This window comes from Actinia tenebrosa, unplaced genomic scaffold (genome assembly GCF_029948245.1).
Source record: "Actinia tenebrosa isolate PJP-AT-01 unplaced genomic scaffold, QUT_ActTen_1.0 PGA_scaffold1__47_contigs__length_23844297, whole genome shotgun sequence".
NCBI lineage: Eukaryota > Metazoa > Cnidaria > Anthozoa > Actiniaria > Actiniidae > Actinia > Actinia tenebrosa.
Genome location: NW_028292578.1, coordinates 4,414,243 through 4,486,331, shown reverse-complemented (window position 1 = coordinate 4,486,331; position 72,089 = coordinate 4,414,243). Strand labels below are relative to the sequence as shown.

Genomic DNA, 72,089 nt, shown 5'->3' with positions numbered 1-72,089 from the left:
AAACCAAAAACAACAACAACATCAACAACAACAACAAATAATATTAATAATAATAATCTAAATTCTTTTCTGACAAGCAGTTATCCAAAGAAATTACAATTATATTCAGTACCACTAGGAATTTTAACTGCAGAGAACCATCATAGAACTATAACTGACAATGTTCCTTACGCTAGTACCCTGGTCCCAGAGGCCCGACGATTTTTCTCCACGTATATTTTGAACCGTGAAGCGGCGAGCGAGCTGTGAAGCAGCGAGACCGGCGAGACCTCGTCGGAGCCTCTGGTAGGAACCGCATAGTTGATTGATCAGGCCGCATCAATAGAATAGTACAGATTGTTCAAAATTGTTCTGGTTTACTGATTGGCTGATTTGAAGTCCAGTTTGTGATTGGCTAAATTATTTGCAATGAAGGATAGGGAGGTACGAGTATACATTGCTCATTATCTTTATATGTCAGTTTGTATCATGTATCGAGAATCGGTCCTTGATTCTGTGAATCCTCAAGAGGAATAAAACTGAGGGATTATCTAACTGAGGGTTCTCTAAGTGATTATTGTAGTTTAATGTCTTTGGCAGTAACGTTCTTCTAGCAGTCGGTATAAAGCTTGTATTTTAGTCGGAAGATCTTGGTTTCTTTTTGTATTCAGACGGAGAATCCTTGTTACGTCGCTTTTGATCGACGATCGCTTTTTAAATTCAGAAGTTCCTTCCAGTAGATCGTTTATATGTTTGTCTCAAAACATCAAGTTGTTTGTTTTACTATATAACCTTTTCAAGCTTCACAAATTCGCGGTAACACTTCTGACAAAAAAATTCAGAAAGTCAGTCGTGAACGTGAACCTCGGCGTCAAGAACAACAGTTAGTCGTTTCACAAGATTTTCGTTGCGAGACTTTGGGCCAAAGAGGTGAGTTCTAGGTCTTCCAGACGTAATACTACATTTGCAAAGTCGACAGAACTTTGAAGGATGTGAGATTGCGCTTTTCAATGGAGCATTTTTGTTTGAATTTCGTTCACAATTGGAATAATTGTCATTCGTGTTGCTGAATGTAAACACCGGACTGTCACTTTGACATATTTGGACACTTGTACATGACAAAAGCACTTAGGTGGACTCCGCAAAGTTATTTTGGTCAACTACAACCTCTCCTCCCTAAATACTAAAAGCGCCACAGGGATCTCTTTTGTGATTGGTTAGTTCTAATTGATTGATTGACACTTTGATATAGCATGGAAATGAGGATGTATGCGGTTCCTACCAGAGGCTCAGTTTAAGGGATACTCCTAAATTAGGTATAGAGGATATTCCTAAGAAAAAATAGAAAAGGAAAAGGAAAAAGAAACTTTTTTGTAGGTATAAGTTTCAGGTTACCCATCCAGGTACTAACTTTCCTCAATATGACTTGACTCAGTATCATAATATGGAAGCCCAAGTTTTTTCCACTGGACCACGGTTCCAGGTGAATCAGCATAACAATAGACGCGAAAACAATGCACCAGTATAGACTATACTTTTTAACATCAATTATTCAACCGATTCCGTGCGTGGCAGAGAAGCAAGGGGTTAGCCGATGTGGTCTGGGGGCCGGCTGGTCTCTCCCCTGATGCTTTGGCTAGAACATTCATAACTCGCCAAGAAGAGTAAAAAACAGTTTTTTTTGCACTACAAAGTGAAGACCTACGTACGAAGTATTTAGTCTTGTTTTGCCGACTTCATGACCTAAAAACGACGACTTCTTGTTTAAAAATTTCAAGTAATTTTCAACTTCATTCTTGTAAAATGCATTTTTCTTGCAAAAAATATACTTTTAATAGATACCTTAGGTAGATTTTTGCTATTCATTCGCCAGGAAGAGGAAAATATGGTATGTTTTGACGCAAAGTAGCCGGCGAAACAAGACTAAACACTTCGTAGGTCTTCACATCGTAGTGCGAAAAAAAAAAACTCTTTTTACTCTTCTTGGCGAGTAAATAGCAAAAATCTACTTTAGATATCTACTAAGAATATATTTCTTGCAAGAAAAGGAGATTGTTATCGTTATTTAGTGCTTACCTTTTATCACTAAAATAATACCCGAATCCGCCATCTGTTTTTGCATTCTCGCATAGCTAAAACCCTGTAGAATGCCAGCCGTAATGGCCGATTTGATCACGTGACCTCTTAGTGCGATTCGCCTATTACAACCCAAGAAATGCTTCCTGTTGACATACGTACAACAGAAGGTAAACAGACTAATTTCAAGGGTCCAAGGTTTACGATAATTCCCGCGTGTTTTTTTTCGGAGCGAATCAGAATAATTACTAATTTACTAATACATATTTACTATTTTAAAATGCACTCAACAAAATATAATTACTCTATTCTGATGAGACAAGGAATGCAATTAAATCCCAAATTGTAACCTGTAAAGTCCCAATTAAGCTGTTCAATTTTTTTTGAGTGTATTATAAACAAAAAAAAGCACAATGTTCTCACACAATTCAGAATTTACAGATACTCGTGATGTTTTGAAAGTTCACAAATTGGACTCGCCTAAAGGCTCGTCCAATTTTGAAAACTTTCAAAACATAACTCGTACCTATAAATTCCGCCTTTTTCTTTTAAGGCGACGGCATTTATGACGGCTTCAGATACACAACAGTCCGCCATATTTGTTTTATTTTTGTGGTCTGTTATAATGCGCACATGCGTGAAATACAGGATCCGGAACTTCCAGTTATGACTTTACCAAAATTAAATCATTTTGTCGAGCATAAGAAATGAGGACTCTCGGTACAAGACTTCCCTATTGCCTTCAAGCATATGATTTTTCCTTTCTCTTGTTTTCAGCTGCCAAGCTGGATTGTGTCCAATATCCCTGCCCCAAAATGTCCCGTGGTATTCGCCATGCAAATCGTTCCGTGGTACTTTCCTGGCTACCCAAAAAGTACACTATGGGATCGCGAAACCATCCGAATCGATGCCATTTGCTCGTCTCAGGCATGGGATTGTTAGTCTCACAGCTATACTAATCAAAGATCCATTCCTGAAGTTCCATGCAGATAAATGGCGGGGGCTCGCTGTGTTTAACGAAGCAGCGAGATCTTCGTACATGTTATCGAAAGTCTTTGCTCCAACAATTCCGACCATGAATGAGTACTCGTCTATTGCAGAGCATTTTAAAAGAAAGCCGAAGCTTCTTTTTCGTGTAAGTTTTTTTTGATTTTGGGGGTGAGGGGCACAAAACCGTATTAAATTAAGCAATTGATGTACGATAACATCTACCTATTAAATTCGTCCTGAAGCCATATAATACCGGAAATAAAGTTACGCTTAATTAAATTTGGCCAATACTAGACATGAATAGAAACTGACCTATTCAAATGCAACAAATGCTCGATTAAAAAATTAATTTGTACAGTTTAAAATATTGATTTCTTTGATCTGAAGCAGTTGACTAAAATATCTTTCGTTCGGTTTACACAGGGCTACGCAAATATACCATCCGATCACGAGCCATTTGACAAATCCAAGACTGATTGGATGTCAGATCAACATTTTGCTGATCAAAGACTGGCTGGAACTAATCCAATGAATCTAAATAAGATAACTTTATCTGGTGAAGGTAATGCCTTTATCATCATAATGTATTTTGTCAAATTTCAGAAAACCTTGCATTAGCGGGCCGTCTAATTAAGTCAAGGCACGGCTAACTATTAGATCGACCTTGCCGGGTTTAGTAGGCTGGGGTTTGCTGCATGAGAGAGGAGACAACCAAATAACTCAAAGCAAATCCTCGAATCGAGGAAGAGAAAAACAAGGGCATGAAAATTGGAATAAGAATTTTTTTGGAACTTTATGGTATACTAGCAGTAAAATATGAATTGTATTGATTTTAAGAGACATTTTATTTTTTCTATATAGTGGGAGTAAACTGGAATGAATTGAAATCAACATTGAACGAAAAGTTTGAATGGGAAAGCGTTGTCTCAAAAGCATTGAATGGAATGCCCTTTGACACGGTAAGGAAACGTCGAAAGTGTTCAATATTTCTAAAAGGCAATGCTGATAACATGCGCACTAAAATCGGTTGGTTTGGCAAGATAATATATACGTTTAGGCACTGCCTAAATGCGGAGCTACGAAAAAGGAAACCCAATTTGGATAAAACTTAGAGGTGAAAATAAAGTTGGTGGAAAAAAATTCAATCAATTTTTTTAAATTAGAGATAAAGACGTGTCCCAAAGTGAAAACCATGCAATGAAAAAATCAAATCGAAATGACTACATCCTTTTCTTCTTTGTTTTCGACCTTACTACTCTCCCACTTAGGATTTTGTCACATGTAAACAACTTACCACCATCCACCCCAGGGGCTAGTTTTGTTCTGAAAAAGTTCCTCAATAAAGTTTTCCATGGCCGATATTTTTACGCTTTACCGGATTCCTGGCTATTGTCACTTGAAAAACGAAAAATAACTACAGATAATTTAATGAAATGTAGCAAAGTTTAGTGAAATTTACTTTGGTGGGTTTTCATCAAAATCCAAATTTAGGAGATTTCCAGAACTCGTCGATCAAACAGAAGTGCTTAAATAGTTGAGCAAAATATAAGCTCAATCTAACTTCTTTTCCACTTCCTTTACATAACAATATTTGGTTATCCATAATATATATAATTAGGCACTGCCTAAAAGCGGAGCTCCCGATACGGAAGTCACAGGGAGCCCAATTTGGATGAAACTGAAAGGTAAAAATAAGATCGGGAAAAAAAATCTTCAATTATTTTTTATTTGAGATGAAGATAATTTTTCTCATATTAAAAACCATGCAGTGAAATCGAATCGAAATGCACTACATATATTGTTCTTTTTGCGCGAGTATACTCTCCCACTTAGGAATTTTGTACACAACTCACCACCACCCCCAGGGGCTAGTTTTGTTCTTGGAAGATTCTTCGACAAAGTTTTCCATGGCCGACACTTTTAAGCTTTGAATTTCTGGTTAATTTTATTTAAAAAACGAAAGGTAACTACAGACAATACAACATGTCGATTCGTCGAAAAAATGCTTGTCAAAAAAACAAAAAAAATAGAGATTACTTCATAGAAAGTGCAACGTACGGGATTATATTCAAGAGTTGTTTGTGTAAAGCACAAACGAGCGAGGTACGACAAATTCGCAAAAACTGGAAAGAAAACAGCCCGTCAACTTTCAAAAACAACAGCTTTTTCCTCTGACCAGCAAGCCAGTTAAGTGCTATTTCTCTTTCTCTGATTGACTGAGGATTTTATCGACGATTCTGATTGGCTATTTTGTCACATGTGAAAAATGCTATACGCGACGCTGATTGGGCATATTACTGTTTTTCACATGAAAATATAGATTTATATTCATAGGCTGTACGCTATGGAATTCTCGTTATGTATATAATAAAATAATATACGATTGTTTTCTTAAGGTGGCTGCCTACTTTTCAACGTTTGATTTGAGCCCACGATGTGCGCGCGCTCAAAAACCGTTGAAAAATCTACAAGATCTTATTGAAGAACCATACGCGTTTTGAGCTTGTCTTCAACAGGGCAAAACCCTCAAATTTTGCACGGGACTCTCTAGTTTTTAATAGCTCATTCGAAAAAACTTTATGAAACTTTTATAAAACTTTACCTGCGCGGCAGAGTAATAAATCGGATTCATTGACTAAGTGAGTACATTTGCTAAGGCCGAATGTTTGAAGATGTCTGGTCACCACAAAATCTGTCTCATTCATTTTTCCAAACTTCCGGTCAGCGGTTGAAAATGAGGACAACAACTTTAGATCAAGAATTCTTTCTTTCAAATATTCTCAAAATAAGCATATTTTTTTACTTTGTAGCCTTCAAAAGTTCAGCATTCATGTTAAATAATAGCTTACAGGTAATTCTGTCACGAAATACAGGAATTTTGAAGCTCGAAGAAACTATAAATGCTGTATTGCTTCGAACGAGAATTCGATGACTTGTGTAAACTGTTGTAATCCTTTATAGAGCCACTTAATTATTGCTTGGATTTTAGCTCTTTACGACCAAGGTTAGTTCGCTAAATGCTTATTGAGTCTCCAAGAAACATTTCCTTGTGAAAATTTGGAAAGTTGAGCGCCACAAAAGTCACAATGAAACGATAAAGGTAGGTTGAAAATGACGAAAATTGCAAATAACCCATTGTTTACTTTAAATAAAAATTTTTTTTACCGTGTTTGCAGACTAGAACATTACTTTTTTTGCTAGAATTTTGTTATTTAGGTGTTACCCTTCAACCTCTAATGCTTGTTTAGCTTATTGGCATCTTTTTGGTGCTAATTTTTGAAGCTTTGATATGGTTGAATTTAGGACATTTTGAATTTTAGGCCTTATAATTTGACTATCCAAGGACTAAAGATGATTGTACCCGCAGAGATTTTGCACGATTTGGTAACTTCAATGTTTCAGAAAACTTCCCACCAAGCCTCTATATTAGAAATGCAATACTTTTGGAGAACGACCAAAAAACATTTTGACCATTTTATCTTGTTGCTAAAACAGTTGATACATCGATTACTTGAAGGCACGAATATTTCATGCACAAAATAACAAACTAACAATAATTGGTATTTTTCTAAACTAGAAAAGATACTTTATAATTGACGAAAGTTTTAAGGAAATTAAGTTTAACATGTATGAGAAACACAGCATTGAATTTTACCTTCGAGTGGGTTTAATTTATTCCACAAATTGGAAATTAAGGTATCATAAAACACTTGCCGTTTCCATGGCAACAATACATTTGGTGACCAAATTGTTGTTGTTTTTGTGAATCCCATATAAAGGCCTACTCACACACCAAATTTCAAGGGTGGTCAAAAAATTTCATTTCCCACTTTGCTTGAGTCTTACAGAGACCTACTCTTAAGAGCACCGAAACTACAAAATATGACAAATCAATGTATCTCTTTGCCTTTTTGTCGAAAATATCCATGTATTATTGTAGAATGATTGACTAGCCTTCATTTGTGCAAACATATAGTCTGCAAATAACTATTATCTTATGAATCTTAATTTTTTTCTAATCACTTCCGGTGGCGCAACTTTTACTCCAAAAGCTCGTGCGTAGGCTTCCATTAAATGCTGATTATCTCGAAAATGAGATCGGGACACCTAATTTTTCTTTCCAGATTTGGAATCAGCATTAAATTATAATTCGGAAAATTGAAGTTTTAAAAAGGTTTAAATCAATTTCCATAAGTAGGCAGTCACCTTAAAAACACACATCTAAATTCTTAAAGAACACTTCTTGATCCATCGTTGACTCCATGGAAGCTTTTTTCATCTCTTGGTGTTCTATAACTTGTACTAGTTGGCTAGTGATTTTTTAGCGATTTTTCCTTTGCATTTTAGAGCCGCATTAGCGATTAGTTTTGCTTTGACAACAGGCGGGATGAAAAATCGACTCGATGGTTTGCCATTTTTTCTTAAGTAAAGGCATTGCATATAATAACTAAGTATAATTTAAAGCAAATACCTACAAAAGAGGTGCCTGATGAACGCTTAATAAAGGATATCCACCAAGTATAGCTTTTTTTACAAGGAAGCGGGACCTTGCAATCACCTGTCCGTTCAAAGCAGATTAGATAGAGTATCCTCTCAATAAGGGACGGCTCAGGTATCATTGTCCTATGAGGCCTCTGAGGCCTCTGATTCCCGATGGCTCTATTACGATCGACTTTGATCTATTGCAGGCCATCGAAGAAGGACACCTTTATGTCCTACACCACCCCTATGCCGATGACTTGATGACGATGGCCGATGAGGTAGACAAGGACCCTAAAAGAAGGATGTGGAAATTTATGTCTCCGATTGCTCTCTTTGCATCCGTACCATCCAAGGATTCTTCCTCTGAGGCAAGACTGCTGCCTGTTGCAATTCAAATGGACCATGAACAGAGTATGAAAAACTTTTAGAACTATTAAATTTACCTTTAGAGATTATTTCTTAGATTGATGATCATATTCTATTAGCAAATCTGGCAAAATTACTATGAATCAGTAATATCGCTGCCAGGAATGGTCTTGGTTTGTTAGAACGCTTCATGTTATATCCATCAGTAGCCATGCAATGGTTTATGTCCGTATTATAAGCGGTGAATGATGTCAAAATGCATGGTTCTATTGAAACAACTTGTTTACTAACGGATTATATGGAATATTCTTTTTTTAGGTTCTCCTGTCTATACCCCAAACGACGGTGACTTGTGGACCTTAGCCAAACTCAATGTTCAGCTCACAGACTTGGAGGTCAGCCAGATTGTAGAACATCTAAGCAAAGTTCACTTCATAGCCGAAGGATTGTGTGTAAGTGTGGAGAGACAGTTATCTTATCAGCACCCACTCTACGTCATCATGAGGTACCACTGCCGTGGAGTGCTCGTGGCCAACACATATGGTGGACCAGTTCTGTTGGCTGATAATCTAAAGCTTGATAGTTTATTCCCTTACGGTTATGAGGGAGCCAACGAACTTGTAGCCAAGACTGCGAAGATGTTTGAATGGGGTGACATAAAGCTGGAAAACAACATCAAGGTAACATAGAACCCAACACATCATTATTCGGGAGGTGAAGTTGGAAGTTTTCATTTAAATAATTACAATATTCAGTGTTCGCCCATTGTTTTCCTAATTATTTAAACGATTGGAGGCATCAACACATTGTTTGGATTGCGGTTAGTGTTTGCATTAAGAGATCAGGTGGAAAAGCTATTTCATTGAGATACGGCTGCCTGGATTTTGAAAAGGCTCTGAAAAGTTTTGAAGCACTAACTTGATGGTTTTATTTGCTCACCATCTATGTTGATCCAGCCAGGGCGCCTTAGTATCATATTTATAGAAATTATATAGATAATGCAGTCTACTGAAATAGCTGATAGCATTTGTAATAATATAGCCGGCGTGTATGATTTTGCTCTCAGCAATCTTTGATATAGTGCAGCCGAGAGAAAGCAATAGGCTGGGATATTCTTCAGCTCTCCCTCCATTACCCCCCTAATGTTGTGTGCCTTGCATGATATTGCATAGTATTTATGACAAATTATCACTTTGGCACACATCCTTTGTGGGTATATTGCCGGCAGTTTCGGGCTGCCTCCTCAGCTCCATCCATTACCCCCACTTATGCTGCGTGCCGCAGAATTATCTATTAAATAATGTCGTGCAATTTGTACTTATTAGCCCGGATCTTTAGTATCTTGTTCTAAACATCTGAATGTTTTTATAGCGAAGAGGAGTAGATGACACTCGTCGCCTTCCCTATTATCCATTCCGAGACGACGGAGCCGAGATAGAGAAGGCTATACGACTCATGATGACGGATTACGTGGATGCGTAAGCACAATTGCTAACAATACCTATTAATATAAACTATGAATATAGTATAACAATAACATTACAGGACTGTACAATGCTTCTTAATAGCAAGCGCGGAATCGTCGTCCCGACGAAGTAGCTTTTGATGTTCCATGACATTCCAAAGGCAAGTGTCTCGAAAATGTATGCTTTCCGACAATGTCATGGAAATACTTTGATTGACCCCTATCGCTACCCTTTCGCGACGGACAATTCTGCGCGTGCTATTGGATTGCACTTAAAATATATACTCATTAGTCCCCTGAAAAGATACAAAGCTGAGACCAGCAAAGATTATGGGTAGATACACTTTCTATGTTTCAACTGCTTCATAACTATATTGATGGATTTGACGTTTTTTACCAGTTACATTTTCAGCTCCTGTGAGCATCCTCAAACTACAGTTTGTATCAAAAGCTATCCAGGTGAACTGACTGTGCGCGCAAAGCATGGTTTTCTATTTTTTTAAAAAAGAATCAATCCCATTAACCACTGCACGCTCAATTCACTTGATTTTGGTGGCGTCCATCTTGGAAAAAGATTAAAATATGCGACTTTCAAGGAAATATACTTTTCTTCTTGAAAATGAGACACTTTCAATAAAAGATATGCATGAGGCTTTACTATAGTTTGAAAGCATTCTGGAGATTTCCAAGGACCCAAGAGCACTGAAAGATGTGGAGGTTGAGGTTAAATCTCATCAAGAAATCAAGAAAGTTTTTCGCCAGCTTCTTCAAGAGCGATTAGGGGTGCACTGTTTATTAATAAAATCGATGGAAAATAACCTACCGATGAAAATAAATGTCTCTAGTCTCATCTGAACAACATTTAAACCACAAACATTTTAAAGCCTTAAAATATCGGATAAATGACATTTTCCCTTTGTATTTTCCTTGTCCGCCATTTTCGCTCCATGTAAGGGAATCCGGAATCCGAAATCCACGAAATTTTAGGCTTTGGAATCCGGAATCCGGCACTCTGTAATCCGGAATCCAGGCCTTGGAATCCGGAATCCACACTGTTTATAATGGAATCCGGAATCCACCCTTTTGGAATCAGGAATCCGCTACTTTGACATTCAAAGTATACACTCAAATGCTATCGCCTCGACCAAGACTGAGCCGATGTAGCCCCTCTCCCACTGTGTAATATCTCCACCTAGAATATCTGTCATCAGATGTCGATGTAATTGATAGACGATTCTACTTATACTGGCGAGTATATCAAATATAATTTTCAGAGAAAGTATCTGAAAATTAACGATATGGAATCCGGAATCCGCAATACATAAGTTTTGGAATCCGGAATCCAGACCCTTGGAATCCGTAATCCAGAGTCTCGGAATCCGGAATTCAGCGCTTGGAATCCGGAATCCACAATAAGTCCGGATTCCCTTACATGGGGCGAGCCATTTTGTTTTCCACATCAATAATTTAGACGCGCAAAGACATTTGGGATTATTTTCCCTAAAAAGTGATTCGCGATTTGATAGATTGGCTAATCGTTTATCCCCAGATCACCTGGTTACTTGAATCATGAAATGTTTCTCAAGATCTTCTGCGGTCTCAGCTATATATGGTTTTGGTGCCTAGCTTTTTTGAAATAATAGCGACAGTAAATTTTCATTTTAGCGAAAGTCATAAAATTTGATTCCAAATTGCTTGATTCTAAAGGTATTATCCTAGAGATCGTGATGTGAAAAGAGATAATGAAGTGCAAGACTTTGCAAGTGAGGTCTCAGACGAAGGAAGAATTTCAAAAGTCATGGTAAGAAAGACAGATTAACCATATCAGTCCATTTTCCCTTCCTGCAAACGGCAGGACTCGATCGACGTTTTAACTCCGCCTTTTCATCCCTTCCCTGCATCTCACATTGTAATTCAAGTTAATCAATTGTTTCAGAACCATTATTCTTCAAAATTAAATTCTGATACTTTTTAATACGTTTTACACGCATATATATTTTATCTAACAGCTTCGCGGGTTTCCTGCAACGATCGACACCAAGGAGCAGCTGGTTGATACTTTCACTCAAATCATTTGGCTGATGACAGGCCAGCATGCGTCTGTTAATTATCCAATGTTAGACTACATTACGTACGTCCCAAATACACCCCTGAAACTCTACGATTCTGATAGAATTCCTAATACCACATTTGGTCCTGAGAGGTTGCCAAACAGAGCACAAGCAGCGGTAAGTCTTTAAATGCGTTTTCTAGCAAGTTTGTCGCTAATGAATGACTTTAAGAGAGGCTCAAGAGAGGCTACCAAACAGAGCATGTTTAGCCGTAAACGTGCACAATGTCTTTGACAAAGGTTTTAGAAATAATATTGAGAAAAAAAGAGTAATAAATCACATATATATGACTCAACATAACCCGTTGTTACATAAACTTTAAAAAATAAACCCTTTGCCAATGACGGCCGAAAATTGAAATTGTTAAATATAGAGGCTGATAATTCAGTTTCAATTAACCGTACACAATTTGCCTTCTTGAACTGTTAAACTACATTACCGTCGTGGTTCCTTTTCCATTGTAAAAAAATTTTTTTTTGAATCTCATGAAGTATGAGGTGCCATTGTCAAGTTGAGCTTCGAACGCTTCCTCGAACTTGGTATAATTCTCGGTTTCGAATTATATACTAAGGCAAAATTGAGTATCATTTAGTATCAAAATACTTAGCGGAAGCTCTGCTTTCTCATCTCGAAAAGATTTGTGGGATACAATCCACCGGAAAAAATATTTTAGCTACTTTATTATGGGTATCTTTACTTCCGTTTGAGCGCCGCGCGCGCGAAGCATTGTCTGGTTCGAAAATTTGTAAGTGTAAGTAAATCATAAAAAGAAGTAAAATGTCTTCAAAACTGTAGCTTTACAAAAGTATAAGAACGATATGAGAGTGGATAGTAATCACTGCTTAACCTATGTAGGTCATTTTGAATCCGAGTAAATTCAACGGAGAAACCGCGGACCACAATGTTTGCATAAGTCGCAAGTTAAGAAAAGGCTGATCAATCAGCTGAAAGTGGGCAAAGACCAGGAAAGGCGAGAAGCATTAAGCGGTGAGTTTCCAAAGCCTTGAAATTCAAAGCCTAAACATTCAGTTCCTGAATTCTTCGGAAATTGATACAGCTCGGATGAAACACTATCATCGACACATATTCACTAGTAATTTGCAAACTGTTGTCTTAATCACTATAAAATTTGCTTACGAAAGCCTTTACAGATTACTGTCAAATTTTTTAAGTAAAGCCACTCAAAATATTAACCTCGTCTTTTCTGAGAACAATACAAAACATTTTGCTCATGATAAATATTGTAGCACAAATTCTTAGTTTGATAAGGATGAGCAACAAAAATGTCAAAAATGGTTTTAATCAAAGGAAGAAGACTTAAAAACACTACTCTCCAATTCCTTTGAATATCACCGAGTCATTTTAGATTTTCGAAAAAACATGCTTTGGTGGCCGAATCTTAGCGTTCGTAGACTCATTTTCATAAATCCAAGATTATTGACGGCTCAGAAAGGACAAACCGAGCCTTAGTCTCGGTTGTGCGTTAGAACATTCATCTATTCAACCAAAACCCATGGCATTTTAATCAACTCACATTGTTCCGTAGTTCGTACATTCCTTACTATACAATGAACTTTAATAAAAGAAAAGAAAACACAATCGAAGCTAAGACTGAGCAAAGGCAAGCTCGAAATGGGAGTGATTGGCCTAAGAATTAGTCGGTTAACTGAAAAATAAGTTAAACTTAGTAGTTAACAGGTAACTGATATTTCATTAGTTTGGTTAATATTATGGTCAGCGCTTGTCAAATTATTAATACGTGAAAAAATACTCAATTCTGATTAGCATAGAGCTGTGTTGTTCAAGCGAAATACAGTGTAAAACAGCGTAATTCAGTGCAGAAAAGTATAATACAGTGCAAAAGAGTGTAACACGCAGAGCAAATTACCAATAAAATTCTAGCTTTTGATTTGGATAATAACCAAAGAAGAAGAGGGTTTTAACCAATGTAAACAAATAGAGGGGAGATGTGATGTATTGGGATTCCTGTGGTAGCCTCGCTTCCAGGAATAAAGCATGCTTCCGAATCAAATATGGCGTCCTAGTGTTTATAGTTTTATACTCGGTTAATCATTCGTAAACATCGAGCTTATGAAAACACGACAACCAATAAGGTGATGTAGAATTTTATGATGAAATCCTTGTGAAAGATTTGAAGCAAATCGAGGGGGGAAATGGCAGCTATTTTATAACCAGGAAGTAAGCAAAGATTTAACGTATATTACTATTAAAGAACTAAAAAAGGAGTTAAAAAAACACAAGTAAAAGTTCCTTGTTTAAGCCGAATGTATGGAAGAAATGGTGTGAAAAGAAAATAACGTGAATCGAGGAGAAAGAGCCAGCCGATATAAATAAAATACTCGAGCGTTTCTAAGTTAAAGAAATACAAAAAACAGAAAAGAAGAATACTATGAACAAGATTATTAAACTTGATGTGATAAGTACTTATACAATATTTCTACGAGATCCGAAGAGCAACTATAAAAGTATCCAGAACACGTTACAACAAATGTCAGTTATTAATTATCCCAGTAGCTTGAAGTTTTTCAAAGCCAGTCAATCCAAATGTGCACGTGCACATTTTGTGAAAGGGATTCAGATTTACTTCACTGCAAATAAATTGAAACATTAGGCATATAACCACATTTTGGTTTAATAGAGTCTTTGAATTACATGAAATTAAAATCGCTTTGAATATTGTTTGCTGTAAAAGAACAAATTTCATAAAATATTATGAGTTGAATTAATTGCACACGTCGTCATATATTTCTTCACTTTTGTAATGTTTTCCATGTATATTATTAATAAGTAATCATACGGTTTCTCGTTCGATTTGGGATAATTTGCACTCGTGTGTTTTTCAAAAAGCTGAAATTGAGCTCGACCTACGGTCTCGTGCAATTACTCTTTGAAAGACGCACTCGCGTGCTAATTAATCTCAAATTGAACTCGAAACCATATTGATTACCTATACTAACAGTTAACTGACAACTGACTTAAAAATTAGTAGATAGCTGAAAATTGGTTACCCCCCTCCACACCCCCTATGATGCCGCAAATACTAGATAATGTAATTTTAAATTCAGTTTCCATTTCAATAAAATATTGCCCGCTCGTGTAATTCCAATATAATTTTTGCAAGAAAATATTAACTAAGAAAAGGAATCCCAACACCATATTATGAGCACTCTTTGATGCTATTTTAAGAATCTTTGATGCTATTTTTAGTATAATTCATTTGATACTTTTTCCATTGTACTACATTGTATTTGCTCATGTCGTCATGTGTTTTTCGGAGAAAAAAACCCGCAAACAGTTGCCTAGAGCGCGCGCAATATGCGCGTGCAGAAAACCAAACGATAGCAAACGCGATTCTAAAAATAGTATCAAACGATGCTTATAATAATTAGGAGCACGAATACCAGAGATTCCTTCTCTTGGTTCAATTTCTCTTGATTTACAATCGAATTTTAAATTTCTGTTTTTAGTCTCAAGCTTCCTTTGGCGTGAGCCTTGCTACGTATCGTGAGGATAGTCTCTTCGACTACGGCAAAACTCTCAAAGACGGCAAAGGTAGAAAAGTGGTGTCTCGATACTACAACTACCTAAAAGATGTAGTGGATCCACTTTTGGAGATGAGAAATCATAAGAGGCTTGTTGAAGGTCACCTGACCTATCCCTACATGCAGCCAAGATGGGTGCCAAATGGTATCCAGACTTAAAAAATGTATGCAACTTATTCAATTGATGAGAACGACAACCCAAAGAAATTCATAATATGAAAATTAATGTTATCTTAACGGATAAAGTCAATAATAATAATAATTATTATACAGCTTCTCATTAATCCCATATAGGTAACTGTCCAATTATTTTCTTAATTGGACAGGTCTTGTTGATATGGGATGATAGGTAATGGGATTTCATGCTCCCCAATCAAGAAATAATTAGACTCGAAAAATTCCTCTGAATGCCAAATTGGACTCTGCCTACGGCCTCATCCAATTTTGTCAGTCCTCGGAATTTTCCTCGTCCAATTACTTCTCATTTATTTCTTAATTGGACAGCATGGAGTCCTATTACATATAATAATAATAATAATAATAATAATAATAATGATGATAATAATAATAATAATAATAAAATTTATTCAAAAGAGCTGGTAAATTTGTGGTTTCACAGTCTGTGTTCAATGTGAAAAATAAAACATTATAGAACATTATAGAACATTACTCCCGCCCCCTCCCCTCCCCGATTATTCGACATACATTGGATATGGTTCTCCGGTTTTCAACCGCTAAAGTTCCAAATCGATCTTTGGGCTTTAATGTAACAAGAAGCTTGGGACTATGTTTGTGAGTGTTTTTCATCTATTGAATTCCATTGCTTGACTTGATTGAATCTAATGCTGAGTGAGGCTTATGCGAATAAAGCAGCTTGTCACTCATTTTTTTTTCATCTTTGATGTCTAGGAAATATTCAAAGTATTACTTGAGGTTTACCAAGTGACTGCTAAGGTGCATGACATATTTGCTCAGGTGCTTGCTTATCTTTTTGTTTACCTGTGCGATTAAAATTATCCTTTGATGGTTCACTCTTAATCATAATAAAGCTTGCTTCTCACTGGATGATTAGATCTCGATATTTTCTTAATCTATGCCCTTCTTTAATCAATTGCACGCACGGTTTAAATAACACCCATACATTTTCGCCAATATATATTGAAAAAATAGAAAACGCGCGCGCGTGCTGTGTGCAGTAATAAAGCACGCGGGAGAAGCACGACGCATAGCGGAGTGCTTCTCTACACTTCTCGAGTGTTCTGCCAATCCGCAAGTGCTTTATAACTGCATACAGCACAGCACGCAAGTTTTTTATTTCTTTTATAAAATACAAATTAAAATAACTGCTTTTTGGAGACGTAAATATATTTTATTTAATGATAGAAATGCAATTTCTCTCTAAATAAGCTACTAAAGTGTCATTAGCTGAAGAATACTAATATTTTCGATGAGACGTTTCTAAGGCAAATATAGAAATTTTAATCAGAAAAAACACGAAAAACCCATGTCAAAATCTCACACTTTTTTGATCAAAAAACTGTAAAGTCAAAACTACATGTTTTCTTTCTCTGGACTAATTTTTAGAGGACTGACAAACTGTACGTTGGCATTTTGTATCATGCATTTATTGAACACTCCACCAAAAACTTCGGATTCTGTGCTGGAGGAGCTTGTGTTGTTTGTTTGACTCAACTTCATGTTTAACGGACCAAAACTCCCAGCAGATGGACGATGAACCTGTTCTAAACGGTCTGAGTTACTTGGAATCCCTTGAAGAGCAGCAGACAAAGCATTGCTGAACTGTTTAAGCTGCTGTGCTGACGGTTGAGAGTTGTAGTGGCGTACTTTGTAATTTTGCAGATTTGGCGGTCTTCAATGCCTGCATCTGTCCACACGGTGATAGCTGTGGCCCGGACACAATGATTTGTGTAGATCTTTGATAGATTTGCCTCGCTACTTATCTTTTTCATCATATTTCCAAGCTAGCGTGTTAACTCCTAGCGGGCGATTCTCATACCAGCAGCTATCTCTTACTTTATCATCACTCCAAGTCTCTTCGAGGATACTGAAAAAAGGCTGTGCATTCCGGGTTGAGTTTGGAAATATACAGCTTCAGCGTTTTGTAGCCATCCGTTGGACTATCTGTTTCATACAAACGACCATTTTTTTCATATGTTGGATTCTCTTGAACGCCGCCTTGATGGTTCTTCGTTACTTCGTCGTGAGTCATGGTGGCAAAACACTTTCCGTCTTCATCAACTTCCAACGTAAAGCTCTCTGGCTTCAGTTCTCTCTGTCTTTCTCGTCCTCTTCGGCACCAATATAAAACCACGTGGAACCAAACATTTCTCAAAAGGCTGAGAGGATGGGATATCTCTATAATTGGACTAGACTTTAACAAAAGAAGATCTCCAAGTGAAATATTTAACATGTGCTGTACGTTTTGTTTTCCTTGTCGCTTGAGGTCTTTGATTTTTGCGTTCGGCATTTTGTTGGACAACGAAAACTTAGCAGCAGAAAGCTGTATTCCTCTCTTGAACGGTGGGTTGTTTAGATATCGCTCTATGGTATGCCTCATTGAGATTAAGGAAGATTTACTGTAATCTTCGCCTTTTTGAGTTTTTACTTCCGTATAAAACTCACCGAGACTCTCATCAAGCTCCTCATCTGTCATAACTTCAAGTTCTTTCTTTTGGGGCTGTTTTTGAGCTCCCCATTCTGTAAACAAAAATATCATGAATGAAAACTTAGAAATTGGATCATTTCACATCAGATATCAGACAAAAGTAACCAAGAAAGGTTACAAATCATGGTTTAATTAATGAAAAAAAGCACGGTGTATTCATACGGGGTTGTTGTTGCTTGGTGTAAACAAATGACTTATGCTCTTTCTTGTCGTAGTTTTCCCCGTTTTGAACTCAAAAATTGTCACCTTAAAATTGCTATGCCTCAAATGGAAGATTGAATTGCTAAAACTCTAAAAATAAATTGCTTCTTAGTTTTTGTTTTATTATGATAATATGCCGGAGCTAATCTTGCCATCTTTTATGCAAATTTATTCATCCAAAGAGTTAAGCACTCTAAATAAGGATATCTGTTGCAATCTCATTCAATTACATCTAAAAATGAGGATTCTACAGTGAAAAGTAATTTTTGCCATTTTGAACAAAATCCCAGGCCTTAACATGCTTGAGGAATTACGCGTTGCCTACACAACGCAAAATTTCCATTGGCTGAATATGATCGATCTGTCAATGAGCTGTCAAGGTGAAATGGTAATACACTTCAGTTGTAGACAAACACCGGTTCTACATTAGGATCATGCGGATTCATTGCGGACAATCGATTAGATGCGGATTTTCCACTCGGTCGCCTTCGGATCTTGGATTTCGGATTCATTGGGATTTTGAGATCATCTTCTATTTTTAGATTGATAGAGGGTGACGTCATGATTATCAGTTCAAGGCAGGAGGGAATTTTTTTCTCTCATCGTATTCAATTTGCGTGACAGCTCGATTTGTTATTCCTAATTTATTGTATGTCTACGGATTGTTATTTTGTTCTCATTATCTTCTCATCTGCCCGATTGCCAGTTGGATTCACCTCAGTGCAACTGTCGCTGCAATATATGCAAATAATGAATAAACGTCATGCATCATGAGAAGTTTGATTATATTATATTTATTTCGATTTGTGAGAAATGTTTGACAATATTTTAGTCATACTCGAAATTTCGCCCAAAATCGTAACAAAATCGCCCAAAATCGTAAATTATGACCTCCATTCTGCAGTTTGCGGTTTCTCTGGTCGTGTAGAAGATCATGCAGACAATGAGTATCATCAGACGTGAATTTGTTAAACTTGCTTTATTGTTCATCATATTATGTGTAACATATTGTCGAGGTTCGCTGAATGCAGTAAACAATATTGACCACAAGTGTTTTTCACTCAAGTTTCTTTATTTTGCATTTTTTTCAGTATAATCTAATAATGTTCCTAGTTGTCTAAAAAAGGAAAGTAGTTATCCTCGTGGGTTGCCATTTCATCCAATTCTTCGCTCTCTTGTCGTGGTACGATGAGTTTCAATTTCTTAGATTTTAATGACGTTTTCTTTGTGTTCTGTTGATTCGCAGGGAACACGCTTGTACAAATGTCGCACCGGACAACCTCGTTCATGCTCACTGAGTAGTGACCTTCGTGCCAATGACAAGTTGGGCACCGCACTATAAAGATCTTTGAAAACTGTTGGGGTTCTTGACAAACGTGACACTTGTAATACTCCTGTTCATCATAATTCAATTCCGCGTCCATACTCTCTCCTTCCTCTTCATCCTCCTCCTCCTCCTCATCATCCTCGTCGTCATCATCATAACCATCGTCATCATTAACGCTATTTTCTTCCTCCTGTTCTTCTTCGTTTTCTTGGTCATCAGTTAACTGATTTTCAGTCTCACTCTCATCCGTGTCTTCATCTTCCGGTTGCGTAGCAACAATATCTTCCAAAAATTTCTGATTGCCGATGAGATGCTTGTTAATCCCAAGTTCTGCCAGTCCATTGGTAAACGTTTTTAAACCTCTAGGTGTTCTGACATCTGGGTTGTAAGGCAGTAAAGCATATTCAATTAGTTCCTTCATGCTGGTTAATGGAATTCTTCGTTGATGAAAAGTCATTTCTCCATGTGAATTCCAATACAAAATGTCCTTAGAAGCGGCCATGCTGTGAAGTAAATTTAGAGCCTTCTCTCTCGGTAGTTTTTTAGGAAGCCGTTGTACCATCTGATCAATTTCATTATCGAAAGGCTCCTCACCAAAGGTCTCGGAGTCTGATACTTCTTCCTCAGAATCCTCAACCCACTTTCACTTCATGATGATCACCGAAGTCTTACCAAGGTGCAAATGAATTTCGCGGGACTGCGAAGTGCTATTTATACCAGGAAAAGACTCAAACCCGACATCAACGGTGATACAATATCTTTCACAAATCCGCTGCCCTTTTGAGCCAAAATTGTTTTCTTTGTTTTGAACGGTACTGCTGAGTTAGCTAACGCTAACGTCTAAGTGCTTCTTTCTGAGAGTAAGAAAGTGGAATGCATCCTTTCAATAGATTATGGCATACCTCACACATTACATGGACTTGTTCGGGTGTGGCTGTTGCAAGCAAAACTTTCCTCTGAGGCTCTGGACATTTAGTCAAAAGATGCAAATAGCCATGTTTTCTCTCGGGATAGTTTGTTCAAATGAAGTGACAACGGGGAGAACAATCGTATTTATTATACAACTGGCTGCCTACTATCTACACTAGATTCTACACTAGATTCTACACTAGATTCTACACTAGATTCTACACTAGATTCTACACTAGATTCTACTATCTAAACTAGTATCTACACTAGAATCTAAACTAGATTCTACACTAGATTCTACTATCTAAACTAGTATCTACACTAGAATCTAAACTAGATTCTACACTAGAATCTACAATTGAATCTACACTGGAATCTACACTAGATTTTACCATACACTAGAATCTACACTAGAATCTACACTAGAATCTACACTAGAATCTACACTAGAATCTACACTAGAATCTACACTAGAATCTACACTAGAATCTACACTAGAATCTACACTAGAATCTACACTAGAATCTACACTAGAATCTACACTAGAATCTACACTAGAATCTACACTAGAATCTACACTAGAATCTACACTAGAATCTACACTAGAATCTACACTAGAATCTACACTAGAATCTACACTAGAATCTACACTAGAATCTACACTAGAATCTACACTAGAAACTACACTAGAATCTACACTAGATCTTCTTATCTACAGTAGAATCTTATATCTACACTAGAATCTTATGAAGACTAGAATTCCTGCGCTTGCCAAACTGGATTCGCATAAATAGCGCTCCCTAAAGGAATTCGCCTCATTCTTCGAAAGACGCACGATGACACGGTCCTGTCCTATTTGCGAAAAGCAGCAAAAGAATTTATACACTCATTTAAGTCGAACTCATAAGTTGGACAATTCGCAACGAAAGTATTAGATCGGTCAAGAACAAATGCGAAAAAGCAGTCATCGGTACACTCCGTACCCATTGCCTCAAAATGTTGAAGATCACACGAAATGTGACAGGTTTCAGTTACTCCATCCCTTCACAGCCATTGTGGCAGGAATGACCGGTTCCGGAAAAACGTTTTGGGTTCAGAATTTGCTCGAAAATGCAACACAAGTGATCAGTCCGCCACAGCGCATCGTATGGAGTTATGCTCAGTGGCAATCTGCTTACGACCACATCATGAAAACCATTTCTGGGATCGATTTCGTAAAAGGCATACCGCTCGACCTGGATGAAGATGATTATTTTAACCCTAAGATCAATATTTTGATTGTGATTGACGACCAAATGAAAGAGACGTCCAATGATAAGGGAATCATGAACTTGTTCACCAAAGGATCTCATCATCGAAACCTGAGTGTCATTTTTCTTATGCAGAATCTTTACTTTCAAGGAAAAATTATGCGCACCTTGAGTCTAAATAGTGCATACCTCGTTCTTTTTAGAAACCCAAGAGATAAACTACAAATGATGACTTTGGGAAAGCAGATGTATCCAGGCAAGACAGAACAGTTCATTCAAAAGTACGAGGCCGCTGTACAACGCCCTTATGGATATCTTTTCGTGGATCTGAAGCCAAACACACCAGAAGAATGCAGAGAGTATGATGCCACTATGACATCCATGGCTAACTATTTCGAACTTCAAAGTTATTTACAACCACCCATACTCAAAACAATACAGAATTTAAAGGAACAGATAGATAACATTCTTATGGAACTCAATGTTCCCGCGGAACTGAAGATCAAAGAATACACTAGACTCTACAATCGATACCTCAATCTACAACAGCAACGTCCAAGCACTGTTGTATACAGACCCAAGCAGGAAACCATGCTACCGCCCTTCACTAGTCAGAGTCTTTCAATAACATCCCCTAGTCGTAAGACTCCAGAAAACGTTCCCTCTACAAGTCTCGCCTGCGATAGTGGCTGTGTAACGCCCAAACCTAAGACCCCTTCCTTTCTAGAGCGGTTAACGTCGAAAATTAGGACCCCTTCTTTCGAACCCAGTCGAGCGAAATCCTCAACTTGGACCGAGGTTCCTCTAACTCCATTAAAACCCACTACTAGTTTTGATCAACCCTCTCCTACTGCATCCTTCAGCACTCCCAAAGCAAATACCCTATCACCCCCACCAGATTTCTTACCCACTCCACCACCAAGTAAAGAAAAACCAGTCAAGTGGATGAGTTATCAAGATGCTCATAAATATAAAGATGTAGTAAAGCCTCCACGACGTTCAGAACGATTGAGAGCAATCGCGAAGTCCTTGCCCAAGTGGGAAAATGTTTACTGAGCAGTTGTAACCGTGTTCAAAAGTAATAACTAAGCTGTAAACCAATAAAATTATATATGCAAAATAAAGAAACTTGAGTGAAAAACACTTGTGGTCTATATTTACGTCAAAATCTTTGATATTATAGTGGTTACACGACTGTGTTGCGTGAGGAATATATATTATTTCAGTTTGCTTTTTATCTTTGCCGATTTGGGGTGGATGTGGGGTGGATGTGAGGTGGATGTAAAGTGGATGTGGGGTGGATGTTGGGTGGATGTGAGGTGGATGTAGGGTGGATGTGAGGTGGATGTTGGGTGGATGTAGGGTGGATGTGGGGTGGATGTGAGGTGGATATGGGGTGGACGTGGGATGGATGTCAATCTACACTAGATTCTACAGTAGAATCTATACTAGATCTACTATCTGCACTAGAATCTACCCTATATACAGAGCTTGTTAGGCTATCAAGCTATCGACTATCAAGCTATCGGCTATTGGCTGACAAGCTTATTGGCTATCAAGCTATCAGCTATCAGCCCGGCTGTGAAATCCATAAACATATATATATCAAGATCATGAATTTTTAGGAGCTATCCTGGAAGAAACCAACCCTTTACCCAGGCATCGCGTTCAGGGTGATAAGACTTATGTTTAGGGACATTAATGTTTAGCGTATTCGTATCATCGAACTCGCGGAATCGATAGTCTAGATTTTTACCGCTCGTTCCAAGGACCTTATCTTACCAATGACAAGACCGTATAAAGCTTTGTGTGTCAAGTTATGATTCCTCCCAAAGTCTTTAAACAGTTTAACTTGAAAAGGCGTATATAGGACCCTTGGGTCACCCTTGTCACGGTTGGGGTTGTTATAATCAAGATAAACACAAATAAATGTTGCTGAATAAAATTAATAATTTATTTCACTTTAACATCCATGTGTCTTTAATTTAATCTACTATCATTTTAAAAAGCTCATTGTTTTCTATTTTCTTGACCACCAATTCCTTGTAGGCTTGACGGATAATTTTATGACCACTTGAAAAGGGTTCCCCCGTTTCCAACACACTGTAAAAATAAGAAGGAGGCATACTGAATCCTACCCAATGACTTTTTTGAATTTTCCCATTCTCACTGACGTAGGTCCATTCATTGGGGTTCTAAGAGTCGTCGGTAACAGGCTAGGAGGGTTGTGAAAAGTTCATCATGTAGCAAGGATTCTTGTCTTTTTCGTATCTATATATTTTTATGGAAAATCTAATAACCGCCTATGGAGAAACACTCTTGAAGACGGATGTCCTGTGACTGGAAGATCTTCGGGGAAGAGAGCTGTTCTTATTTGATGTAACGCCCAAACCTAAGACCCCTACATTTCTAGAGCGGTTAACGTCGAAAATTAGGACCCCTTCTTTCGAACCCAGTCGAGCGAAATCCTCAACTTGGACCGAGGTTCCTCTAACTCCATTAAAACCCACTTCTAGTTTTGATCAACCCTCTCCTACTGCATCCTTCAGCACTCCCAAAGCACAGACTCTACCACCCCCACCAGATTTCTTACCCACTCCACCACCAAGTAAAGAAAAACCAGTCAAGTGGATAAGTTATCAAGATGCTCATAAATATAAAGATGTAGTAAAACCTCCACGACGTTCAGAACGATTAAGAGCAATCGCGAAGTCCTTGCCCAAGTGGAAAAATTTCTAATCAGTTGTAACCGTGTTCAAAAGTAATAAATAAACTATAAACCAATAAAGTTATATATGCAAAATGAAGAAACTTGAGTGAAAAACACTTGTAGTCAATATTGTTTACTGCATTCAGCGAACCTCGACAATATTGTTACACATAATATGATGAACAATAAAGCAAATTTAACAAATTCACGTCTAATGATACTCATTGTCTGCATGATCTTCTACCCGACCAGAGAAACCGCAAACTGCAGAATGGAGGTCATAGTTTACGATTTTGGGCGAAAATTTCGAGTATGACTAAAATATTGTCAAACATTTCTCACAAATCGAAATAAATATAATATAATCAAACTTCTCATGATGCATGACGTTTATTCATTATTTGCATATATTGCAGCGACAGTTGCACTGAGGTGAATCCAACTGGCAATCGGGCAGATGAGAAGATAATGAGAACAAAATAACAATCCGTAGACATACAATAAATTAGAATAACAAATCGAGCTGTCACGCAAATTAAATACGATGAGAGAAAAAAATTCCCTCCTGCCTTGAACGATAATCATGACGTCACCCTCTATCAATCTAAGAATAGAAGATGATCTCAAAACCTCTATGAATCCGAAATCCAAGATCCGAAGGCGACCGAGTGGAAAATCCGCATCTAATCGATTGTCCGCAATGAATCCGCATGATCCTAATGTAGAACCGGTGTTTGTACACTACTCACTTCGTATCCAGCATTTTACTGGTAAGCTTCAGTCATACGTTTATTCAAAGTAGAATCTTTATCGAAAACCGAAACGAATGTTTTATTTCGTTCTTTTGGAATAAACTATCTTAAAATACTATTATTCTTATCATTTCTTTAAGTTTATCATTGATTTATCGTTCATATTTTTATATTCTAATTTTGAGGACCCTTCTGTAAACCACTGATTGTGACGGCAGTGGTATACACAATAAATGATTTATTATTAATGTTCATTGCAAAGTTTTAAGCCTTCGTTCTTGAAATAAACTACTCTATCGTTTTCAGCTCAGTCTTGATTTGGAGTAGACAACAAAATGTAGCATTAATTTCCATATAAGGTGATACGCAATATCCGCCTTCTCTTTATCACTTGGCAACCTTGTACCGACAGTGATTGCAGTAAAAGCCTGCAAAGGTCTCTCGAATAAGGTCTTGAAGACTCCCATGTACTATTGCATAGCTTTTTTCTTTTTTCTTTTTTTTTTTTTTTGGCGGCACTCATTCACAAAGATAACTGACCACAAAAAAAACCTTATGACTGGGAACAAAGTAAGGAACCGGTCATTATTTAAGTCGGCGGGCATGGGGGTTGTGTGGGGGGACCCTGGAAGGTGACCCCCGAAAAAATTGCATGATATCAGGTGGGGTTCTCGAAATTTTTTTGTATCACAGGCATTTTCTCCTCCAACCCCCCATCCCCCACCCCCTCGGTTTAAATAATGACCGGTCCCTAATTATCTGACTTTCCAGAGCCTTGGGTTGGATAATGAGTAGGGTCTGGGTACGTGAATAGGTTGAAGGACGTGTGGTGGCCATGGGAGATCATTGTATTTCTCTGTAATTTGGTAGTGTTAATGTGAAAGGTCAAAAAGTGTTTCTTTATAGCCATATGTCAAAAACATGGCCATTTACATTGCTATATGCCACTCGTTCAATGGGGTTATTTCTTTCTGGAACCATAAAGTTTTTCACGTACATAATCATTCTCTCGATCGATATGGACATTGCTAATTTTTGATTTGAATTGGTTCATGTGATCAATTACACGTGGCCTAACCTTGTGATACTAATTTTGCATGCGAATTGCACTTCTGTAATCGTATTGTATTTTACGTTGGCCTTTAAAATTTGGTTAGCTGCAAAGCATGATTTCTTACAGTTTTTTTAATATTGAACTAGGCATTTTTCAGTTTTCCTTACCTTTACAGAAAATTAAGACAGAAACGATACCACTAAATAAGATCCTTATGTTATTTAATCGGGTACGATGAAATAATCACATATCAGGCGAATAGCCTAAAGCTCTTCACATCTCACAATCTAATTGCTAAGCAATCAAAATCAGGAGAAAAAAGAAGATATATATATATATCCTACTTGCAAGAACGTTGACATGCGATATTAGAACATTAGTGATTTAGTGAGAAAGGAATACATTAAAAGACAAAAGAAAAAGTTCAGCTTCAGTGATTTTCTTTTGTTTTTTTAATATAATTCCTATTCCACTAAATCACTAATGTTCTATTTTCGTATGACAACGTTCTTGCAAATCGGTGTATATATATAACAGGCATTTGCAAAAATTGTGGCCGCTTCCATATATATGTACAGGTACTGATCAAAAGCATATTAAAAATTATGGGAATATCATCCCTGATATTTTTTTCGAGTTGTCTATCACTTGGGCTTTCCGAAATAAATATCAAGAAATATATCTCGCCGTGTCTGATATACTTTTGATCGATATACTTGTATGTATATTTGAAATGGCTATAATTTTTTGCAAATGGCTGCATATACATACATATATATATATATATATATATATATATATATATATATAGCAACTTTGGAAAAAAAGTGCCCATACACTTGGAATATTTGCATTTTTCGGTCTTTTTCCTCTCTTTCCAAAGCAAAAAGTTGTTCTTAAAAGTAAAGTTATTTAGCACAAGTAAACTGCGTGAAAAAACATCCTAAATGACCCGTACATCTTCTGCTTTTTCGCTAACTACCGTAGTTAGCGTTTTTTCGAGGCTACGAAACCTAAGAAACCATAAGAGGCGAATGTATAGGCCAACAGATAATATGAGCTTATAAAATCAGCAAAAATACGGTTCAAATTCCTATGAATTATATACCAAAATGTTCAGGAAAGGCCGGAGTTTTCAAATCTAATTCTGTTTTTTTTTTGACAGGTTCTTTTTATATCAAGGAGAGACGATTTTCTAGCTCTACCCCGGTTATATCATGCATTTTCTCTTGTAAAATACGCCCAATAGCACAATAGCGTACATTCAACTCAAAAAGTTCGGTGATATTTTTCAATAGAATTCGATCTAAACCATATAATACATTCCGTGAAAAGTTGAATTAACAGAATGCACTTCTGTTTTTTGCTTAGACAGTCATTATTTTGAGAAAAGATCCAAAAACCGTGTTTTTGAGACATAATTTGTATGGGCTCAAACGAGGGGGCGTGAGCTTGAAATCGTAGCTCACCAAATGTTAACAGTTTTTTTTCTGATGCAGACGAAATTATTCGTGTTCAAAACTAACCATATCAAAATTGGCGAAAACTAAGATGTTTCTTGTGTAAATTCCTTTTAGGTATTCTTGAGGAGACTCTGTTCTCTGTTCTTTTCATCCTTTATTAAGTTTCTAATGCTTTTTTCCCTTATGCGATGAATCAAGCTAATATTTAGTCTAATGAGAAGAAGAAGAAGAAGAAGAACAACAACAACAACAACAAAAACGAAAAAAGAAAAAATCTACAAACACACACTACTGAAAGCCATTCTGAAAGCTGGGAATTACTTTTGATGCAAAAAATATTGTAAATTGGGTGATGAAATGCGATGAAATTCAACGAAAACACTAAATTCAATCAAGTGATCGTCATCCTGCTGGAAAATATCAGTATAGGATCAATGAGATGTCAAACAATTTAAAACATTCACGGCAAACAAACTCTTGTAAAAAATTTTTTTTTGAAAGCTGTACGTAGCTGTGCCTTATTCAGTAAAATAATCCGACCTCGAGGGAATCATTAGGAGGAGAATTCAGGACTTCGAGAATTCGAGTAGGACCTGGTCGACGTAGATAAACCGTGAAACCATCTGGAACCATAAAGTTTTTCACGTACACAATCAGTCTCTCGATCGATATGGAAATTGCTAATTTTTGATTTGAATCGGTTCATGTGATCAATTACACGTGGCCTAACCTTGTGATACTAATTTTGCATGCGAAACGCGCTTCTATAATCCTATGATATTTTGCGTTGGCCTTATAAATTTGGTTAGCTGCAAAGCATGATTTCTTACATTTTTTTTTTAATATCGAACTAGGCATTTTTCAGTTTTCCTTACCTTTACAGAAAATTAAGACAGAAACGGTACCACTAAATAAGATCCTTATGTTATTTAATAAATGCGAGGTACGATGAAATAATCATATTTCAGGCGAATAGCCTAAAGCTCTTCACATCTCACAATCTAATTGCTAAGCATTCAAGGTCAGGAGAAAAAAGAAAAGGGGGGGGGGGGGGGGGGGGGGGGGAGGGAGACGAAATTATTCGTGTTCAAAACTAAACTTAAACAAAATTGACTAAAACTAAGAGGTTTCTTGTGTAAATTATTTTTAGATTCTTGAGGAGACTCTGTTCTCTGTTCTTTCCATCCCTTATTAAGTTTCTAATGCTTTTTTCCCTTATGCGATGAATCAAGCTAATATTTAGTCTAATGAGAACAACAACAACAACAACAACAACAAAAAAAGAAAAAAGAAAAGGAAAAATCTACAAACACACACTTCTGAAAGCCATTCTGAAAGCTGGGAATTACTTTTGATGCAAAAAATATTGTAAATTGGGTGATGAAATGCGATGAAATTCAACGAAAACACTAAATTCAATCAAGTGATCGTCATCCTGCTGGAAAATATCAGTCTATTCAATGAGATGCCAAACAATTTAAAACATTCTCTACAAACAAACTCTTGTAAAAAATTTTTTTTGAAAGCTGTACGTAGCTGTGCCTTCATTTTTATTCGACCTCGAGGGAATCATTAGGACGAGAATCCAGGACTTCGAGACTTCGAGTAGGACCTGGTCGACGTAGATAAACCGTTTCAGTCAATAATATGTCGTAAACCGGACGAGAGATCACGAAAATAGGCAATAGCTGTAGACGAGAACGCCGATGTCGCCGCGAAAATATATCGAAGAAACATCGGACAACATCGAGAATTCCGTTTAGTACTAGTCTTCGATTGAATATCGTTGATTTGTTTAGCTACGAATACAGTATTATACCACAAGCCGGTAAGTTGTGGACTGACATACGGACAGACTTACGCTCTCTATGACATAATAAGTACGCTTCTATAAAAAGGCACAAGGTTTTGTTACATATGTTGCATGTTTTATGCATGCGGAAACTTCCAGCTGAGTTGACCTTCAGAACAAACTCACGGTCAAACAATCAGAATTGAGGATTCAACGATTTATTTTCATTAGCATTTGCCATGATTCTGCCAAGATCAAAGAGACCATGGAATACGAGTTATTCATTCATTAAATTGATCGTAAACGCTAGTCGAACTCATGACGGAATTCCATTTCAACCGATTTAAGTCCCCGCTCAGAAAATATTAAGCAAAACTAGTCGACCCATAATTCCTTTCAGCGAGAGCGGTCCACTTGCGATCGGCTGGTTATATCTTGTATGTTACTTACTAACAATCGGGAGAAAACTAAATACCTTGAGACCTATAGACAATTAACTAAGGACTGCCCAATTCAACTTTTCTTCTCCAACCCCCCCTCCCCGTAACAATATTGAATGGACGAATGCTCATGTGCCACCAATCGTTAGAGAAACAAATTTGATAGCGGGGAGGATAGTTATTTTTTCTGGTAACAAATTTCATAGCAAACTGTCTCAAAATGAATCCATGTGCTTACAAATTATTGGTCTCGTTATTTTATTCGCCGATTGAAGCTTTAAACGTATTAAAACCATATGTAAATGGTGTCAGCACAGATGAAAACATGCCGAAAAAACGTGGAGACAAAGTTTGGTAAAATTTTATACTGTTGTAACCGGCTGATTGAAAATGCCATGTTCCCTCAGGCTTGAAAATCCTCAATAGAATGATTAAGAGTATACAAAGCCCTGTTTTGTTACTGATTATCGGCCATAGCCTTTCTTGGCCTGATTAGTTTTTTCCTCTCTCTCTCTAGGTGGTTTACATATGAAATTAATTTCATAAAAATAACAAATATCATTAAAAAAATATATCACCAGAAAACGATTTATTTTGTGATTGTTTAAACATATGAATGGCAGAATGTCATCAGTTGAGTTATTCGAGTTTGAAAAAACAATTATGAAAATCAATACCCAATGGTGGCTAGGGGAATAAAATAATCGAAGATAATGAAAAAAAAAAAAAAAAAAAAAAAAAAAAAAAAAAAAAAAAAAGAAAAGACAAATGAATAAATAAATAAATAAAATGAAAAAATAAAATAAAATAAAATAAAATGTGAACATACATTTCTTATTTTCATTTTTATTTTCCACGTGGATGTTAAGCTATTTTAAAGTTGTAATAATTTCAATGACAATTGCGAAACTGCTTTTATCAGTTAATTGGTGATATTCAATAGCAGTCTTACAGACCATCCTAATTTTTACTTCATTGCAACAAATATTAAAAGTAGTAAGAATAATAATAAACACCAATTCGAAAAGAAATATATACACGAAAAAATAAAGAAAAAAGAAATATATCTTGTAAAAATAAATAGTTGAAACTAGGGTAACCTATCTTTTTTAATGGATTCTACTTCCCATGAATTATTAATGAATAAATTAGCATAAATCAGAAAGTGAAATATGAGAACGTACTTATGTTTGACTTGCTCACTATTGGAGAATACGTGTACGAGGTAGTCGCTGGTCTGCTTCTGCTGGAAACAAGCCGAAACGCACCATTTGGTAATTTATAAAAATAATAACTCAAGCAACACGATTCTTTTGATTCGGCTAGGGTCTTTAAGATTATTGATTATCAAGCCCAAAAATGAAGATTTGGTTGCTGTTGGTGGTATTGAGTTTTGCATTGCTTGATTCATGGTAGGTTTGCATATGGTAGCAAAAAGATGACGGAAGATGATTTTTTCTCCTTTTCCTTCATGAATTACTCTTAAATATCTTTGTTTTTCGTACTTCTCTTCCCTTTTTTTCCTCCGTTTTCATAATTTCCTTTTCGTTTCCTCTATAGTTCCTTTTTTCTCGTTTTCATTCTTTATCCAAAAATATATGTTCTTTTCGCGAATTTCTGTTTCTTTAAAAGTTGTAAAATATTACAAAATGTCAGACCGGCAACATTGTAAAAATGGATTGGTTGAATCAACCCTGAAAAACGTTTTAAAAAGTGGATCTGCAAGGGCGGATCCAGGGTTTTTTTGAAGGGGGGGTCTCAGGGGTAAATTTTGTGGGCAAAAGAATCCCAGTCGCATTTTTACCACAGGAAGCCCATTTGACCTCAGGAATGACAGGGGGGTTGGCGACCCCCCCGACCCTCCCCCTGGATCCGCCCTTAATCTGTGGTAATCAATTGCTAATGGTTGTTATGATCATTTATGAATTGGCAGTTTTTTTAATTTTTTATGGCGGTAAAAAAAAAAAACATTAATTATTGGTCACTTTAACCAATCCACGGTGATAAAATACACCATAAATAATTGGTTATATAACCAATCTACGGTAGCTTCTACACCATAATATTTTATTTTAACCTATATAGAGTTGAACCATGGGTGGATCTGTGGTAATCAATTTCAAATGGTTATAAACTGTGCGGTTGTTTCAACAATTGTTGATTGGTTAAAAGCAAATGGTAGAAATAAGCATTTCTCGGATGTTCAAATTAACAATTATTAATACATTCAACCCACTGTGTCGTATCAACTATTGTGAATTGGTTAAACGCAATACTCCATTTTACCATAAAACCAGAGTTTATCATGCGCGGTAACTCCAGCCTCGCCTAGGAATGATTTTCGTGGTCACTGAATGGAACTGTAAAATGGATTATTGATATAGATAGAAATAATTAAATATTGTTAAATTAACAATAATTAATACATATAAAAAATTTATTTTCAATAATGAGCAATAATGGCAAAAAGCGCCAAAAAATAGACTTTCGTATGAGTTTTGATCCCAATTTTCGTTTTGGGTTAACGCTCAAGTTAAACTTCCTGTATAATAAGATTTTAGCCTTCAACAGCCTTTCTTCAAGAAAATAGTTTTTGGCGCTCACTTTTCCATTATGCTGCAAATCGTTGGAGAAATGAAATAAATTTTCATTCCGTTTACGCATGCAGTTATTAACCTTGTGTTTTTTTGTTTTTTGTTTTGCTCCATATTTGTTTTTATCCGGCTCTATCTTTTTCTTTTTTCTTTTGCATAATTCCTTGTCTGGTCCGCCTCGGTACGGCTTTGTTTTAAAAGGAATTACATAAAGTTTCTTATGTGTTATTCAATAATGAAAAAAATCTACATCGACTTTTTACCAAATACTAAAGCCTGGTTTCCATATGATCGCTCACGATCGCCGGATCGCTGAAAATGATGCCAGCGATCGTGAAACACTTTTCAGCGATCGAGCGATCGTAAGCGGTCGTGAGCGATTGCGATCGCTGAGATAGAAAAAGTTCTATCTCAGCGATCGTGAGCAACCGTGAGCGATCGTTAGCGATTATATGGAAACACATGTCAGCGATAGAGCGATAAAAATGTTTCCCATAACGCATCTGTCAGTTTTGGTAGCCATAGCAACGTAATAAACAAAACAAAACATTGGCCTTGCGTGAAGACTGTATATTCTAGATTGATCTTGAGTTCAAGTTATTGCTACACAATATGGCTGAAAGTCATGATAGTGCAGCCTTAATGGAAGAAATCCGAAAGTATGAATGTCTGTACAACAGGAACAGCAAAGAATATAAAGACAAATACGATGAGATCTTTTCTGTTTCAAATGTGATCTTCGCTTGGCTAAAGCAAGCAGAAGAACAGCGCTTCCTTGTAGAAAGACGCTTTCTTCGTCCGCCATGTTGTCAAAACGCTATGCTACCACGCGTGGCAGTAGTATAGGCCGCATGGCACGATCCGGATTTTGGGTGGGCTAGTGGTGGGCTAGCGGTGGGCTAGTGGTGGGCACATTAATTATTCATCGCATATTAGCATAAAACGACGGGTAGGTATTGTTTCGGGTTACCACGACGACCAATTGACGTCATAAGGCTATTTTTGACCGGTATTGTTGAACAAGTCTTTGTTTCGGGAATGGTGGGCCAGTGATGGGCACCTCCATTGCTTATTAAATCGTTACCATAAAATGACGGGTAGGTATTGTGAAGTTGCCATGACGACCAATTGACGCCATGAGTTTATTGTTTGACAAGTTTGGGCAAGTCTTTTGTTTACCAATCTAATTTATAGAGCGCGGGGATTTTGAATTTTTAACTCCAAAACTCAAACAACCAACCAAGCAGGCAAGACCTAAAAATTTACTTTTGAGAAACGCAATGGCTACGTTATTCCAGTTAGGCTCTCGAGGATATTACGCTACCGTCAATGAATTCAAAAGACTAATGAAAATAAATGTTTTTTGAAACAATATTATGTGTTGAGCAAATTCATGATAACATCCTTCCATAATTCTTTTAAAAGCAAACACCAAAGTTCAGCAATCAACCAAGTGTAAATCTTCCAAACTCATCAAACTCAAGAAATACTTCGAGTTTTTGCTGACTTTTGTATCCAACACAATGCACTTAATGACTCATAAACGATAAACAATAAGACCTACTAAGTTCTTCCTAATTATGCAAAAATCAGCTGAAAATGATTAGTTCTGATTGAGAGTCGATGAGAGGTCGATGAAAAGTCGATGTAAGATTACCTCATCTCCTCCTGCTATCAGGCTATCAATAGCTTAGCTATCAGGCTATCAATAGCTTAGCTATCAGGCTATCAATAGCTTAGCTTCTTGGCTATCAATAGCTATTAAACCAGGAGGAGATGAGGTAATCTTACATCGACTTCTCATCGACCTCTCATCGACTCTCAATCATAGAAAAAATAAGCAAATATAAAATTATTATGTAATAAGTTATTAATTTTGGTATTTCAAATGGTCTTGGCCATGAGCTTCCTGTGTTTTCAATAACTAAATCGGATGGGCTGCCTGTGGAAATACGAATTGGCCATGGGCTTCCTGTGTTTTTCAATAACTAAATCGGATATGGGCTTCCTGTAGATTTGTGCATTCATAAAATTGTTTTGATGTCGTGTCTTATTTATCACGTGACAACAAATGATTGAAGGAAAGAGATATGACAGCATTAATAAGCTTGAATGCCAAGGGAACTCAGAATCATTGTACTATGGTCCAGTATGAAATAGAACGATTGCTGTTTATATAATAAAGAACAAGATGTGTTGGATACAAAAGTCAGCAAAAACTCGAAGTATTTCTTGAGTTTGATGAGTTTGGAAGATTTACACTTGGTTGATTGCTGAACTTTGGTGTTTGCTTTTAAAAGAATTATGGAAGGATGTTATCATGAATTTGCTCAACACATAATATTGTTTCAAAAAACATTTATTTTCATTAGTCTTTTGAATTCATTGACGGTAGCGTAATATCCTCGAGAGCCTAACTGGAATAACGTAGCCATTGCGTTTCTCAAAAGTAAATTTTTAGGTCTTGCCTGCTTGGTTGGTTGGTTGAGTTTTGGAGTTAAAAATTCAAAATCCCCGCGCTCTATAAATTAGATTGGTAAACAAAAGACTTGCCCAAACTTGTCAAACAATAAACTCATGGCGTCAATTGGTCGTCATGGCAACTTCACAATACCTACCCGTCATTTTATGGTAACGATTTAATAAGCAATGGAGGTGCCCATCACTGGCCCACCATTCCCGAAACAAAGACTTATTCAACAATACCGGTCAAAAATAGCCTTATGACGTCAATTGGTCGTCATGGTAACCCGAAACAATACCTACCCGTCGTTTTATGCTAATATGCGATGAATAATTAATGTGCCCACCACTAGCCCACCGCTAGCCCACCACTAGCCCACCACTAGCCCACCACTAGCCCACCCAAAATCCGGATCGTGCCATGCGGCCTATACTACTCGTGGCTCATATGGATGACAACTGACCATAATATCCGTGTTGGCTCATAAAAGAGCCACAACCTCAAGTGGAGCTCGCTGTAGCATAAACTTCAGCGACTTAATGGAAACATATGTCAGAAACTGATAGCGATCGTGAGCGATTCATGCATCAATAATTTCAGCGATCCGGCGATCGTGAGCGATCATATGGAAACAAGGCTTAATGCGCCGAGACAAAAGTGCTGACATGATTAGAACATTATGGCCATAAATTCCGAATGGTCCGGCGCAGTAGGTGCACTAGACCTTTAAAGACAAGCTTATAAATAGATACAGAAAATATATAGGTATACTCACAGGTTTTGTAGTTTTTTCTCGATGCTAAAGATCTTAAACTTCTAATATGCATGCATGTCATTTTGAAAGACACGATATGGAGTTGCCATATATATAACTGCTGTTTCGTAGAAATAAATACAATGTTTGATTCGGTTTAAGAGCACTATTGAAGTGTCATTCTTGAGACAAAACATGACCGCCTTTTTTCCACATTTTTGCACAAACCATTACCATTAGGGTATCGTAGAATGATAAGTTGCACTAGATTGGTTAAATTTACCCTAAAAAAATGGTTGAAGAGTGGATCTGCGGTAATCAATTGCCAATGGTTGTAATGACCATTTATCAATTGGTAGTTTTAACCATCCATTTTAATACACCAAAAGCAAATGGTAGAAATAACTATTTCTCCAATGGTTAAATTAAGAATAATTCATACTTCAAACCATTGAAAAAAAAAAAAAAAAAATGGCCAAAAAACCAACAACAACAACAACAACAATGAAGTAGCGTGCTTGGTTCGAAGGAATTATGTGTCGATTTGGCTCTACACGGGCATAGTTTAAAGGCTAAAACTTTATTCACACAAATCACTCCAATACCACGAAAAAACAGGCTAGGGAAAAGGCCCGGTGAAACCTAAAATTCCAAAGCTAAAATTACAATGTATAAAGGGAAATATAAAAGGAAAACAGTACAAAAAACTCACCGAATTGACACCACGGTAACAACCCTTTCAAGCACATGTAAAAACATATACCGCGCAAAGGATTGCGGGACATTTATGCAGAAAACGTAGAATAGAAACATAGGAAAGCGGGAACTCCGGAATGCCCTTGTTGAGGATTAGCCTCAACAAACAACAACAACAAAATAATAATAATAATAATAATAATAATAATAATAATAATAATAATGATAATGATAATAATAATAATAATAACAATCTAAATTCTTTTCTGAAAGGCAGTTACCAAAGAAATTACAATTATATTCAGTACCATTAGGAATTTTAACTGCAGAGAACCATCATAGAACTATAATTGACAATGTTACTTACGCTAGCAGCTTGCTTGCAATAATATATATAGTAGCTAATTATAAAAGTGGTCAGTTTAAAGGATACTCCTCAATTAGGTAGAGGATATTCCTAAATCAGGGAGTACTCCAAAACCAGGTCAAAGGATATTCCTAAATCAGGTTGATGGATACTCCTTCGTATAGTACCTAGAAAATTTGCTTATGATTACAGACTGCCGGTCACGGATTAAATACCTGGCTATTTTAAAATTTTGACGATTTTTCAACGTAAACTTAAACGGATTTTAATCGATTGAAAGTTACAACACTATAAAACAAAAAACAAAAAACAAAAAACAAAAAACAAAAAACAAAAAACAAAAAACAAAAAACAAAAAACAAAAAACAAAAAACAAAAAACAAAAAACAAAAAACAAAAACAAAAACAAAAAACAAAAAACAAAAAAACAAAAACAAAAAAACAAAAAACAAAAAACAAAAACAAAAACAAAAACAAAAAACAAAAAACAAAAAACAAAAAACAAAAAACAAAAACAAAAAACAAAAAACAAAAAACAAAAAACAAAAAACAAAAACAAAAACAAAAAACAAAAAAACAAAAAACAAAAAACAAAAAAACAAAAAACAAAAAAAAACAAAAAAAACAAAAAACAAAAACAAAAAACAAAAACAAAAAACAAAAAACAAAAACAAAAAACAAAAAACAAAAAACAAAAAACAAAAAACAAAAAACAAAAAACAAAAAACAAAAAACAAAAAACAAAAAACAAAAAACAAAAAACAAAAAACAAAAAAACAAAAAACAAAAAACAAAAAAAAAAAAAAAAAAAAAAAAAAACAAAAACAACAAAAACAAAAAACAAAAAACAAAAAACAAAAACAAAAAACAAAAACAAAAAACAAAAACAAAAAACAAAAAACAAAAAACAAAAAACAAAAAACAAAAAACAAAAAACAAAAAACAAAAAACAAAAAACAAAAAACAAAAAACAAAAAACAAAAACTTGACTCAGTATCATAATATGGAAGCCCAAGTTTTTTCCACTGGACCACGGTTCCAGGTGAATCAGCATAACAATAGACGTGAAAACAATACACCAGATAGACTATACTTTTTAACATCAATTATTTAACCGATTCCTTGCGTGGCAGAGATGCAAGGTCCTTACTTCACTAATTGCACTATATTTTACTGTTGATAAACTGTTTAGCACGCTATAGAAACATTTTTCTCTTATTTTTGAAAAATGCAAATCGAGCAAAATATTGAGCCAATAAGAATACAGGGATCAAAATATAGTGATTGACGTTAGTAACTTAGTAGCTTCTTCCATAGTGATTCGGAATTTCTGACCATGGAAAGCTAGTAATGATACAAAATGAAAAATAGTATCAAAGCCACTGCCTCCTTATCTTTAAGCTTTGTAGGTCAAACTTTGGCTTCTATTTTGCATTTAACACACAACCTGAAAGAATGTCAAGAATCAGAAATGAGCACCTATGGGCACTGGTGACTGGTCATCATGCATGTAAGTTCATTGGCTTCAATGAAATGCAAACAAAATCCCTTGTATAAGCACGCTGTACATAGGCATTGCCAAAAAGGAGCGGAAAAGACCACTCAGGTCGGTACGAAACATTCTTTTTTATTTTATTTAAACATATTTACTGTCTGGGTTCTCTCCAAGAGCTAGGCTCATCGTGGGAGATTACACAGTTAACAGTAATTGCAAAGGTTTCTGGAGTTTCAGGGGAAAAAAAAAAAAAAAAAAAAAAAAAAAAAATGTAACATATTAACACAAAAGACACATATATAGAAAAGTACAATTGAGACTACATCGTGGGAAATTACATGTAATGATTAGAAAGGAAAAAAGCGTATATTTATAGAAAAAGTACAACGGAAAAGAAAACATGTCTACAAAATCAAGTAAGCGTTCTTTACTCTATCTAAATCTTTTGGTGTCTGCCAAATATTGTTGGACACTCAAGAACAATTTTTGATTTTGCTTAAAAGTTAAATGTGGAGAACAAGTTTACTTTATCAGACTCTGAAGTATGATGTTGAAAAAGCTGTGAGGAAAGCGAAAGCAGATTTTGACATTGGACGGCATATCGGGGACAGTGTAAGAAATAGTGAGAGATGGATTCAACAGATCCATCATTACATTCGCAAAAGCGGTGTAAAAATTTTAAGCACAATGACCAAGTCTAAGTCTAGTGTCTAATATAGATCAGTCTGTCTATTGAGAGTGGTATCATATAATCGATTGTATTCAGTACAAAAATTGCCACGAAGTTTAGATTTAATCGAATAGCGTTGTCTAATTTATTCCATTGTGGGATAACCGATATTAACTCGCCAAAAAGAGGAAAAAAAATTTTTTTTTTGCACTACGAAGTGAAGACCTACGAAGTATTTAGTCTTGTTTTGCCGACTTCATGACCTCAAAACAACCGCGCTTCTTGTTCTCTTTTCACTCTTCCTGGCGAGTTAATAGCGAAAATCTACTTTAGATATCTACTAAGAATATATTTCTTTCAAGAAAAGGAGATTTTTATCGTTATTTAGTGCGCTAACTTACCTTTTATCACTAAAATAATACCCGAATCCGCCATCTTTTTTTGCATTCTCGCATAGCTAAAACCCTGTAGAATGCCAGCCACAATGGCCTATTTGATCAAGTGACCTCTTAGTGCAAGTCGCCTATTAGAACCCAAGAGTTGCTTTCTGTTGACATACGTAAAACAGAAGGTAAACAAACCAACTTTCAAGGGTCCAAGGTTCACGACAATTCCCGCGTGTTTCTTTTCGGAGCGAATGAGAACAATTGCTAATTTACTAATACATATTTACTATTTTAAAATGCACTCAACAAAATTACTCTATTCTGATGGGACAAGGAAAGCAATTAAATCCCTTATAGTACACTCAGCAAAATTACTCGACTCTGATTGGTCGAGAGGAGTACAATCATAGCGTTAATCGTACTCCGTAGGAGTACCGAATTAAGTCGCTATGGCAACACGGCCAAAACAATGTCAAAACAATTATTTTCTATCACTTCGTACTTAAAAAACATATAAATGAAATTTTAAAGCCGTAAGAACTAATCTTTTTTATGCATTTCAGTTGCGGGATGGACTAAAAATCGGCTGCCAAATAGACAAAGATGAACGGCGTCGCTTCGCATTTTTTACTGAAATTTTGTTGAGTGAACTAAAAAAAAAAATTCGCACGATCTTCTCGTACAATTTGGAATTCATAGACACTCGTAATGTTTTGAAAGTTCTTTAATTGCACTCGCCTTTAAATTGTACTCGAGATCGTGCGATTTCCTATACAAATTGTAACCTGTAGAGTCCCAATTAAGTTGTTCAATTTTTTGAATGTATAACAATATGTCGAACAATGTTCACGTACAATTCAGAATTTATAGATACTCGTGATGTTTTGAAAGTTCACAAATTTTGAAAACTTTCAAAACAACACTCGTGCCTATAAATTCCGAATCTTACTCGAGATCGTGCGATTTCCTGTACCAATTCAGTTTAGTACAATTTAAATAGAGAGAACGCAGGAACAGAAAAAAATACAAACAAAGTTTATGTAGGTAAAATTGGACAAACAAAAAAGCTTGTAAAATACTAGTTTTTCATGATGTATTCATAGTTAATTGCAAATAAACTAATAATTGCAAATAAACGTGCGTAAGATTTAAAAATCCGGAGCGAAACATAGAGAAGCTGCGTATACTGCGTGAACCTGAAAATAACATCTGACTTTAAAGTAAAGACTGCCAAAAAATATAATTTAAAAAACCCAGAGATAATAATTCATTAGTTTGATATCCTTTTAAACTACTACAGAACTAAATGGTAAAGAAATGTAAGTTTGAAGGGAAACAGGAAACAATTGAGTTATCAATGACGACAGGGCAGAAAAATGACAGAAAAAAAGCCTGCTACTTTCACAATTTCTTTATTCAACTGAGTTTAATACTCCAATTTGTTAAGCGTTTAATTTGTGTCACTGCTGCTCGAAAGGCTACTCATTAGTATTCACGAAAATCTCAGTTTTTCTGCTGATCAAAATATCAGAAACAGTAATGATAAAAAGAAAAATTATACATCGTGAAAAGATTTTTAAAAAACTGACGTTTCGGACTCTAGTCCTTCGTCGGAGTACTCCGACGAAGGACTAGCGTCCAAAACGTCCGTAAGTTTTTTCATCTTTTCACGGTGTATAATTTACCTTTTTATTATTATTGTTTCATTAGAAACACCGACGCAGCTCATACTAGTTTTTTAGCTAGTTATATCTTCTGCATAGATAATGATTCCATAATTATTCCATCTGCGTTTTTTAAAAATCTTCAAAGCCCATTTTTTGTTAAGGCAACGGCATTTATGACGGCTTCAGATACACAACAGTCCGCCATATTTGTTTTATTTTTGTGGTCTGTAATAATGCGCACATGCGTGAAATGAATATCCGGGACTTCCAGTTATGACTTTACCAAAATTAAATCATTTTGTCTAGCATAAGGAGCAAGAAATAAAAACTCTAGTTACAAGACTTCCCTAATGCCTTCAAGCATATGATTTTTTTTTCTCTTGTTTTCAGCTGCCAAGCTGGATTGTGTCCAATATCCCTGCCCCAAAATGTCCCGTGGTATTCGCCATGCAAATCGTTCCGTGGTACTTCCCTGTTTACCCAGCGAGTACACTATGGGATCGAGAAACCAACCGAATCGATGCCATTTGCTCGTCTCAAGCATGGGATTGTTAGTCTCACAGCTATACTAATCAAAGATCCATTCCTGAAGTTCCATGCAGATAAATGGCGGGGGCTCGCTGTGTTTAACGAAGCAGCGAGATCTTCGTACATGTTGTCGAAAGTCTTTGCTCCAACAATTCCGACCATGAATGAGTTCTCGATTATTGCAGAGCATTTTAAAAGAAAACCGAAGCTTCTTTTACATGTAAGTTTTTTTTTTGATTTTGGGGGTAAGGGGCACAAAACCGTATTAAATTAGGCAATTGATGTACGATAACATCTACCTATTAAATTCGTCCTGAATCCATCATAATAGCGGAAGTAAAGTTGCACTTAAATTTTGTCAATACTAGACATGTATAGAAACTGACCTTTTCAAATGCAATAAATTTAAAATACTGATTTGTTTGATTTGAAGCAGTTGACTAAAATGACTTTCGTTCGGTTTGATACTCAGGGCTACGCAAAGATACCATCCGATCAAGAGCCATTTGACAAATCCAAGACGGATTGGATGTCAGATCAGCATTTTGCTGAACAAAGACTGGCTGGAACTAATCCAATGAATCTAAATAAGATAACTTTCTCTGGTGAAGGTAATGTCTTTATCATCATAATGTACTGATTTTGTCAAATTGCAGAAAACCGGGCGGGCCGATCTAATAAAGTGAAGACATGGCTAACTATTAGATCTATCTTGCCGGGTTGAGTAGGCTGGGGTTTGCTGCATGAGAGAGGAGACAACCAAATAACTCAAAGCAAATCCTCGAATAGAGGAAGACAAAAACAAGGGCATGAAAATTCAATAAAATGTTTTTTTTTTGGAACATTATGGTATACTAGCAGTAAAACATAAATTATATTGATTTTAAGAGACATTTTATTTTTTCTATATAGTGGGAGTAAACTGGAATGAATTGAAATCAACATTGAACGAAAAGTTTGAATGGGAAAGCGTTGTCTCAAAAGCATTGAATGGAATGCCCTTTGACACGGTAAGGAAACGTCGAAAGCGTTCAATATTTCTAAAAGGCAATGCTGATAACATGCGCACTAAAATCGGTTGGTTTAGCAAGAAAATATATAAGTTTAGTGAAAATAGGCAGGTGATTATAGAAACTCTCGCGCGCTGATTGGTCAAGGAACTCACACTATCACACGATAATCACCTCGAGCGAAAATCCAAAATGGCGGCCTGCCGCTTTGTTGCTGTTACCGGGAAAAAATGTTTTTTATCTTTTTTTTAAAGAATCACCTGTGTATTTATACTAAAACAATTATTTGCCTCAGGCTTAGTGATCATTGGGGAATATTTACTTCGCCGCTAGAAGACTAGCCTGCGTCACATCCGGAATTTGTTTCGTAAATACCGTCTGCGAAACATCGCCAGAAAGCTTGTTCTGGACCCCCCGCAAATTGCGCGATTATATATAACAGATAAGCTGCAACGCCCTTGCATATAATAACTAAGTATAACTTAAAGCAACTACCTACGAAAGAGGTGCCTAGTGAACGCTTAATGAAGGATATCCACCGAGTAGAGGTCTATTTTACAAGGAAGCGGGACCGTGTAATCAGCTGTCCGTTTAATTAGAGTATCCGCTTAATAAGGGACGGCTTAAGATAGGTATCATTGTCGTATGAGGCCTTTGGGGCCTCTGAGTCCCGATGTCTCTATAACGATCGACTTTGATCTATTGCAGGCCATCGAAGAAGGACACCTTTATGTCCTACACCACCCTTATGGCGATGACTTGATGACGATGGCCGATGAGGTAGACAAGGATCCTAAAAGAAAGATGTGGGAATTCATGTCTCCGATTGCTCTCTTTGCATCCGTACCATCCAAGAATTCTTCCTCTGAGGCAAGACTGCTGCCTGTTGCAATTCAAATGGACCATGAACAGAGTATGAAAAACCTTTAGAACTAAAATTACCATTACAGATTATTTCTTTGATTGATGATCATACTCTATCAGCAAATCTGGCAAAATTACTATGAATTAGTAATATCACTGACAGGAATGGTCTTGGTTTGTTAGAACGCTTCATGCTACAGTATATCAATCATTATCATTGCAATGGTTTTTGTCCGTATTATGTGCGGTGCATGATGTTAAAATGCATGGATCTATTGAAACAACTTGTTTACTAACGGATTTTTTCAGGTTCTCCTGTCTATACCCCAAACGACGGTGACTTGTGGACCTTAGCCAAACTCAATGTTCAGCTCACAGACTTTGAGGTCAGCCAGATTGTAGAACATCTTAGCAAAGTTCACTTCATAGCAGAAGGATTGTGTGTAAGTGTGGAGAGACAGTTATCTTATCAGCACCCACTCTACGTCATCATGAGGTACCACTGCCGTGGAGTGCTTGTGGCTAACACATATGGTGGACCAATTCTGTTGGCAGATGACCAAAAGCTTGATAATTTATTCCCGTATGGTTATAAGGGATCCAACGAACTTGTAGCCAAGACTGCGAAGATGTTTGAATGGAGTGACATAAAGCTGGAAAACAACATCAAGGTAACATAGAAGATGGAAGTTTGCATTTAAATAATTATACTATTCATTGTTCGCCCATTGTTTTCCTAATTATTTAAACGGCTGGAGGCATCAACACATTGTTTGGATTTCGGATCGTGTTTGCAATAAGAGAGCAGGTGGAAATGCTATTTCATTGCGATACGGCTGCCTGCATTTTCAATAGGCTCTGGAAAGTTTTGAAACACTAACTTGATGGTTTTATTTGCTTACCATCTTCGTTGATCCAGCAAGGGCGCCGTAGTATCATAATATTAGGGTCTACTGAAATAGCTGACAGTCTACTGAAATAGCTGACAGCATTTGTAATAATATAGCCGGCGTGTATGATTTTGCTCTCAGCAATTTTTGATATAATGCAGCCGAGAGAAAGCAATAGACTGAGATATTGCATAGTATTTATGACAAATTATCACTTTGGCACACAGCCTTTGTAGGTTACCACATTACCATTACCCCCACTAATGCTGTGTGCCTCAGAATTATCTATTACATAATGTCGTGCAATTTATGCTTATTAGCCCGGAGCTTTAGTATCTTATTCTAAACATCTAAATGTTTTTATAGCGAAGAGGAGTAGATGACACTCGTCGCCTACCCTATTATCCATTCCGAGACGACGGAGCCGAGATAGAGAAGGCTATACGACTCATGATAACGGATTACGTGAATGCGTAAGCACAATAGCTAACAATACCTATTAATATAAACTATGAATATAATATAACAATAACATTTCAGGACTGTACAATGCTTCTTAATAGCACGCGCGGAATCGTCGTCCCGACGAAGTAGCTTTTGATGTTCCATGACATTCCAAAGGCAAGTGTCTCGAAAATGTTTGCTTTTCGACAATATCATGGAAATACTTTGATTGACCCCTATCGCTACCCTTCTGCGACGGAAAGTTCTGCGCGTGCTATACTCGTTAGTCTCCTGAAAAGGTACAAAGCTGAGACCAACGAGGATTATGGGTAGATACACTATCCATGTTTCAACTGCTTCATAACTATATTGCTGGATTTGACATCTTTTACCAGTTACATTTTCAGCTTCTGTGAGCATCCTCAAACTGCAGTATGCATTAAAAGCTATCCAGGTGAACAGACTAGGCGCCCAAACCATGGTTTCCATTAAGAAAAAAGAATTAATCCCATTAACCACTGCACGCTCAATTCACTTGATTTTGGTGGCGTCCATGTTGAAAAAAGATAAAAATAAGCGACTTTCAAGCAAATAAACTTTTTCTTGTTGGAATGAGACACTATAAATAACAGATATGAGGCTTCACTAAAGTTCTAAAGCATCCTGGAGATTTCCAATGACCTAAGATCACTGAAAGATGTGGAGGTTGAGGTTAAATCTTATCAAGAAATCAAGAAAGTTTTTCGCCAGCTTCTTCAAGAGCAATTAATTCACTATTTTTCATTAAAATCGAAGGAAAATAACCTGACCGATGAAAGTAAATGTTTCTAGTCTCGACTGAACAACATTTAAAGTAGAAACATTTTGAAGCCTTAGAATATCGACTAATTGACAATTTCCCTTGTATTTTCCTTGTCCGCCATTTTGTTTTCCCCTACACATCAATATTTAGACGCGCAAAGACACAAGAGATTATTTTCCCAAAAAAGTGATTCGCGATTTGATAGATTGGCTAATCGTTTATACCCAGATCACCTGGTTGCTTGGATCATGAAATGTTTCTCAAGATCTTCTGCGGTCTCAGCTATACATGGTTTTAGTGACTAGCTTTGTTGAAATAATAGCGACCGCAAATTTTTATTTTAGCGAAAGTCATAAAATTTGATTCCAAATTGCTTGATTCTAAAGGTATTATCCTAGAGATCGTGATGTGAAAAGAGATATTGAAGTGCAAGACTTTGCAAGTGAGGTCTCAGACGAAGGAAGAATTTCAAAAGTCATGGTAAGAAAGACAGATTGAGCATATCAGTCCATTTCCCCTTCCTGAGTGCAAAAGGCTCGACGTTTTCATCCCTTCCCTGCATCTCACTTTACCTTTTGCAAACTTTCTCACCACGTTTCTAGTTTCACTTTTGCCGAAAACGAGATTAACTAAAAACTGTAATTTAAGTTTAATAACTGTTTCAGAACCATTATTCTTCAAAATTAAATTCTGATACTTTTTAATACGTTTTACACGCATATATATTTTATCTAACAGCTTCGCGGGTTTCCTGCAACGATCGACACCAAGGAGCAGCTGGTTGATACTTTCACTCAAATCATTTGGCTGATGACAGGCCAGCATGCGTCTGTCAATTATCCAATGATAGACTACGTTACGTATGTCCCCAATACACCCCTGAAACTCTACGATTCTGAAAGGATTCCTAATACCACATTTGGTCCTGAGAGGTTGCCAAACAGAGCACAATCAGCGGTAAGTCTTTAAATGCGTTCTTTAGCAAGTTTGTCGCTAATGAATGACTTTAAGAGAGGCTCAAGAGAGGCTACCAAACAGAGCATGTTTAGCCGTAAACGTGCACAATGTCTTTGGCAAAGGTTTTAGAAATGATATTGAGAACCAAGGAATAAATCACATGTATATGATTCAACATAACCCGTTACATAAACTTTAAAAATAAACCCTTTGCCAAAATGGCGGCCGAAAATTGAAATTGTTAAATTACAGCGAAAATCGTTGCATCGCGACCCACCGTTAAAGTCCTGAATGGATTTTGGTCTTTTCCGCTGAGCCGTACAATTATCTTGGGTATATGCAAATGAAGTCTACGAACACGATCGCCCAACGTCGGCCATTAACTCATCTTTTTGCGAAACTCTAAAATGACTCAAGAATATGTCAAGCAGTTGCTATACAGAGTAGTTTTAAAGTTAAGAAACGGCTGATCAATCAGCTGAATGTAGGTAAAGTCCAGGAAAGGGGAAAAGCCTTGAGCGGTGAGTTTCCAAAGCCTCGGATTTTAAAGCCTAAACATTCAGTTTCTGAATTCTTTGGAATTTAATGCAACTCGGATGAAACACTATCATCGGCACATATTTACTAGTAGTTTGAAATCTATTGTCTTAATAACTATAAAATTTGCTTACAAAAGCATACACAGATTACTGTCAAATTTTTTTTTCGGTAAAGCTACTCAAAATATTTACCTCGTCCATTCTGAGAATAGTACAAAACATTTTGCTAACTAACTAACTATTAAAAAGAATCCCAACACAATATCATGAGCACTCTTTGATGCTATTTTTAGAATAATTCATTTTATCTTTTTCCAACGGGCTCTACATTGTGTTTGCTCATATCGTCATGTGTTTTTCGAAAACAAAAAACAAAAACCGTAAACAAACAGTTGTTTAGAGCGCGCGCAATATGCGCGTGCCGGAAACCAAAGGATAGCACACGTGATTCGGAAAATAGTATCAAACGATGTCTATGATAATTAAAGGCACGAATACCAGAGATTCCTTCTCTTGGTTCATTTTCTCTTGATTTACAATCGAATTTTCAATTTCTGTTTTTAGTCTCAAGCCTCCTTTGGCGCGAGCCTTGCTACGTATCGTGAGGATAGTCTCTTCGACTACGGCAAATATCTCAAAGACGGCAAAGGTAGAAAAGTGGTGTCTCGATACTACAATTACCTAAAAGATGTAGTGGATCCGCTTTTGGAGATGAGAAATCATAAGAGGCTTGTTGAAGGTCACCTGACCTATCCCTACATGCAACCAAGATGGGTGCCAAATGGTATCCAGACTTAAAAAAATGTATGCAACTTATTCAATTGATGAGAACGACAACCCAAAGAAATTCATAATATGAAAATTAATGTTATTTTAACGGATAAAGCCAATAAGTATATGTAATAGGACTCCATGCTGTCCAATTAAGAAATAATTAGACGAGGAAAATTCCGAGGACTTCCAAAATTGGATGAGGCCGTAGGCCGAGTCCAATTTGGCAGTCAGAGGAATTTTTCGAGTCTAATTATTTCTTGATTGTCCAATTTCCTGTCCAATTAAGAAAATAATTGGACAGTTACCTATATGGGATTATTGAGAAGCTGTATAATTATTATTATAATACACAGGTCAGGCCTTTTCGATATGGGATTAATTAGACAGCTATATAATTAATAGGTAATGGGATTTCATGCTTCCCAATCAAGAAATAATTAGACTCGAAAATTTCCTCTGAATGCCAAATTGGACTCTGGCTACGGCCTCATCCAATTTTGGAAGTCCTCGGAATTTTCCTCGTCCAATTACTTCTTATTTATTTCTTAATTGGACAGCATAGAGACCTATTACATAAACTAATAATAATAATAATAATAATAATAATAATAATAATAATAATAATAATAATAAAATTTATTCAAAAGAGCTGGTAAATTTGTGGTTTCACAGTCTGTGTTCAATGTGAAAAACAAAACATTCTAGAATATTATAGAACATTACTCCCGCCCCCTCCCCTCCCCGATTATTTAACACACATTGGATATAGTTCTCCGGTTTTCAACCGCTAAAGTTCCAATTCGATCTTTGGGCTTTAATGTAACAAGAAGCTTGGAACTATGTTTGTGAGTGTTTTTCATCTATTGAATTCCATTGCCTGGCTCGATTGAATCTAATGCTGAGTGAGGCTTATGCGAATAAAGCAGCTTATCATTCATTTTCTTTTAATCTTTGATGTCTAGGAAATATTCGAAGTATTACTTGAGGTTTACCAAGTGACTGCTAAGGTGCATGAAATATGTGCTCAGGTGCTTGCTTATCTTTTATTTCACCTGTGCGATTAAAATCATCCTTTGAAGGTTCACTCTTAATCATAATAAAGCTTGCTTCTCATTGGATGATTGGATCTCGATGTTTTCTTAATCTTTGCCCTTCTTTAATTTATTAGACGCACGGTTTGAATGACACCCATACATTTTCGCCAACATATATATTACAATAAACACTTTTGTTGTAGATTTGTCATTAAAAGGAAAAACCATTAAACTTATTGTCTTTTTTTTCAAATGATTAGACTTTAAAAACATGTATGAACTACGAGTGCTCTTACTACAATAACAAAACAAGTATACTTTTTTTGCTCGTTCGTCATGCTAGTTTTTGCTCGTTTTCCGGTAGTTGTAGCTGCTATCTACAAATAAACAAAATAGAACATGTGCTAACCTCTATCTGCACACTGTGTCGAAGACTTTTTTTTCATGATTTCTTCCATGATTTTTTTTTCTTTTTTACAATTTTCCAAAAGAAAAAAGAAAAAAAAAAGATAGTTAAAAAGCTCGCGTGATTTGAAAGCTCGACCAATCAGAAACGCGATGTACACCTGACGAGCGACACTTTTAGCGTTACGCACAGAGTTCCCATGCGATCATCACGAAAACTTAATTGGATAGTTAACCACATTCTATAACTATGGTGCTCCACGGGAGGTCCGCTAACATTGATTTATCGTTAACATTTTAATATTTTAATTTTGAGGACACTTCTGTAAACCACTGATTGTGACAGTGGTAAACACAATAAAGATGATTTATTATTAATGTTCATTGCAAAGTTTTAAGCCTTCGTTCTTGAAATAAAGTATCGAAACGAATTACGCGTTGCCTACACAACGTAAAATTTCCATTGGCTGAAACTAATCGATCTGTCAACGAGCTGTCAAGGTGAAAAGGTAATACACTTCACTGATCCAGCATCTTACTGGTAAGCTTTAGTCATACGTTTATTCAAAGCAAAATCTTTATCGAAAACCGAAACGAATGTTTTTAGTTTTTTAGTAACAGACTATATTAAAATACTATTATTATTTTCATTGCTGGGATACCTGTGGTATACCAGCTGTAAGATGTCTTTTTTTTTTGTTTTTTTTGTTTTTCGTTCTACGCGACAAAATGGCAAAGTTGCGCAATAGTTACCCAGGTGTCTTCAGGAACTTACCCAAGAGACCTTTGCGGGTATCTGCTATATGGTTCCCGTCTATAGTCCAATCATTTATCATGTACCAGATGTCAATCAATGCCACTATGTTGTCGAGCAATTATGAGAGGGTGGAGCTAGCAGATCACGTGGAACAGGTTAATGTCTACGTATGCTCTAATTTCGTCGACCACCGTAATTCAAGACAGCCGAACTAGAAATATTAAGTTATGAATGTCGTAAAGAAGGAGAAGATAGCGAGGATTTCGAAGGATTATTTCTAAGAATTTTCAATGAATTTCATGGGAAAAAGCTTGTTTTGGTTAACTGTTCATGATTCATCTACTCGAACAGTATTTTCTTCACGAACAAGCGAAGATCGATGAGGAACAGGGTTACGATAACAGAATTACGATAAACGATAGTATAAAACAAATTCATTTAGCCTGACTCGTTATTAATAATAATAATAATAATAATAATAATAATAATGATAATAATAGTAATAATATAATAAAAGCTTTATAGATTGGTTTACATAGTGCCTTCCTAAAGATATAAAATACAACAAAGCAAGTTATTCTCTTGAACTTGACAATATAGTCTTATAACCTATATTTATGTATTGATATTAACTGTTTTGGCTTCAAAGTCTACTCACTAAGGAACATGAGGTACATAGCAATATTTATTTTAAGAAGCAAAACAAATAATTTGCTAAGCACATTCCATGGCTTGATATTTACCGTTCGAAGCATTATGATCTCTAATTTTTCTTCAAAAAAAAATGACGATTCAATAAAAAATATCGATAAATTATAAAATTATAAAATGTAAAGCAAATATGAGAGAGGTTTTGAGCAAATATTAGCCTTTAGCATATACCAGCTTGTGTACTTCCTAAGAACGCGCGCGCTCATTGGTTAATTGGAGGCGTGAATATTGTACGATATTCACCTCTGAATATCGGAATATTGAGTCGGCAACAAAACAGCATCTGCCGGCAATCGTTTTGTTACAATTTCCGATGAGGAAATTGAAAAAAATGAAAGTAAATTCAATTCCTATCAATACTAAAAAGGCAACGAAGTATGCCCTAAAAGTTTTGCTAACACTTTTGCGTGAATTTGTCTTGCAAACTGCAAGTCTCTGTTTGTTTGTTTTTATTGAATTATTGTATATAAAAATAAGCTACTCTGTACACAAGTTGGTATATGCTAAAACAATTATTCGCTTCAAGCTCAGTGAATATGGAGAATATTTACCTTGCCGCTCGAAGACTCGCGTCTCGGTAATTATTCCCTGATATTCACTAGTCTTCGCCTTCGACGAATAATTGCTAAGTATTTACGTTTTAAGGCAGTTCAGGACCGCTCCCTTGCTACTGTGCATCAACATTTTCAACATTTTTACAACTACACACGCATATAACTGAGCCGAATTACAATCAATTTTGCTTCTAGAATTAACTTTTCAGACTACTTGCACTAAAAAGATTGGATGGGTTTTTTATCTAGATATGTTTTCTAGACTCAACACCTATAGTTTAAAACAGTTTTCTGTTTTTCTTTGTTAAATCGAATTATTTCGTAATTCAAATTAGAGGAGGCAGATTTTCGTCAAAAACGCGCTGAAAACTGAAAAATCCCTCCTTTTTGAAGCATTATAACTCGATAACCAATACGGCAACCCCCTTCTCTTTTTTCATTATTTGAATGCCCTAACAATGAACTTCAAATGACAGAATTTTAACACAAATCATAGAAGAATTTTGAAGATCCGGTACTACCTTAAATGAAGCATTTTGATTTTAAAGCGAGCCGTGCGAATTTGCATGCTTTTGAAACGTGTTACTAATTACGTATACCAAAATCAGGAACCCGGAACTGGAATTGGAGTTCCAGATTGAGTTATTCGATGAGTTTAGTGAGTATGGCATAAACGCTCTGCCTACAAACAGGGTCTAGTTTCTTTAAGGTTATCATTGATTTATCGTTAATATTTTAATATTTTAATTTTGAGGACACTTCTGTAAACCACCGATTGTGACAGTGGTATACTCAATAAAGATGATTTATTATAAATGTCCATGGCACAGTTTTAAGCCTTCGTTAAGTCGGAGGGTGTGTGTGTGTGGGGGGGGGGGGGGGGGGGGGGGGAAGGGGGGGGGGGGGATGGAGGAGAAAATGGAGGGGGTTCTGAATCATTTCTAGCAAAAAAATAGGGGGGTCTTGAAAGTTGAAAGTGATATTTAGAGGGGTCTTTAGAAAAGTTATTTTTCTTACATATATGAATTCAGTAATGATAAAAAAGGTAAATTATGGCACTGTGAAAAGATGAAAAACTTACCGACGTTTTTTTTACTACGAGGTAGGAACAGCGTCCGAAACGTCAGTAAGTTTTTCCATCTTTTCACGGTGTTATAATTTACCTTTTTATCATTACTGTTTTATTAGAAACACCGAAGCAGCTCACACTAGTTTTTAGCTAGTTATCTCTTCTTATATATGAATTCAAGTTTTTTAATCTTTTCAATGAAGTTTTCCTTTCGGCTATTAAAAAAATTGCATTACACTCCAGGTACAGACTCAAATGATGATGATGATGATGATGATTATGTTGTTGGAACATTTGGCAGTGATAATAAGTGAGGTAGGAGTTTTTGTGACTTGCCATTACATTGCTTTACACCACTCATTCACGTAATGGGGTTATTTCTTTCTGGAACCTTCAAGTTTTTCACGTACATAATCAGTCTCTCGATCGATATGGAAATTGCTAATTTTTGATTTGAATCGGTTCATGTGATCAATACCCCTTATCGTAGTTGAGCACGCCACGCCAACAAACCAGCGGTATTGTGATTAGAGTAGCATTAAAACGAGACTATCGGGTCGAGCTTCGGATAATTTCCTAAGAAATGTACTACAAATTTTCGACTGATCACAACGTTTTGATAGATATCTTTGTTATACAAAGTTTTTTGTAGTCTTTCTAACTTTGATCGAACAGTATAGAGCTTTTGGATGTATGAACAGTAGTTTGAAGTCAGAAAGCAACGAATTATCGTGACTTTGCTACCATTGATAACGGCATGAAAAAGTTACTCGCATGGTTCATCAGTCAAAATACAGTACGTCGAGAGAACACTAAGTTACTAAAAAAATATTACATATATTTCGAATATGAATGCTTTATTAAGCCACTTGGGTGACAGATATTGATTTGAAGCCGAGATCTTTGCAGTCCAATATTTATTTTGTTGTCATCCACACTATGCAAGCAGGCTCTTGTTAAAACACTGTATACATGGCTATTCATACGGCAGTCGATTTCGTTCTGTAGTTCTCAAGTATGTTATGTTAAAAAGAGTTGTTCGAATTTTAACTATCCATTATCTTCGCTTAGGGAATAGAAAGCAAATAGCTTTGCAGACTCATAAACTTGCGCCGCAATCGGATTCGAGGACCGCGACTAGCAGACTATACTGACTCAGACACACGGCTTCAAAACAAGAATTCTGCGGTGACCAGCATGAAAGGCCATAAACATTACCCAAACTTTACCCAAACTTACATGGACTAAGACTTAGTAAAGCTCTTCTGTATCACTTACTATTTCTTAACAAACATAGGATAGTTTGATTCAAGTTTTTTAAATTACCAAAAATTCGACTGATTAATCAAATGTTTACAATATGTTTACGTTTGTTTGGCCGTACAAACGGTCACTACGTTTCTATCTCAGTGGCTTTTTTAAGGTAAAAGCAAACTTCGTGGCACAGATGCTGGCTTCACACAAATTTTCCTGTCCTCCATGTTCAAAAAGCATTTAGCTTCGAAATTGGCTTTTCTGCGGCAAATTACGAACTTTATTATTCGATGGCAAATGCTGATCGAAATTTTTGCCTTCTGCCTTCAAAACTCTGTTCATTCGTCCAAAAATTATATAGTGTTTGACCATGGTTAGAAAGACGAAAAAAATACTTTGTATATCAAATATATCTATCAAAATGTAGTGATCTCTCGAAGATTTGTAGTCAATTTCTTAGTGAAAGTTTCGAAGCACCACCCGATAGCCTCGTTTGAATGATAATTTCATAGAAATGCCGCTGGTTTGTCGGAATGACGTGCTCAACTGCGATAAGAGCTATTACACGTGGCCTAACCTGGTGACACTAATTTTGCATGCGAAATGCAATTCTGTAATCGTATGTTATTTTACGTTGGCCTTTAAAGTTTGGTTAGCTGCAAAGCATGATTTCTTAAAGTTTTTTTTGTCCTAGGCCTATGGGCACAGTACATTTGTTTTTGGTGAGTTAGGTATGATCGGAATTTAGTGTTACGAACATGAGACCTATATCGAAGATGCCATTGGTGGACCTCGTCATTATTGACATTGCACGTTGAGATCTGTCAGATCGGGAGACGGAGGAGTTGAAAGAGATTGAACATATGTGGTTTTCGTGGTAAGAGTGCCTTAATCCAACTTACTTTAAACTTAATTTGGTAGTATTCTTAGCAGATAATTAGAAACTGGAACTAAATTAGAAACTTAAAGTGCGATTCTGGTTTTTTGATACAACTCAAATTAGCACGTAAACAAAAGATTATAAATGGACAGGCCAGGAATTTCTACTGCGTCATTGCCGTAAAATAGTACTCGCACGAGTTTTATATTATTTCATTAGCTAGAAAAATGATATTTGGTTTGATTAGCAAAACATATCTATTTCTAGTCGAATAATTTTATGAAAAAAGGGGTTTTCATGTCGAAACCTTCAATGAGTGGGTGGACAAGGAATTTACTGCGTCATAATTTGCATAAAAGAGTACTCACACGAGTTTTATATTAGTTTATTTATAGATTCTTTCACGGTTTCCGACGCCATATTGTTTTGGGGGCAAATTTACTAAGAAGCGTAGGGAAAGAGATACGTTTTTCGCAATATTTCCATTCTGAGGTTACCCTGCGAGCAGAGTCTCCTTTACCTTCCCCCAAGTGAGAGAAAGGAAAGAGTCTTCTTTCCTTTCTCTCATTCGGGCGAAGGTACATTTTCGAGACCTAACTTTTTCTGTAGATTGAGAATCCTCTGTTCAATGTTTTGTGTGGTGTTTTTGAGCCGATGGAGCCACCATAACACTGGTTCTCAGAAAGACGGGGGCTTGCTTTGGGGTTTGCGACCAAGACTCGTTTATGCTGGTACAATTTGACCGTAAAAAAGTCTTGCCGCGACGAAAAACGTCTCTCTTCTATCAGCATTACAAAATATTCTATTTTAGTCAAACCGAATCCACGGACTTTCTTCTGTCTTACAATGACTAAATCCCAAATAGTCGTCTACTCTATTCAAAGTATCCAATGTGCCCAGCACATTTGACACGTTTTCCCGTGTCAAAACTTGTTTATATTGAACTAGGCATTTTTTCAGTTTTCCTTACCTTTACAGACAGTTAAGACAGAAACGGTACCACTAAATAAGATCCTTATGTTATTAGCAAAGATCCCGCGCGGGCGCGAACGGAGCACCACACTTAAGAAAAAATGGTAAGCCATCGAGTTGATTTTTCATGGCTTGGCTGACGTCACTTCCGTTCGTTCGTCCGTCCGTGTACACGACACAGAAATCCCGCTTGATATCAAAGCAAAACTGCTCACAAATGCGGCTCTCAAATGCAAAGAAAAAATCGCTTTAGGACAAGTTATAGACCAAAAGCAATTTAAAAAATACTAGTCAAAGATGGATGAAGAAGTGTTCTTCAAGAAATCAGGTGTGTGTTTTTTAACAAATAATCGTATATATATATATATATTTTTTTTTTCTTCTAATAGATAATAATAGATATAATTCCATAGATAAGCTTAATTTATTTTAATGCTGGAGGAAATGTAAAACGGAGAGCATATTACGACAACAAATATTCGTCCTTTATTTAGCTTTGTAAATCTTTAACAATTCGATTCTTTTTAACCAACTATCGTATGTTTTCCGTTCAAGAAAAATACAGCTTTGTTCGCCTCCTATCGCGGGGTCCCATCGGCAAAATAATGGGTTGTATCGTCGTGTACGGGAATTGTCAGGAGAATTCTATTCAAATTCAAATTTCAAGTAATCGGCTAGTAATCGTACCCTACGATAGCATAAATTAAAGTATAATAAATATTTATGTGCACGCGCTGATGATACATCGTTTAAATATGACTAAAAAATTAGACCACCCAACCGAATTCAATTCGTGGTCTAGGGGTTAGGTTTAGGGTTAGGGTTGGGGTTGGCATTGTAGTAGTTCTTTGGTGCCGAAGATACCGAGTTCGATTCTTGGTGTCTTCACTTAATTTTTTTTCTAAGTGAGAAGAACCAAAATTTCTAATTCCCACTCGTGTGTTCGGAAACCTATGACGTACTTCGTTAATCCGTATACGACGATAGTACCAAATAATGAAGACTTTCATTCAATAATTTTATATCTTTCTACAGATAATTTATTTAATTATCGAATGAAATATAAATTTTTACCAAATATTTAACTGTTTATTAAGCTGTTCGATCAAGTATGATTATAAAAATGAGAGATGTTATTGTATAAAGTCCTAGACTTTCACTTTCAAAAGCTAGAAAATATTCAAAAACATTTACAAACGCCAATTTACTGACAAAAAAATTAGTCATTTTGTATTTTGCATTGTCTTTTGCATCATTTTCTATTTTGTCTCAGTTGTTTTTCTCAAGTTTAAATGAATGTAAGCTTTGTTTTTGGAAAACTGTAAAATGCCTAATTAAGTAAACCTTATTTTTTGCTCACCTTAACCGCCAGTTTTCAAGTCTGTTTTCTCGTCTTTGTCCTAAATCTCCAGATTTTCGATTTCCACGAAAGACATCCGAGGTAAATTTCACTAGACTTGATATTGTATTGGATTATCTGTAGTTATCTTTGGTTTTTTTTTTTTAAAGTAGTAAGTAAAAGAGATTCAAAGCCCGAAAACTGTCGCTCAGCACCATTAAGGCATGGCTCTTTTGAGGAAGTGATAGAAAATCAGTTATTTATTCATATCTTTGACAGTTTACTATGAATCTTTCCCAAATTTGGCTCGTAGTAGTAATTCTTCAAGGCAAGCAATTACCGCATATCTGTTACCATGGAAACCAGGTCACGTGACCACAAGGCCGCCATCTTGAATTTTAAAAAAAAATCGTTTGTAGTCGTATTGAAATTTCTTCAAAAGTCCTGAAAATCCATATTCCTTTTGATATTTGCAATACCTATATGGATCTAATTGGATATCTTGGAAATTATATTAAGTTTAATTCTTAGAATATTTTTAATTTTTTGGAAAAAATAGAAAATATTCTAAAAATTAAACTTAAAATAATTTCTAAGATATCCAGTTAGATCCATATAGGCATTGTAAGTATGAATAGTAATCTGCATTTTCATGACTTTTAAAGATGTTTCGGTACGTTTACAAACGGCTTATTTAAAAATCCAAGAAGGCGGCCTTGTGGTCACGTGACTTAGTTTCCATGGTAACCAAGGCTCTAAGGTTCCTTCTTTTCACAAAAGACATTAACTTGCCAAGTTTGGGGAAGATTCGTAGAAAACTGGCTTTGATATAGCTAATCAGTTTTTCATCTGAGAGCCATGCCTTAATGATGCTGAGCGGCCTTGGAAAACTTTGTCGAAGAATCTTCAAAGGACAAAACTAGCCCCTGGTGGTGGTGGTGAGTTGTGTACAAAATTCACCCCCCCCCCCCCCCCCCCGCAAAAAAACAAAAACGAAAAACAAAAAACAGTGTAGTCCATTTCGATTCGATTTCACTGAATGGTTTTTAGTATGGGAGAAATTATCTTCATCTCGAATAAAAAATAATTGAAGATTTTTTCCCCCGATCTTATTTTTACCTTTCAGTTTCATTCAAATTCAAATTCTCCATGCGACTTCCGTATCGGGAGCTCCCCTTTTAGGCAGTGACTATATATGTATATTCAATAAATACGAGGCATGATGAAATAATCACACGTCAGGCGAATAGCCTAAAGCTCTTCACATCAAGGTCAGGAGAAAAAAGAAAGATAAATAATAATAAATAAATAAATAAATAAATAAATAAATAAATAAATAAATAAAAAATAAATAAATAAATAAATAAATAAATCAATAAAAAGAAAGAAAGAAATAAATAAGAAATAACGAAAGAAGAAGAACATTAAGAAATACGAAGAAATAAATAAAGAAAGAAATAAATAAATAAAAGAAATAAATAAATAAATAAATAATAAATAAATAAATAAATACATAAATAATAAAGTAATAAATAAATAAATAAATAAATAAATAAATAAATAAATAAATAAATAAATAAATAAATAAATAAATAAATAAATAAATAAATAAATAAATAAATAAATAAATAAATAAATAAATAAATGAAAAATATAAAAAAGAGCCAGACGAAATTCTTCGTGTTCAAAACTAAGCTTTAAAAAATTGACTAAAACTAATAGGTTTCTTGTGTAAATTCCTTTTAGATATTCTTGAAGAGACTCTGTTCTTTGTTCTTTCCATCCTTTATTAAGTGTCTAAGTGCTTTTTTTTCCCCTTATGCGATGAATCAGGCTAATATTTAGTCTAATGAGAAAAAGACAAAAGTTAAAAAAAAAGGAAAAAAAAGAAAAAAATACTACAAACACACACTTCTAAAAGCAATTCTGAAAGCTGGGAATTATTTTTGAAGGAAAAAAATATTGTAAATTGAGTGATAAAATGCGATGAAATTCAACATTATTATGAAATTCAACATTATTGATTATTCAGTAAAATAATCCGATCTCGAGGGAATCATTAGGGACGAGAATTCAGGACTTCGAGACTTCGAGTAGGACCTGGTCGACGTAGATAAACCGTTTCAATCAATAATATGTCGAAAACCGGACGAGAGATCACGAAAATAGTCAATAGCTGAGAACACCGATGTCGCCGCGAAAATATATCGAAGAACATCGGACAACGTCGCTTTTCGTGGTCGTTGATCGATAGATTTCATAGTCTTCGATTGGATATCGTTGATTTTTTTAGCTCCGAATACAGTATTTTATTATAGATATCGTTGAAATACCAGTTTTTTTTCTAGTGTCGAAAACTTGATATCTTTCACCAGTGGAAGATACCATATCTTTCACACGTGAAGATATCGCTGTTGACATAGTAACGTATTTTAATAAAGAATTTTTGAGATTTTGTTTTATGTAAGTTTCATCGATATCTATCTAATAAACAGAACATTACATGGCCGCTTGGATATACGAATTTTATCTTCTCGTGTTCAATTTAGATATCTCACTCGTTCGCTACACTCGAAGATAAAATTCGTATCTCCGAGTGGCCATGTAATATCCTCTATATCACAAAAGTAAGTTGCGGACTGACTTACGGACGGACTTACGCTCTTCATGACATAATAAGTACGCTTCTATAAAAAGCCAGTAAAACCACAAAAAAAGTTCGTGAGGTTTTGTTACATATGTTGCATGTTTTATGCATGCGGCATCTTCCAGCTGAGTTGACTTTCAGAACAAATTCACAGTCAACCAATCAGAATCGAGAATTCAACGTTTTATTTTCATTAGCATTTGCCATGATTCTGCCAAGATCAAAGAGCTCAAGGAATACGAATTATTCATTCATTAAATTGATCGTAAACGCTAGTCGAACTCATGACGGAATTCTATTTCAACCGATTCAAGTCCTCGCCCAGAAAATGTTAAGCAAAACTAGTCGACCCATAATTCCTTTCGGCGAACGCGGTCAAATCGCGATCGGCTGGTTTATACATCTTGCATGTTGCTTACTAACAATGGGGAGAAAACTGAATACCTTGAGACCTATAGACAACTAAGGACTGCACAATTCAACTTTCCTTCTCCAACCCCCCTCCCCGTAGCAATATTGAATGGGCGAATGCTCATGTGCCACCAATCGTTAGGGAAACAAATTTGATAGCGGGGAGGATAGTTATTTTTCTAGTGTCAAATTTCATAGCAAACTGTTACAAAATGAATCTATGTGCCCTACAAATTAGGGGTCTCGTTATTTTTTTCGCCTATTAAAGCTTTAAACGCATTAAAAACAATATGTAAATGATGTCAGCACAGATGAAAACATGCAGGGAAAACGTGGAGACAAAGTTTGGTAAAATTTTATGCTCTTGTGACCGGCTGATTGAAAATACCATGTTGCCTCAGGCTTGAAAATCCTCAATAGAATGATTAAGAGTATACAAAGCTTTGTTTTGTTACTGATTATCGGCTATTGAACCTTTCTTGGCCTGATTAGTTTAGATCGGGTTTGAAAGAGAATGCAAAACAATTATAAAAACCAATACCCAATGGTGGCTAGGGGAATAAAAAAATCGAAGATAATGAACAAAAAAAAGAAAAGGTGAACATAATTTTATTATTTTTGTTTAAGCTATTTTAAAGTTGTAATAATTTTGCATAATTAATTTCAATGACAATTGCGAAACTGCTTTTATCAGTTAATTGGTAATATTCAATAGCAGTCTTACATCCCACCCTGTAATTTTTACTTCATTGCAACAAATATTAAATAATAATAATAATAATAATAATAAACACCAATTTGAAAAGAAATATATACACAAAAACAATAAAGAAAAAAGATATATCTGATAAAAATAAATAGTTGAAACTAGGGTAACCTATCTTTTTTAATGGATTCTACTTCACATCAATTATCAATGAATAAATTAGCATGAATTAGAAAGTGAAATATGAAAACGTACTCATGTTTAACTTGCTCACTATTGGAGAATACGTTTACGAGGCAGTAGCTGATCTGCTTCTGCTGGAAACAAGAAACGCACCATTTGTTAATTTATAAAAATAATAACACAAGCGACACGATTCTTTTGATTCGGCTACGGTCTTTAAGATTATTGATTATCAAGCCCAAAAATGAAGATTTGGTTGCTGTTGGTGGTATTGAGTTTTGCATTGCTTGATTCATGGTAGGTTTGCATGTGGTAGCAAAAAGATGACTGAAGATAATTTTTTCTCCTTTTCCTTCATGAATTACTCTTAAATATCTTTGTTTTTCGTATTTCTCTTTCTATTTTTTCTCCGTTTTCATAATTTCCTTTTTCTTTCCTTTTGTAATAGTTTTTTTTTCTTCTCGTTTTCATTCTTTTTCTCAAAAATTATGCTCTTGTCGTGAATTTCTGTGTCTTTAAAAGTTATAAAATATATCAAAATGTTAAACCGGCAACATTGTAAAAATGGATTAGTTGAATCAACCCTGAAAAAAGTTTTAAAAAGTGGATCTGTGGTAATCAATAGCGCAGCGCAGTGGTGACGTCATAAAAACGAAGACAAAGGCCATTTCGGACAAGCAAACTTACAAGTTTACTTTCAGCAGATAATTTTCACAGCCGATCGCAGTTGATCTTAGTTTACATGGGTTATTATTGTAACTTTAAGTAAAAATAATAAAATCGGTTCGCATAATCCTCGTAGCGGTTAAACAGAATGCAATGTTTGTCCGAATCTTTAAGCTATTTTTAGAATCAGTGCGCTGCGCTATTGCTAATGGTTGTAATGACCATTTATCAATTGGTAGTTTTTTTATGGCGGTAAAATAAACCATTAATAAATGGTTGCTATAGCCAATTCACGGTGATAAAATACACCATAAATAATTGGTTATATAACCAATCTAAGGTAGCTCCTTGTACCATGAGTGATCTGTGGTAATCAATTTGAAATGGTTAAACTGTGCGGTTGTTTCAACAATTGTTGATTGGTTAAAAGAAAATGTTAGAAATAAGAATTTCTCGGATGTTCAAAATAGCAATTGTTAATACATCAAACCCACTGTGTTGTTTCAACTATTGTGAATTGGTTAAACGCAATACTCCATTTTACAGTTCCATTCAGTGACCAAGAATAATAGTTAATTAGTTCCTAGCCGAGGCTGGAGTTTCCGCGCATAGGAAAACTAGTTTATCATGCACGGTAACTCCAGCCTCGGCTAGGAACTATTATTCGTGGTCACTGAATGGAACTGTAAAATGAAGTATTGATATAGATAGAAATAACCATTTCTCGAATGGTTAAATTAACAATAATTAGTACATTAAGAAGAATTTTTTTTCAATAATGAGCAATAATGGCAAAAAGCACCAAAAACTAGACTTTCGTACGAGTTTTGATCCCAATTTAATCCCAGGTTAACACTCAAAACCTTTTTTAAACAGTTAGAAACTGATGTACTACTGATGAAATGCCTGTTTGAAGCGGCATTTTCAATTGTACAAAGATGTTTTGTTGCATTTGTGTTAGATTGTTACTTTGTCAGGCTTTATAGAAAATATGGGAAATAAGCAAATGAAGGCCTAAACCTCATTTTCGAATAAAATTTTTGCTTTAGGTTAACACTTTGATTCCACTTTCATCGGTCATCTCCACTTCCAAACAAGGGAAACTTTCTGAATAACAAGATTATAGCCTACAACAGACTTTCTTCAAGAGAATAGTTTTCGGCGCTCACTGCTTGAATACGAAACCAAATATGGCTAGCTTATAAAAAAAAATTTTTTTTTTTTTGGAAGGCAGTTATCCAAAGAAATTGCAGTATTCAGTACCATTAGAAATTTTAACTGAGAACCATGATAAAACTACGACTTCAAAAGACAATGTTCCTTAGGCTATCGGCATGCATTAATAGAATAGTGTCTAGCTATAAACGTGGGTTAAAGTGGCATTAGCAATTCTGCTGGAGGGCAATTCCAGACCACTATAAAGCCTTCAGCTGCTAGGCGAGCATATTGATTGAACATCCACAACATTTCCACTTGAAATATGCCGGGATGATGTTGACTAGATTTATGCATCCTGAAGCAGAAGAGAGAAAATCATTTCTTTGGAGGTGTGGACGGATTCATCGGGTCTTAAGATTTATTATTCGGGCTTTCGAAAAAATGCCCGAGTTATAAATTGTGCTTCGTTTTTTTTTCTTCTTCAGTCACAAATCGCCCTCGAAGCCCTAAGGCGTATGCGTCAAATTAAAGTCTATGCGCATGCGTAGAATCAGCTATGAGCACATGCTTGAGTAGTGGCGGATATGGCGAGGGACTCGTCGCTGTTTCAAGTAATGAAAAATATGGAGTCTAACACGCTCAAGACACATACAAAAGCACACACTTTTCGTGGAAGACCCACACTAAAAGATGTAGAGCGTTTTCGGAACGGGTGGGTCCGCGAATTTCATGAGAGAACCATTACGAGTGAACATTTTATCATGAACCATGCTATAACTACTATATCAAATAAACTATCTTATCTTGAGTCAAATAAGTATCATCGTGCATATAGACGTGATCGTGAACCCAGCAGAATACCACTACGAGCTCTGAAAAGTCTGAGAAACAAAAGCAGAAAACTGAAAGAGTTTATCTTCAAACGTATTCGTTCAAGTGATACCGAAGTCCTCCAAGCTTCATTTAACAAATAAAATACATTTACTGTGTTTGCACACGCTAATGCAAACCGAGTAGTATAGGGAATGGGGGTTCCAGCGCAATCTCAACACGGGCAAGACCCGTGTCAAAAATCCACCTACGGACAATCCCCACTCCAAGTGTGGTTGGGGGCAACAGCGCAAATATGTTAGTCTATATATGGAGTGCGAAGAATGTAAAGAGTTTGTTTATGATTTCTGTGTAAAGTGCTTGAAACCCAAGTTTGTGTCTACTAAACCAAATAAGTATATTTGTTGTGGTAAGAAAATGCAAATAGAAGACGACACGTCAGCACAGTGTTACGAGTGCGGTAAGAATATTCGTAATGCCGTGCCTTGTGCTACCAAAGAGCAATATTATTCCAACGGAGGTCGTAAGAAGACGCCATACAAAAGAATAAAATACTTCAGGGACTGGATGAGTCATATCCAAGGTTATCGACCGGTATATCTTGACGAGCAAGTAAAGAAGAAAATCATAGACCACTTAGAAGAGCCAACCCCACAAAGTCTACGGAAAACGCTGAAAAAATTAAAACTAGGGAAATATTACAAAGCTATTCCCTATCTTTTGTCTGAAATTACCGGTAAGTCTATTCCCGAGGTTTCTGATATGACAAAAGCCGAGTGGATGTTTTGTCGGCTGGATAAGGATATTCCTTATTACCCTGACGTAATCTACGAAATATTTCACGAAATTGACCCCAACCACCCCCTCTTAGGATGGATTCCAAGAAGATAGTGAATCTTATGACATAAGATGAGAAATTACGCGTAATAATTCGCCAAATAAGGTCATGCAAATAATTTATATTACGCGTAATAATTCGCTAAATAATTTATATTACGAGTAATAATTTACTAAATAAGGTCATGCCGTGTATTATGGTATAAATCTTATGGCATAAGATTACGCGTAATTTCCAGACTGTCGTTCGATATGTAAACGAAATCCCGTCACGCTCTTTTCAAAGCAGATGTTTACTGAGCAAGCTTTCTTTGAAGCTCTTCTTTTGCCTCCTGGTAGATCTTTTTGCGAGATTCCTCGGAAAGATCTTTTACGACTGTTTTTTTATTCCTCATGTCCGACTTTAATTTCTCGTACTTTTCCTCTTCGGCTAAGATAAGCGAGAATTCTACGTCGTCTATCTTTCTGTCACGCAAAGCCTTTGAGACAAGGTCAGTGATCGTATTTACTTTAGCCCTTGACAGAGCTATTGTCGTGTCGTGTTTTGATATTTTGCTTGACAACTGTTTCATAATGCCTGTCGTAACAGCGGAAACAATGCCGCAGACGGCTCCAACGCTGGCCAAAGGAACGCCAACGACTATTCCAGGCCCGGTAAGTGAGGTGGCAACGCCGGTGCCTGTTAACGCCACGGACATGGAGCCGGAAGTTATCGCGATTTTATGTAATATGCTTCGGGCTCTAGCATACTTTTTTCGGACTTTTTCGTAGTGTTTTGCCTGCCCTTCCAAGTAAGCTAAGATTAAGTTCGCTTTATTCAGACGAAAGTTTTCGGCGTTTAGTTCATTAGGTGTAGTATAGGGAACATCTGGGTACAACTTAGGTGCTGATGGTATAACATCCATTATATATACTAATGTACGACGCTTTTGGGAATGATATTGAGGAGCAGCCACATCACGACAACCGGGATTACTGGAATTGGAGAGCATTTAGGAAGATGTTTCCACATGCAGACCCCAGTAAGTTCGAAAGAAGACCCGATGGTATTTACTATAACGGCTCTAGGATGTACAGCAACGAGGATTTGAAACCTACGCTGGTCGATCAGATAGACAATCAACTGAAGAATTCTGGTTATGTTAAACCCACACCAACACATCCAAAACCCGTGCAAGGTTGGTCAAAGGAATTATTGCTTGGTACCGGTACTTATCCGATACCCGCAGTTTCATTTGATAAACATCCAAGTTTGGATTTGACATTGAACATGCGGATCTCTAACAAGCATTCCTTTCCGTTAAAGGTGCGGGATATCTTCAAAGACGTACCCATTATTCATACCACCGCTAAGGAATCTCATGAATGGTTAAGTGGTCCTAACATGCGTTATTGGCCGCAGCAACTAAACTTTGCAGTTTGGTGTGCCACTAGCGGCTGTGGTGTAAGCGCAAGCTTGATGAAGAATTCAATATTTATGTTTCATTTTCACTTCACGGTTAGAAGAATACTGCATGAAATGGGTGTTATTGCGCTGCCGGGAGATGCTGCGTTTTATCCTAGAGATAACAAATACGACGTTCCAGCCTATGACAGGCTTTGTAAGGAGTTTGGAGTTGTAGGGAAGGATTGTAGATGCACTGCCGGCGCTAACAATGGTCTGGGGCATATTTGGGCTTATTGGGGGATTGGTGGACACGAGCTAAGTGATAAGGAAGTTCATGCGTTGAATCTACGATGGAACACTGGGTATCACAAAGAAACTCACGACAGTAGCACCTTCTTTGAACCAAACGCTAAGACCACTAAGGAAGTTAGAGACGGACCTCTGTTCAAAGACGAGGGCGGTAAGTATGGTGGAGCTAATCCACTGATTATCAAAATTACCAACGACGAGCAAACAAAGCAATATCTTAATTTCATACCCCCAGAAGGTAAAGGACTAACCAAAGCCGGCCTTGCCCGTTTAAACCGCAGCATAGAAGCTTACGTGTATTCTATCCTTGGAGCTCAGGTAAACACCCGATCCAGCATAATCGGAAATACTGGCGCCGCAGAAGAAACGCGAGCCGAAGCCTTGATCTTATTTGAAAGTTCAATCTTGGAGGGCGACATTAGCAAGGGCGTACAGCGTTACCAACTAGCTATACAAAATTCTAAGGCCCGACTGGACTATGCCGTAGCCCCGGGTTGTTGGTTAATGCCCAGTAATTTATCTATAAATACTGGCTCTGTAGTAGGATACAACAACAAACTTCAACGAGCTACTAAGGATATGAAGTTTGGGGTGAATGACGTGAACTCTGACACTCTTAGGAACATTCCTCACTTCGTGGAGAAGCCAAAAAAGGAACACGCAGAAAAACCCGAACCAAAGAAGAAGCCCCAAAAGAAGGCCCATGTTATGCCTACGATACCCGAGGAATACGACCATAACTTACTAAAAGCCGGCTTAGCAGCTGCGAGCGTTGGTCTGAGTTATTATATATGGCGATGAACAACCCCTACGTAGCTGGAGTAGATTGTGTTTATACGACTTACACAGGTGAGAAAAAATATACCCTACCATCTTGGGTTGATGTCACGGGTATGTCCGTGAATTTAAACTACTCAGGAAAAAAATTGATATTATGCAGCATTTCTTTTGGGGCCGTTAGCAGCGCGAATGTAGGATTTCGTTTCTGCGACGACAACGGAGTATTACAGCCCATGCGCGTGAAGACAAACGACAGGGAGCCCACGCATTTCTCAGTAGAGCCGCCAACGAATAGCTCTGAGAATCTTTCCGTTTGGACTTTCCACATGGTTGCTGATTGCCACGGAAAGGTAAAGCTGCAGATAAGAGTAGATGACACCGGGAGTGTTTGCATAAATAGCATAGAAAATCAAAGGAATACTGTCTATAACCACATGACCATCAGCACTTTGACGGTAATGAGCCTCTAGAAGGGAACTTGTTCCCTGTAATATATGAATCCATACGTGAGGGAAACGCGTTATACCCACCGCTTAGATGAAGAGGGATATGACAACGGCGCCTGGCATGACGTTGGACTGTGGGTTGAGGTTGGGGGCACTGCATTGGTCATTTGCACTATTAGCATTAATGCAAATACGCATGCGAATGTGGGGTTTAGGCTTATCGATGAGAATAATAAGCCCCTGCTTCCTTATCGAACTTCAACGAACACCAGGAAAGTTACCCATTTTTCGATGGAGCCCTACACTAGGTCCACTGAAGACCTAACGCCAGTGACTTTTCATATGCTAGCCAATTGTAAATATGCTAAGTTGCAAGTCACTTCTGATGACGGCAAGTTTGGGATAAATCGCATAGGTCGCAGGCCCGCTAATGCAGCCTGGAGCCATAAGCCCATTTCTACCATGAGTGTGTTGCCGTTGGTTCCAAATTACCAGGGTGGTGCTAATACTGTCTTTCATTATCCTCAAAGCAGGACACCGTCCGATGAGAAGGATAAGATCAAGCCTTCATCTTCTTCAGGAGGACCACCCCAATAGCGACGACCAAGATCCAGATGTTATTCCCTACAAACTTCAACAGTTCGCCGCCGGCCCTAAGTGCCAAGGAAACAACCGAACCCAGCAGCCCAGGAAGACCGGCTGCCATCTTTTTCCCCAAGTCCGTTAGTCCCTTACCTAACTTGCTTACGCCTGCACCTGTAGCCTTAAGCGCGGATAGGATAACTCCTACTACGCTTGAAATAGCGGCCGCAAATGCCAGTGGAACGCCATACTTCAAAAGGGCTCTTTTTATCTTTTCCTTGGCGGTAAGCCCCAATTCTCTTTCCAGGTTTTCCTTTTGCGCCTGTAATTCCGCAACTTCCACCTGAAGAGTTTCTAGTTTTCTTTGAGCTGCCTCCCTTTCCTCTTCAGTACGAGCCTGGTCATTGATTATTTCCTGCTGCCGCTCTATTTGCCCCTCCAGGTCTTCGATGGCCCGATCTCTTTGCCGGATTTGCTCCTCTTTAGTGTTGATTTCGGCAACCAACTGCCGCCGTTCCTCTAAAGAACCCTCTATGGTGGTACGTAAGTTCTTAGCTTCTTCCTTGCTTATGTCTAGGTCTTGCAGGGCAAGTTCGAAGGCGTGTCGGGTTTGGTCTCTTTCACGTAAGGCATTTCCTTCTCGTTCTCTCATTTCCGTTATTCTTTGGTTTTTATCATCAAGTTCTCTCTTTCGAGCATCAAGGAGTAGTCGGGTTTGCCGCATGTAATCTGCTTCCCTTTCCTCCATCGCCTGCTTTAGCTCTTCTACTTCCCTTATCGCCTCAAGGCCTTTTTGTTGCCGCTGCATTAGGGTCTTAACTCTTTCGACGGCTTCGTCAATATTCTCACTATTTTCTCTCATTCTTTCGGGTAAGTTGGGTTCTCCTAATGCCTTTCTAAGGGTTGAAGGAATATTTTTATCTGCGTAGTATTTACCATTTATGTCCCTGATGACGTATGGATGAGCATTAGACCTATTTAACCTTGCTACTATGACTTCCCTGCCCCATTCGTTATCCGCGTCAAACATTACTTGGACTTTGTTTGGATCCCAGTTTGGGAATTCTTCCTTGATCCTATCAAAGTCGTCCGGGGTTTCTTCCATGGATTCGTCCATTTGCTCCTGAACCCTGCTAAGCCATGCAGCGCCGGGGGCTTCAGGAATGTCGCCGCCTGGGCCTACTACGTAATCCATTTGCAAAAATTCTGGAACGGTTTTGTATGGATTTTTTCGTGTGAACATACGATTTAATGTGGCCTTGACCCTCCTCCACCTACTACCAAACTTGTCTCTTAAGGCTGCGTCGTAGATCAGGGGGTCGGTTTCCGCGCCTTTAGTCCATGCGTCGTATTCGTCGTCGTTAATATCTGCTTGACCTTCCTCAGTAAGGGGGTCAAAATCCGTTCCTTCTACTTCCATTATATATGATAAGCTCAAAGTTAAACCCCAACGTATTACCTAAGCAGGTTGGCGGACTGAAAGCAGAACGCACCTTTCACCGGGTTACATTCACGCCTTCTAGCGCTAAGCCAGGGGAAACCCTGTACGTAGGCGTGCCCCGCCTAACGGATAACCTAGTGTTAGTTCCTGGTACCTTGGCGTTAAGGTTTGACCTAGCAATACAACCAAGCACTGCGGACGCGCGTCACGTTGTCAACGACCTTGGCCGCAACATTGTCTCAAAGATGCGGGTGAAGTTCGCAGGGGAATCCCTCTTGGACTTAAATAGGTACGATCTGTATACCACGTACAAAGACTTATGGTTGACTGCATTTGACCGCGCGCAAAGGATAGAGCAGGGAATCGCCAGTGATGCCATACGCAAGGTAAGAAGCGCAACCTCTGGCGCCTCAGGAGAAGACGAAATAAAGACGGCTTATGGTACTAAGCATGTAGTTCCATTAGATTTCGAAGTTATCACGAACCACGGTGCATACTACCCAAGGCAGCTAAGCGAGCTGCAGTTCGAAGTAACCCTAGCAGACACTACGAACATCCTACAGGGAAAGGACGTAAGTTCCTCAGCCGTCCACCCATACTCCGTTACTAACTTAGAGCTGCAGTACGAAACGGTATACAGCGAAGACTTAGCACGTAGCGCCGGTATGGAATACAGCGCCGGGAAGGCTTTCCTTTACGATCACGTCGTGATGTACAAGACGTTCAGCTTTACAAATAACGTCGAAGAGGTCATCAACCAAAGCATTAACCTTCCCAGGCGCAGCCTTACAGGGATAATGTTGCTGTTCGCAAAGACATACACGGCAGGATTGCGTGACTCCGAGGCGTTCTTTAATCCTAACATCACTAACGTAGGCGTTAGCATTAACGGAGTGCCTAATAAGGTTTACTCACAAGGGATAAAGCCCGCGGATATGTACCGGGAAGTCGCACGTAAGTTTGGCGACCAAATTAGCCCCGAGGAATTCTTTAAGGATAAGTATGCGCTGTGGATCGACATGCGCACGACGAACGACGAAGACCTACATGGACAGGGATTGCGGCTGGTAAATACCCAGGACGGTATTACGTTGGAGATCAAGCGCACCAAAGACGCCAGCGACACTACTAAGATCAACGCATATATCTTCGTAGTCTCAGACGCGCAACTGAGTGTAGAAATGAATCAGCTAAAAAGCGTTGCCTACTAGACTCGAGTTCCTTGAGTCAAGCGAAAGGATAAAGAATATTCCTTACATATATAATGCTTCGCGTATTTGAAAACGACGACACCAAACTGCAATGCCTAGTGCAAGGCGACCAATTGTATTTCAAAGCAAAGGAGGTGGCTGCGGCGTTAGATTACGAGAACACCAAGAAGGCCATCAGGGATCATGTCTCCGAAAAATACCAGAAAAGATGGGTTGACATGCAAGGGGTCCCAAACCGTTCCCCTTCTACTATCCACCCACAATCCGTGTTCATTTCGGAACCTGGGTTGTATGAGTTGATATTTAGCTCCAAGCTACCTAAAGCAGTGGAGCTGCGTAGCTGGGTCTTCGAGGAAGTCCTACCTGCGCTTAGAAAGAATGGTAACTACGAGCTGGAGAAGCGCTTCAATAGCCCAAATAAGATGAAGTTTAAAATAGAGACCGAGTCTGACCTACATAATCGGGTCGTATACAACGTTCGCAGGTTCTACCCATATGCAATCATAGTCCCTGGCTTAGGAGAACTGCAAGACACCTCAAATAAGCGCATTAAATGCTGGCAGAAGGGCTACCAGGCAGGGCAACCCGACCTGTTGATTCTCAACAGTCATAAAAAATATAATGGGCTGTGCATCGAACTGAAAACACCTAAAGGCAACGGAGTCCTGTCCGACAAACAAAAGGTGATGTTAGAAAGATTCGAAGAGAATGGTTACCTGACCATCGTAAGCAATGATTACGATATGCTGACCAGGGAAATAGCCGAGTACATGGCCGACGTACGTACCCCTTGTCCTTGGTGCGTAAAGGCCTTCAAAGGCCCCAACACCTTAAGCACGCACCTTAAGATATTCCATAGGTATAATGATTCTTAAACAAACATACTGGCGAGATCTGCTGCAAGGCGTTTCATACCGAATAAAAAACTACGTCGCATTCGAAGACATCGACCGTTTGAGGTTGGTCTTAGAACGCGACGGTCAGGAATACAGCCTTTGGGCGCCTGACTGCGTGAGATACATACTGCAGGGTGAAGAATATACACACCTACGCAGTCATGGTAAGGTAAACGGCCGATGGAAGTTTGACATCGAACGTCGAGCGGAGGATAATCCGTTGTGCGACTAATCCTCTTCATGGGCGGATAAGTAGTCATCTGCTGTGTCTGCCCTCATTTTTTCCGCCATTTCATACGCTGATAAGGTAATAGTCACGCCTCCTAGGAACGCTGCGATGTAAGGTAACATTATACCTTAAGTAGATTCCACTCTTTTCTTACCAACAGATAATGATCTAAGGGCTTAGGGCCATCGTAAAGGCAGCACCAAATATGTTGGCCGCTACGTATACAGCCACATCGGTCGCAGATGCCATCCCAGTGTTCCCTATTCTCCCACCTTACACCCTCATAGTCGTCGAAGCATACGAAGTCTTCGTCGATCTCCTTCTTACGTCGCGTGAGCACCCGGCCGGTTTCAAGGGGGCAACATCGCTCTGCTAAATCGCCGTGGGTCTCGCAGACCACATCTGTGAGGTCATAGCGACGGCAGCGGTACTTATGCCAGTTTTCTTCGAAGAGGGGTTCATCGCATCGGCGGCAATGACCTTTAAGGCAGACTCTATGCTCGCGGTGATATCGTAGGGCCTGTACTGTGGACAGTTCCTTACCGCAGTCACCGCAAACAGTGCTGATGGTCTTCTGACAGACTTTCTTGGAAAGATGGTATTGCAGTCGCTGCTTGCTACTAAAAGCTCTATCACATTGCACGCACTTCATTATATATACCTTATTTTTTATTGTTAAATTGTTAAACCCTGTAAGAGGGTTTTAGGATAGGGTCTATTATTTCTTGTTATTTTGTTAAGCCCCCATTAAAAGATGAGGTATCATTCTTTCTCATTGTTGAAGCCAGCAAAAAGATAATCATGTTAACCATTCTTCGATTACGATGATTTAACAAAATAACAATAAAAAATAGGTCCTTACTTGAGACCTCTTTGC

The 72,089-nt window shown here is 37.1% G+C and overlaps 2 protein-coding genes across 3 annotated transcripts in view; both read left to right on the top strand.

The window, feature by feature from the left end:
* The window catches only part of LOC116304961 (polyunsaturated fatty acid 5-lipoxygenase-like), a 44,611-nt gene extending 29,069 nt beyond the window's left edge, over positions 1-15,542 (top strand). For both annotated transcript variants that reach the window (XM_089032399.1, XM_089032398.1), the window contains exons 2-10: positions 2,833-3,190; positions 3,469-3,607; positions 3,907-4,004; positions 7,734-7,938; positions 8,212-8,573; positions 9,265-9,371; positions 11,066-11,159; positions 11,368-11,586; positions 14,958-15,542. In XM_089032399.1, the coding sequence (XP_088888525.1) occupies positions 2,963-3,190; positions 3,469-3,607; positions 3,907-4,004; positions 7,734-7,938; positions 8,212-8,573; positions 9,265-9,371; positions 11,066-11,159; positions 11,368-11,586; positions 14,958-15,191 (1,686 nt within the window). In that variant the 5' untranslated portion in view covers positions 2,833-2,962 and the 3' untranslated portion in view covers positions 15,192-15,542. The remainder of the gene's footprint in view (positions 1-2,832; positions 3,191-3,468; positions 3,608-3,906; positions 4,005-7,733; positions 7,939-8,211; positions 8,574-9,264; positions 9,372-11,065; positions 11,160-11,367; positions 11,587-14,957) is intronic.
* Positions 15,543-30,832: 15,290 nt separating this feature from the next.
* Positions 30,833-48,103, top strand: LOC116304967 (polyunsaturated fatty acid 5-lipoxygenase). The gene is made up of 10 exons (XM_031714774.2): positions 30,833-31,028; positions 41,100-41,457; positions 41,710-41,848; positions 42,150-42,247; positions 42,956-43,160; positions 43,421-43,782; positions 44,368-44,474; positions 45,634-45,727; positions 45,986-46,204; positions 47,308-48,103. The coding sequence occupies exons 1-10, from the start codon at positions 30,976-30,978 to the stop codon at positions 47,539-47,541; spliced, it is 1,869 nt and encodes a 622-aa protein (XP_031570634.1). The 5' UTR covers positions 30,833-30,975; the 3' UTR covers positions 47,542-48,103.
* Positions 48,104-72,089: the final 23,986 nt, after the last annotated feature.

What these genes read in the sequence shown, in the direction of transcription:
- LOC116304967 (XM_031714774.2), top strand. Translation starts at nt 30,976, where the DNA reads ATGAAGATTTGGTTGCTGTTGGTGGTATTGAGTTTTGCATTGCTTGAT. An exon ending in ATGGAATGCCCTTTGACACG is followed by an intron (nt 42,248 to 42,955) that starts GTAAGGAAACGT and finishes GATCTATTGCAG; the next exon opens with GCCATCGAAGAAGGACACCT. An exon ending in CAAACAGAGCACAATCAGCG is followed by an intron (nt 46,205 to 47,307) that starts GTAAGTCTTTAA and finishes TTCTGTTTTTAG; the next exon opens with TCTCAAGCCTCCTTTGGCGC.